The 59,833-nt window shown below is 40.9% G+C and overlaps 2 protein-coding genes across 2 annotated transcripts; one reads left to right on the top strand and one right to left on the bottom strand.

Moving 5' to 3' along the window:
• Positions 1-35,470: 35,470 nt before the first annotated feature.
• On the bottom strand, positions 35,471-42,684 carry phospho2 (phosphatase, orphan 2). The gene is made up of 4 exons (XM_083918708.1): positions 42,647-42,684; positions 41,111-41,187; positions 40,791-40,885; positions 35,471-39,937 (listed from the first exon to the last, which is right to left on the bottom strand). The coding sequence occupies exons 2-4, from the start codon at positions 41,179-41,181 to the stop codon at positions 39,378-39,380; spliced, it is 726 nt and encodes a 241-aa protein (XP_083774834.1). The 5' UTR covers positions 41,182-41,187; positions 42,647-42,684; the 3' UTR covers positions 35,471-39,377.
• A 355-nt stretch (positions 42,685-43,039) lies between these two features.
• Positions 43,040-50,525, top strand: LOC310950678 (synapse-associated protein 1-like). The gene is made up of 9 exons (XM_083918615.1): positions 43,040-43,325; positions 43,660-43,778; positions 44,778-44,844; positions 47,511-47,584; positions 47,711-47,850; positions 47,932-48,083; positions 49,433-49,482; positions 49,599-49,755; positions 49,913-50,525. The coding sequence occupies exons 1-9, from the start codon at positions 43,124-43,126 to the stop codon at positions 50,041-50,043; spliced, it is 1,092 nt and encodes a 363-aa protein (XP_083774741.1). The 5' UTR covers positions 43,040-43,123; the 3' UTR covers positions 50,044-50,525.
• Positions 50,526-59,833: the final 9,308 nt, after the last annotated feature.

Below are 59,833 nucleotides of genomic sequence, written 5' to 3'. Positions count from 1 at the left end.
CACAACTCTGTTCTTTTTGATCATCATCATCATCATCATCATCATCAGGTTGACTGTTAATCCATTGTCTAAAGCTGCTATTATCTCCATCAGACCAATTCCAGACATTGGGATTATTGTCGTCTCTTTGGAGTCCAATCCAACAGGGTCCAAAGACATTACATGGAAACATAAGTGCCTGAAATTCCTTTTCATTTCTAAAAGTGGCCAGGTCAGTATGGTGCTCCCTGCAGTACTTCTGGGCCAAAGACCAGGTCGTTTGGAGTGACACGTGGACATACCTTCTGTCTTGGTGAGAGAGAGGGAGGTGTAAGATGAAGTTGAGGATGATAATGAAGAGACGAGTGGAGCTATCCTTTGAAAACATGATTCCCCAGAGGTGACTTGACTGCTGTGTGGCAGCTTTGAGTTTCAGAATTAAGATCTCTACACTGTATTCTCTATGTAATGTCCTTTGTTAAATACCTAAAAAATGTGGGTTGTGCCAGACACATTAATTAAATCCCAAGTTTACCAATGACAGGGACCTGGAATTCTCTAGGGCAGTCCTACTATCACTCCACCTACGGCCCCTTCTTCAAACTCACCAATTACAGTATGTCACCCACATGAATATGGGATGGCATCAGGAGACACAACACATAGGCTCAGCCAGTGCCTCTAAAATGTAGAAGTATAAATGACAGAAAAATCTACTGTGTGTACTAAAAGGGGAGCTACACCTGTTTTCAAAATCCATACATGCTATTCCTATGGTAGTACACATATACAGCTCTCTCCATGATAAAAAAAAAAAAAGCTAGAGTGCTAAAATTCAAATGTGTGGAGCTGCTCCATAGACAATGGGAAATGTGTTAGAGATGACACTGAGAGCACCCATGGGAATGTTCTGAGTTTATGGGAACATTTTCTGTTTCACAACTGACAACAATACAAAAGACTAAAGCTTTGGGTATAAAAAAGGAAACAAGTCTGAGACTTTCTTCGATGGTTTCTGTCTTTGAGAGAGAGTAATGAGTATTTGTTATTATGAGTTAAACTTCCCTCGTCAATGGAAATATATTGATATTATGTACTGTAATGTACTGACTTTGCCCCATAATGCTCACACCTTCCATTAGTACTATTTGTTTAGGTAAACCAGAGAATCAAGCAAAGCATCTCTTCCTAATAGTCAAATACTGTTTTTCTTATATGTAAACTGCAAGTCTACAAGGTTAAACAGGAGAGTTAAATGAGCTTGCTTACTTTTGCTTGGATAATGGTGTAGGGTGTTTTCAGCTATAGTCCTAAACAGTGCCAGTTGTAGTCATTTTTTTAATGAAGCAGACTGTTCCTTTACGTGCACAGTGAAATTAATAATAATAAAAAAGAATCCCATTTGATTAATCGAGCAGTGGGGAGGTTCAGTGATACTGTAATTAGTTAGCGTTAAGATGTAGATGTAAAGTCACACTTTAGTGTTCGTATGAGAAACAGGCATTAAAAGCTCAACGGAGATACAGTGAGATGACATAGTATACTTATGTTCATGCACGCAGATGGCACGGGGGGGGGGGGGGGGGGGCATGATCCCCTCAACATCGCTGGTAAAACGGAGGATTTATGTTCCGTTACATAGACTAACTTAAATTGCAGCACGCATTGAAAGCCCGGCGTTTGTGTGCTACGACTCAAGTTCAAGTTGTGCATGAATGTTGAAATTTTCAAGCTCAAAGTCTGAATTTGAATCAGAACCCCCATGCTCGTGCAGTCGGATCTCCTATGTGAGAAGCCGATAGCATTAATTCAATGTCTGGCTGCTGAGATAAATCCGACTTTACAGTAGTTACATCTTTTCTTGTACGTTTGTGAGGCCGGGAAGCTCTGAGAGCACTCAAATTTGGCGTTATTTTGTTCCGAGCTCCAAGCTCCAACTTTCAGTGTAAATTGAACACACCATAAGGCACGTCTCTCACTCCTCAGAGTCCTAAAGGGCGTACTCACACTGTCCTTCCGTACCGCGACCCGGGCTTTAGGGTACTTGTCCCCCCTCCCTCTCCCCCCGCGCCCCAGCCCCGTTTGTACTCACACTGCCAGGGCCGGCCAATGCTTCTTGCTGTCCATACGCCATCACGCCGTAACACGTCACACGCATTGATCGCGTGTGTGTGGCTTTGTTTACAAATCTTTCCACAGACCTCGGAGTTTTTGTGCGTCTTGTCGACTGTTTTTGAATATTGTCATCCAACCTAATCTGCAGTAAACACTCCACCTCCGCATCACACCAACGTGAACCTTTCGCCGCCATTGTTGTTGTTGTTAAATGTCCGCGCATGGTCCGTCCTTCTATTTGAATGTCCGAACAGGCGGACATAACGCTACTGCCGTAGGGCTCGTGCTCGTGCTCGTACATGTGCAAACGGCTCCGCTAAAGCCCACCTCTTTCAAGCGGGCCGTGGACAGCCCGCTGGCCGCAGTTATGCGCGGATCGGGTGCACTCACACTGCTTAAAGGTACTAGGCTTTAGCTGAAAAAACGGTTTTGGCCGCCGGCCAAAAGGACAGTGTGAGTACGCCCTTAGAGGAACTGGTAGCTACTGGTAGCTGGGTCTGTGCCTGTTGTTGCGGTCGTCAGACCCATGTCTGTTATGGAAGGGAATTCAATTCAATGAAGAAACAAAAGGAAGAAACAAAAAACTAAAGCAAACAATGTAAGTAGGCTCTCCTATGCCTGTTGACTTTCCCAGATGTGGCAGCTAATCGTTTTGTAATGTTGAGTAGCTAGTCTGACATTAATAAATGGCATTTGCTCTTACCTGAAGTAGGATAAATGTAAAATGAAAATCTTTTTAGGCTGTAAATTGATAGCTTTAATGTTTTTTTTGTATATTGTATGTATAATGTTATTTTAATAAGCAACTGTTAACATTAACATTATCCTCCTGGCCTGCAGGCAATTCCTGATGACAGTAAATTTGTTTGGATGCTCTATAGGGAATTCCTAATAGAACTACTTCTGTCATTTAATTTACAGTATACATACTTATTTTTATTTATGTACATATGCTGTTGTTTACACTTCTGAGTTTATACACAAGGTATTAAATAAAACATATTTTGCATAGGGCATGAAGTTTTTGTGGGTGACTGGCATTCCAGACAAATAACAGTTTCATCATCCGTGGCTAGTGTTGATCAGATCGGTTCTTTGTTGAGCAATGTTCATTGTTGCCATTGTTACCCATGATTTCAAATAAGAATTCTCCAATGGCTTTTTTGGTGCAAACCATTAGCCCATAGACTATTACCAAAGTAACTACTTGAGCGCTAGTTAAAGCCCAAATTACACAAAAATAACTCATTGAGTTGAAATCATTTGCTGACAGCTTGGTCCCCCCCCAGTTCAAAAATCTCATCTGTGCCCCTGCTAAAGATACTTACATTATGTACGGTAGGTACCACGCGGAATTAACGAGTCGTACATAAGGTAAGAAACGTTGATCTTTTCCTAAACCTAACCAAGTAGTTTTGTTGCCTAAACCTATCCGTACCCTTTATGTTTAAAAATAATGCCAAAGGGGTACCCAGAGCATTAAAACCTGACGCCAAGGGGCCCTGACCAAGCAGCTGCAGTGAGACTATGTCGCTTTTTTGTGTATTGTTTCAGCACACAACAACATACAGCACTACGAATCATACTCTGACACAGGCAAAGAGCACTATTGCAGACTGAAAGCATTCACAGATCAACAAGCTTATGTGCACATCAAAATGTATCAAAGATACAGATTATTCACAGCCTACAAGGTATGCGGTATTCTTGTTACTTTAAGCCCATTACTCGTGCAGCACAGCTTGAAAACAAAAACACAAATGAAGACATTTTTCTCCAGAAACTAGGAGACCTTCTGCACAGGCTCATTCACACATCACACAGTCAACAGGTGATTGAACAAGCAATAACTGTAACACTGGAGAAATTCCAAATGCCGCACAGCTCTGCAGGCTCTGTCCCTGTTACTTTGTCCGTGTAGACAGTACGCTCTAACAGCTTCTGTGTCCAGGCAAACAACCTGCAGTACATAATGTGACTTGCTTGCTGGGTTTTTGTTAAACACAAACGCACACACGCAAGAAAGCACGCACGCAAACACACACACACACAGCAACAGAGACACATTTAACCATTGGGAGAGAAAGCAGGGAGCAAAGAGTCTGACAGACAGATGGCACAGGGAGAGAGAGGGTGTATCGAACTCACTTTATTTCAGGTCGAAAGTCCATTTCCTTTTCTTCTATGTGGATGTAGTGTCCATATGAGGCCCCCCTGCATTTGTCAATGTGATCATGAATGGATTATGACACAATGGGTCCCTGGACACAGACATGTAAGAGGCCCCCCATCATCTGGAACAAGACATTTAAAAGAGTCTCAAATAGTCTACTAAGTCATTTTGCGTCCCTTTGTAGTGTTTTTGCAATTTTTTGTGGTGATTGTGTATCTATTATTAGTCATCTTGTATCTCTTTGTAATCATTTTGTGTTTTTTTCAGCGACATTCTCTAAATAAGGGTCCCTGACCCTATGAGCCCATTTAGTATTCCATCCATGACTGTGATGATCTTTGTGTTTGTCTGCTGACAGAACTCCATCTCTGCCAGAAATGAGTTGATATCATTAGCAATATTGGAAAAAAAGCTGGTTGTATTTTTTAAAAGATGTTGTTACTTTCTGTTAATTAGGAGGCAAGAGTATGACAACTCACAACACAATTCTGCTTTCCCATCGACTTGTCCATTCAGAGTTTTGCAGTGACATGACAGTAACTGTATCTAATTTGATACTTGCTATTTTTTAGGATGCCAACTTTACCCATCCTCACCCTAGGAGTGTGATAAGGCTCCAGTATCATGTCTGAGCAGACGAGCTGGCTGCCATTTACCAGCTGTTACGTTTCAGAGAGGCACTGTTTTACTCATTTGACCAAACTATTAAATTACATATTAATTTTATTTTTTATTTTTAATTGAAATGACAATTATTACTTTTTTGTGTAGCAAGGTAGTCATGCCTTTCCTGAGAGAAAAACCCATTGCATTTTAGAGGGGTATGAAGGAAGTCCAGGCACTGACACCCCTGGCTCCTGCATAGAACCGCAAATATTTTCACAAATCCAAGACAAAATCTTACAATCTCCTGTGTCTAAGGTGAGAAAAGAAATCTGCAAAATCCAGCACTAAAAAATATCCTAAATAAATAGTTAGAGGGTTTTATCACCTACTTTAACATTGGGGTGGCAAATATTCAAATGAATCAAAGAGATCAAATAGTAAGAAGCTATAAAATAAAAAAAACACCTTGACTGGCCCTGTCAACTGTTTGTCTTACAGTTAGTGAAGATATGGATGCTAGCTTGTTTTAAAGGGGGCTCAGTAACGCTCCAAAGTTTGGCAAAAAATAAAATTACGGGGGTAAACTGTTATGGCCATTTTCAAAGTAGTCACTCAACCTGACCTCAAGGTACCTCCAGATATATATGGGTTCTATAGGTACCCAAGAGTCCCCTAAAGACATGCCTACTTTAAGATGATGATGCATTTCTGCATACTGGGATCCATAAAGCTGAGACTCTTGTTGATTCAATGAGCCTAACTGTTTTCATGTGTAATGATGTTAGTCCCCATAGTAACAATTTCATACTAAGATTATTTCATTGAAACATGATCTCACTGTATTAAATGAGCTGTTGTGACCTCCAGGATAATCACAGCCTCATGAAACTTTACAACCACAGACTAGAGACCCAGGGCATTTAAAGGGTAAACGCCTCTCTAAATGCCAAATGTTTTTGATCTAAGTTTTTTCTCTGGTGTTCCTCAAGGTCTGGGTGTTTAAATGTGGTATTTTTGACTGTTTGTATTAATTCTAAAGTGGTAAAAAAAGAAAAAAGATTATCTTGTGCACCAAATCTGTGTAACAAATCAGCTCAAATACTGCTGTAACATCTTACAAGACATTAGTTAGCATCATATATTTAAATTTTAAGGTACTAAGCCCTTACAATTAAATAACATTTTTTAATTTATTAAATAATTAAGTAATTATTTTTATTCCTGATTTATGGAAAACTAGAAAAACTTGACACAGTGCTGAGCTGAATCTCACATTAATCTTCAGGTTTCCAGCCTTTAGATGATGTATAACACTTCTAGGTGACATCTACTGTTGACCTGCTATCTCCCCTTATACACCCCCTGTCCCCCACTCTTTAAAAAAGGGTGGCCATGGTAGAGGTTGAGAGCAAAATAGTGACTCACAAAAGATAGTGTGCCCTGCAGAAGGGGGGATCTGTTTGGATTGAGAGGGGCAGATCAAAGTTAAGGCTCAGGAGCACAGATTCATTGCAGGGGGTCTCTTTGAGATCCATGAATGCCTCTCCTGCTCTTTACCCCAGGCCAGCTTTGTTTTATTGGTAGCGGTGAGACAAAATCACAGCATATTTTTTGAAAAAGAAAAAAAGCAATACCTCCCCATCAGGGCTAAAAACATCCGTCACTGTCAACTGGTTTTATGCGCCAGTCTCTGGTTGTCCCCATTTAGTCCTGTTGTCTGAAAACACTCCCTCCCATGATCCAACTGCAACTTTCAACTCCCAGAGAGAACTTTCCTGGATTTATGTTGAGACCTGACAGTTTGAGCTTTTGCAAGACTGCTCTCGCCATGAGTGTCTGAAGATGACAGCGTCGCCCTGCTGCTAAAATTGATTCTGTGCAAGCGAGAACTTTTCCTATCAAGAAGAAACCTGGTCCCTCTTGAGACAGGCGTGGTTGTATGAGGGCCTGTGACTGTGGATTGCCGTAGAAATTCTCTGTAGACATGTGGCTCCTGTGAAACCGGAATAAAACAAACGTCCGAAAATATAAAAATGTCTAACTGGAGAGACCATAAGATTCAGGACCTTCTGTTGGCTGATGTCATCAGACCATATCAAGGAACAGCAAGACTCTACTTGTTTATGACCAAATTACAGTTTTGTGACTGTGGTGTTATCCATGTCATGTCCTCCCCCTTACAGGTTCTAACCAGGCGCCAGCCCTCACCAAACCAAACGGATAATTTCCAGTAGGTGAGACCACATCGGAGTTTGAGAAGTGTTTTTCTCACCTACACACCGAACAAAACAGCTTGTTAATGACAAGGTTTCCTCTCTCAATTTTGTATGTGGTGGTACCCAGTTCTCAAGGGGAAATACATCAGCCCCATTTGTTTATCAGCAACTTACCATCAGCACAATATTTACTCTCCTTTAGCTGTATTTTTGGTCTCTTTATCGGCTGAATGCTCCATATACCTGTATGTTCACCAGCTACTCGATAATTATGTCTGTCCGCTGTCTGCAGCAGGTAGTGTATAGTGTTTTTAGAGTTTTTTAGCTGATAATAGCTGCCTGCTTTGGCAGAAAACAACACTATGAGAGCTGTGACAGTGAACTAGAATGGTAAACTTATGGGCTGGGCGGCTAAATAATGAGATGAAACTCAATATAAAGCATGTTAAAGCTGCAAGGTGCTGCAGAGTTGGGGGATATTCTGTATGTATAGGCATCACTAAGACAAAATGTTGTTATTATAAAAATATATATTATAGCTGCTTCAAGTTTTAAATGGTGCAACTATTCTGCAGGTCATGGCAGGTTGGTTTTCTGTGGTGTAATTTTTCTAAAAAAATGTTTTGCCTCATCTACTCATCTAGCAGCTCTGTCCATTTCATCTAATGTCTTCCATCACACAGTCCTCTCCTAAGCAGGGGTGTAGTCATGGACATAGAAAAAAGGAATGGACAGCGGACCTAAAAATACGGGCGGACTTACCGGATGTAGAAATATTCAGTCAATGAAATGTACACACAGCAGTACATATTTCACCACTTTTTTTTCTTTCTTTTGAGCTGAGCTTCCCTTTCAGTCCCTTGAGCAATTGCCACTGTTGTATTTAAATTAGCTGAAATAACAATGGTATATACTGTAATAACAGTTTGAATCAGGCAAAATAATGTTTGTTTATAATATGCTTTAGTGAGCTTTTTTAAATTACAAAAATCCCATCTTAAGAAAATAGAAATATTAGTTTGACTTCCTTGTCCTAAGCAATATCCTGAGTATAACTGTAATTATTATATTTATATACTTTATTCATATATTTATTAGAAATAGTAGTCTACCAAGTACTAACTAAATAAAATACAACATGTAGGCCTATTTAGTTATGATGAGGTTTTACTACCCATATTGTAATACACTTAAATTGTACACTGGCATAGGCTACATAGCTAAAAAAAAAAAAAAAAAGGTGTAGCATATGAAGTTCTCATAATGTTTATTTTAGACTAACAATGTTAGGAAATCATGTACCATCATCTCTTATACTCAATACGTCCGTGCCTAAAATGACATATATCAATTTCATGTAGGTCATGCTGCTAGAAAAACCTGTGTGCATGAGAAAATCAATAGAAAAAACATTGCACCCAATGTTTTAGAGTGTAAGCAGAAGAGTTGATTCCGCTTGTGTCTCTGTCGGAGTCTTGCGCTGGGCTTTAACGGAGACGGAACCTAAATGTGCTGCTGAATGTGTTTCAATACGGCTCTTTTTAGTCACGCACCCTTCTTCTCCTGCCCATAACTGCATTTTGGTAGGAATGGCCGAATGTGCCTCCGGGCCATCAAACACAACACAAACAGGTGAGTGCTGCAGTAGTGGTGGCATACGACAAAAGTGCCTGACCTGGGGACTTGGGCGAAGTGCTATATCTTTTTACTACCGCAGCTATGACGCATACGCAACGCACATTTTAAAAAAGTTCCACCTTTTCTAAGGTTGTGTAACCTACTGTGACAAGTCTACATAGACCTAATATGAGTTAACTTTATAAAGGCATCTTTTTCGTGCCAATAATTTGCACTTTAATATTTTTTTTTTCGAACTGGTGTTTTTCTCATGAATCCTTTCACACAGAACGTGAATATTACACGGTGAAAATGTGATGTTATTTTTTCGGATCAAGGTCGTTTTTGGGGGCTTTTGCACCGTGAATAAAGACATAAACCAATCAGGTGTTCTTTTTTCCTGATTAGGATTATAAAACAACACAGAGGATTGCTGCTATCTCATTCATCTATGGATCAGACAGAAAACTGTTTGACTTTCAACCTCGACAAAGGCAGCGTGAATAGCTTCACTTCTTCCGTGCTGACCTTTCACAACAAAAGCTCTAGACACACACTACGTTGTTGAGTTTTTACCGGAGGGAGCTTAAATTCATTCAGAGCATTTTACTAAAAGGAAACTAAATAAAATATCTTACAGTAGCTCAGTTTTGGCGTTTCCTGCTCCGGCTTTCTGACTGTGTTCAGAAATCACAGGAGTAGATGCTTTTATTCTGTCTCCGGTGTCTCCGGAGTTAATCTCCGTCACTTCATTCAGCAGCAAAAACAAGGCACAGGACTCCTCTTGAGGTGCTGTGAATATATTCACTTTGAATATCAAAATGATGGCAAACTATATGTTTTGCCTGAATGTCAACCAGATTATACTATTCTGTTTTTTTTCACTTGGAGCGCCGCTCCGATGCACTCCGGCAGGACTACAGCCCAACTCCTAACGGAAGACAAAGTATGCTGGACTGCTTCCAGTAGAACATGGGCAGTTCACTCCTGCTGAACATAGATTTCTACCTGATGTTAAAATTTGTCCCTTTTCTGAAGTGCCCTTCCCACTCCTGATACAGGGCCTGTTCCTGGGACCATGTGGGCACAATTACAGCCTACACAGGTCATCACACACTTGGATAACATCCCTCACTTGAAGTATTAAGATCTTGCAGGGATTCCTAAAGTGCACAGATGGGAAGCTTTTTGTGTGACCTTCCACATTCTGGCCTTCTGTGTCTTCCTGCCAACAGTGACAAAAATGGAAATAGAGGACTTTTGCTAAATTTCTACTTTGATACTAGCTCAACCGGGATCTGAAAAAGAATCCCACAGACATGTAACACTTTCCAGCTGGGTCTTAAAGAAGAAGCGCTTGATTTCTCATCCTGTGTCATGGTAGGTCTCCAACACTTTCCGCCATTTCCTCTCATGTTCCTTGACCCATACTTTGACCTCTGGTGACAGCAAGCAACAGAATTGTTCAGGAATGAGAATCTCACCAACCTGTTCTGTGGTTCTGCTTGGTCACTTCCACTTGTGGAAGAGTTCCCTTGGTGGCAGATCTCTCAAGGGACCTTGTCCTGCTTGATGTCAAGCTCTGCGGGCTTCAGTCTGAAGGCCTCTACAATGATTTCACGCTTGGTTAACAGGGCTGTGCAATATATAGAATAAATCATATTTTTCTCTTTTGGGAAAAAAAAACTGGCTGTGTTTGATGGTATTTGGCTTTGCACTCGAAACATCACACTTATGTGATGGCCTTTTATATATCAACCATGAAGTTCAAATATGAGCCCGCAGTGAACACCTAAACTAGATTGAGGTACATTTATATTTTGTGTCAGTAAAAATATTTTATATCGAGGCTTTTTGGACAACGGATTTATCTGTTATTTTACTGTAACATGTTGCACAATACCATCTACATTTAATGCAGCACTTCTGAACAACAGTTTTACAGATTTGATATTACCACACAGTCTTCTTGGATTTTTATTATACCCATATAAGACTATTAAAATCTGAGATATGTTGTAGTGCCCAGTCTTGTAGGGCTGAAGCTTTACAAGCCACTAGATGATTGCTGCGTTTGAAGCTTCAAATATTTTTCAGCACAAATAGAAAGAAACCCCCAAAACTTCAGAAGGCTTGAATTATTCCAAATTTCAGTGCTAATCCAGGAAATAGAGTGTCCTTTATGTAGACAGATGGAAAAGTGACAGTGTAGAGGTCAGGACGGTGGATGGGCTGTCTGACTTTGTTAAGGGAAATTAAAGTTTACATCTCTTTTCCTGCACTGTAACCACAATCTTTCCATAACCCCTGTCCTAACCATGTGTTGTAGTTGCCTAACTTTAACCATCAAATGAGTACATGTAATGAGGAGTGACTTAACACCTTCAAATCAAATCAAATCAAATCAAACTTTATTTATATGGCGCTTTTCATACAGGAAAGTATCGCACAGTGCCTCACAGGGATGTACAGAAAAAGAGAAACATCAAATAAAATCAGGAGAAGAAAGTTAAAAGAACCCAACCCTCCCACAGTCAAGCACAGAAACACACACAACTGTATATACGTTCATTCACACATTCACATAAACACACACAGCCATGCAGGCACACAGATACACAGACTCACACCTACACCAACGCTAGCTGTCACTACAGAGACATGGCCGGGCAGCGAGACCTGAGGTACAGAGGAGTCTAGAGGAAGCTACCTTTTGGGGGGCCAACCACACCGGGAGAGATCCCAGTCCAAGGTCACAGGGAGCACCGCCACAGAGACCACCCCAACCCGAGCAGACAGGAGCCCCCGCACCAAGGTGCAGAGCCCTCTAGCCGCCCGGGCCGGAACCGTCCACGGGACAGCACCCCCCGCGGCCAAGATCAGAGACAACTCCCAAACTGGCAGGCCCCCTGAGGAAACACTGGAGATTAAAAACTGTTGCCTAACAGTAAAGGGTTAAAATATGGAAGCTAAAAACGAGGGACTAAAACATAAAAGCATAGATGCTAAAACGTAAAATAGAAGATAAAACCATAAGAGCATAAGACATGTAAATAAAAGCATGAAGCCTAAAACACAGAGATTAAAACAGTAAAAAAGGATAAAACGTGCTCTGATTAGCACTGCCTAAAAGAAATCAATTAACTAAAATCCTGGTTAAAAAGATGGGTCTTAAGCCTCTTTTTAAAAACCTCAGCAGTCTCCGCGACCCTGAGGCTCTCCGGCAGGCTGTTCCACAGTCGGGGCCCATAATAACTGAAAGCCGCCTCCTCGTGCTTTTTTGAACTAACCTGTGGTATGGTTAAAAGGCCGGTGCCGGAGGACCTCAGGGTCCGCGTCGGCCGATAAGGTAAAAGCAAATCAGATAGGTAAGAGGGCCCAAGACCGTTAAGACACTTAAAAACTAGTAGAAGAACTTTAAAATCAATCCTGAAACGGACGGGGAGCCAATGCAGCAACTTTAAAACTGGTGTTATGTGCTTCCGCCCTCTGGTCCTTGTCAGCACTCGTGCAGCTGAGTTTTGTAATAATTGTAGATTCGAAATGCTCTTTTTGGGAAGGCCAGAGAGCAGGGCATTACAGTAGTCTAAACGACAAGAGATAAAAGCATGCATCAGCACCTCCGTGCTGGCCTGAGAGAGAAACGGGCGGACTCTGGCTATGTTCTTAAGGTGGTAAAAACCTATTTTTGTTATATTTTTAATGTGTGGAATAAAACTGAGCTCAGAGTCAAAAATCACACCCAGATTTTTTACAGATTGTGATAGTTTAAATTTCTGTAACTTTGGTAAAAGTTTCTCTTTCTGGCCTTCAGGACCAATGAGTAAAATCTCTGTTTTGTCCTGGTTGAGCTGTAGGAAATTTCCTGCCATCCATGTCTTGATATCTAAAATGCAGTTAAAAAGGACATCAATAGGTCCTGTGTCATCGGGAGACACAGCGATATACAGTTGCGTATCGTCAGCATAACTATGAAAGCTGATATCGTGCCTCCTGATGACGTCCCCAAGGGGAAGCATGTAAAGATTAAAAAGAGTTGGACCTAAAATTGACCCTTGGGGAACACCACCCTTTATTTTGTGGGTTTCTGAGGAACATGTATCCATACTTACAAAGAAGTGTCGATCTGTGAGGTAAGAAATTAACCAGTTAAGAACAGTACCAGAGAGGCCGACCAGGTTCTTCAGTCTATCTAATAAAATGTGATGGTCTACTGTATCGAAGGCAGCGGTTAGATCCAGTAGTACCAAGACTGTGAGTTCATTGTTATCCAAGTTGCACCTGATGTCGTTAAAAATCTTTAAAAGGGCTATCTCTGTACTGTGGTTCGCCCTGAATCCAGACTGACACTTCTCAAAAATGTTGTTTTCAATCAAAAAGTCATTTACTTGATTGAAAACAAGTTTTTCCAAAATTTTACTAAAGAACGGTAAGTTGGATACAGGCCGATAATTATTAAAGATGTTGGGATCTAAATTGCTCTTCTTTAGAAGGGGCCTCACCACCGCCATTTTAAAGGAGGCGGGGAAGACCCCCGTCTGAAGAGAGCAATTCACCATGTATAAAAGCTGATCCTCAAAGAATCCACAAAGTGTTTTGAAAAATGGTGTGGGAATCGGATCTAATAAGCAGGTTGTGGACTTTACTTGGGAGAGGACTCGACCAAGTGTCCCCACATCAACCAGGGCAAAACTCTCCAGTGTTTCCTTGGGTAAAATCAATGATCCAGGTGTGTCAACATTGGAAATCTGTTGGGGTAAAAGACTCGATCTGATGTCATTGATTTTATTTCTGAAGTGGTCTGCAAAGTCCTCACAAAGGGCGTCAGTTGGTGTTTTGGAGGATCTATTAAAATCTTTGTTTGTTAAAAGGTCAATTGTGGAGAAGAGGAATTTGTGGTTGTTTTTATGTTTGTTGATTAGTTTATGGAAATGGGAGATTCTTGACTGTTTGATTGCGTTATTGTATGTTTTGAGATGTTCACGTAAAATTTCATAGTGAACTGTCAGTTTTGTTTTTCTCCATCTCCTCTCAGCACTCCTGCATTTCTCCACGGGGGTGTCGGTCTTGTCATATTTATTTTTATTGAGAGTGGAGCCACCAAGTCCAGCGTTGATTTTATTTCATGGTTAAAATTGTCAACAATAAAATCACATGGTGCTGGTAAAATTTCTGCAGGAGTGCTCTGTAAAATCTGAATAGACCTTACTCCCCTTAGCTCTACAGAGTGTTTTAGCGTCTATCAGCCCCCAACGACAGCTGTCAGCTGTCTAACCCTTAACGATGCTATTGCTGTAGTCTTATTCACCAGATGTACAGCGCTGGGATAAAGCCTTATATCCTGATGTCAGACCCCTCCTGATATCTCTTTTAAAACATTGGCCTGTCACTTCCAGAGTCGTAAGAGCTTCTTCGACTTTGGTTCGTTCATGAGCTTTAAGGAAACAACATGGCTCCTATGAAGATGCGTCGTCTTTTATTTCTCAAAATGGTAAAACAACGCGTTGATAGTTAACAAAGAGCAAAGAAAATGGATCAGGTGAGCCATGAAATATGATAAGGAACTAATTTTTCCAATTATTTGGACACTAGATGAACAGAGCAGAAATGCCCTTTCTTGCAATGTTATCGAAAGGAAAATTAATTTGTGTATCCACCCTGTGATTCAGATCCACTCCAAAATATAATGAATTCTCCCTTGGCCTATGTCACACCCTTCCACCGAGTCTCATGGAAATCTGTCCAGCAATCTTTTCTGTAATTCTGCTGACAAACAAACAAATAGACAAACCGAGCCGAAAATATAACCTCCTTGGTGGAGGTAAATAAGTTGATCAAACAAGTCAGTCTAGGTTATTCACATTGAACTGGTACAAATGTATATATATATATATATACACTGAGTAGTTATTGGTGGGTTGAGTGATTTTCATGGCGTGTATATCACATTGTGTGCAATGCTGCTGAGAAGGGAGGTTGAGTTGACTCCAAGGAGTGTATTGTGATGTAAATGTGCTAAGGACATTACCAAGGTCTACACTGGTCATGATTACTTTATCTTTGCATTGCAAATACAAATGGCATGTGTTTGCAGGTGAGCAGAGAGTAAATGGCAGCCTGCGGAGAAGGAAATGAAGAGGAAAAATTACCTTCATTTATTTATCATAAAGGAGGCATGAGATGAACAATGCTTAATTCTAACCACATGACAACTTTGTCCCGTGATGTTTCCTTGCAGCATTGGGACCTGTTTCAGAAAGCAGTAATCAAACTCTCTGGGCCTAATCCTGAACCCTGAGTTGACTAAACCTGAGATGTTGTTCCAGAGCAGCTGATCATAGTTAGTTCAGTCAACTTTGAGTGGGTTGAACCTGACATACAAATCATCCTCATTGGAGCTCTAATACTAGGATTCACCAGGACAACCGTTAAATAAAAGGCTTCCATTTTAATCTAGTGGACATAGAGATATTAGGCCGAATGCATTTATGCAGATTTTTCACATTTATCTTTAAAGAAAAGGGCCTGAGTCAGAGCGAGGGAAAGTGTCAGTAAGTTAATGCTTTATGCAGTGTTGTCCAATAATAAAGGTTTTAAAAATATATAGCCTAGATCAAAGACATGCCGCCTTTGTCGGCGTTCCTTCATCGCGGCACTGTTACAGAATCTCTGTGTGAAAACACCTACAGAGATGATTGCAAGATCACAACCTGATCCAGTAATAATGTGTCAGGTGATTTGCAGGTTAAAATACCGCAGATTATTTGGATCTTTGCTCAAAAGCATTCAGTTGCTTTATTTGAGCTAGTCAATTTACACACAGTCACTGAAATGCTATGTTAAGCCTATTTTTTTAACTCACTTTCAAAGTACATTCTGCAGCTGCATCATGATCCTGCTCACTCATTACATTCACATATAGCCTAATCTCTAATATTAAAGGAATTAAGTTTCACTAGTGCGACCAATCACATCACGAGTAATAGAGACAATTATTCATTGATCCTACGTGATACCAATTTTTACTATTTAAACTGAGATTTCACATAATGTGATATAAACATTTTTAATTAACTGCTCAAACAAACTGACGGCTGTCTGCAGAGTCACAGTGTTATTAAAATATGACATGCAGAGGTTCTATTCTGAGTTGTTGAATATTTGAATGTGAGAAATGACACTGCATAAAAGCGATAACTTTAGACAGTCCTGAGTATGGAAGTAAATCTGTGCCAAAAGATTGAAAAGCCATTGAATTTCTAGCACTGAATATTCAGGCAATGAAATTATGTATCTGAATGTTTAGATTCTGAATTTTGGAATGTACTGTAACTCTTTCTTTTCAAATGTTCATGAATTCAATGTTAAAAAATGAACATTACAAAAATAGAATTTTAACGTTGAAATTTTAACATTGAATTGTAATCATTGTTTTTTGCATCTGAATTAAAATGCTTTTAACATTGAATTTTTTAACGTTGAATTTTTAAGCCTTGGATTTTTTCAAGTTTAATTTATGAACATTGAAAAATAATGAGTTAAATTCAGTCAATTCATTCTGATACATAATTACAACGCATAAATGTTCAGTGCTAGAAATTCAATACCTTTGTAATTTCAACATCCAATGACACAAACTTAATTCCATACCAGTAACAAGCTAAATTTTGTTTCTGAAATTCAGTAATCTCTGCTATTTAAGCACATTGAAATGCGCTTTGATACTGACTGAATGAATGAGGATATAAAAGGGTGTGTCTGGCTCTGTAAGAGGAAGGAGACTCTCAGGGTTTGTTGAAGAAAACCTGCCAGTGGGCAGGTTAGGTAATTAGAGCCAGTTACCACGGTTAGCTTTATTTCTGAACCCGAAAATCCAGAGTTTCCCCTCATTTCAGGGTTAACAAAGTCAGAGTTTTCACTAATCCTGCTCTCTGAAATAGGGCCCTGGTCCACATCTCTCCAATCACTGCTCAGCCAAGTAACAAATGATCATTACCTCATCTCATTTTGAGAAGCTCGTGGACAGGTGTTATATGAATAGTTGTGTCAGATACTTTAAAGCAATATCTTGCTCTAGCGAGACATTTTTACTTTTTTGCACAAATGCTGAAGCCACCAATATTGGCTGCCCCAGGTATCTATAATACCTCATTTGCTTTCAAGTAAAAAAATCAAATAGATATATTCTTCAACACAGCTTACAGCAATGTGAGGGATTTTTTCTCAGCACAGCATACCTTAGACAGATTAATTCTGCCTTGTGCAGACAGTAGGCAGAAAATGTGTTTGTGGAGCTACTGAAGCTCACACAGAAACACTACGAAACAACATTTGCAGGGAATTATTTATCAAATACTTACAAGTCAAGTGTACATCTGTGAGCATTGGACATCTGGGTAAGCAATACCCAATACATCCCTAACCAATACAGCCTTGAGTATATGCATCAGGCCCCATGCAAAGAATTAAATACTGGTTTAGAATAATTTGCATATCAACTAATCAGCTAAGCAATGGCATCAGCTCTTGGTTTGTAAAACCTGAATGTGGAGTATTAGTTGACTGAATGGTATCCACACTGAAAGCTGCAATTAGTCTTAATAAGGCATAAAGCAAGCACTGTTATGAGGAAATCTAGTCAAACAGTAACAGACTGCCTGTTTTAATGGTAAAGCCCTCAGGAAGATGACTCGTTGAAAACAAACACATTTAAGAAGAATTGATCCATAAATGATATGTAACATCTGATAAAGATTGCAGGAATAACAAGCAGAAAGGACAAAATATGTTTTATTTCTTTATGTTCTTATTGTTTTATCTGTTCTATTTGTTTATTTTTGGCTCACTTTATTTTGGGTATTTTATTTATTGTATCCCAATATTTTCTGACTGCTTCAAAAGCTGCTGTATGAATAAAGCCTATCACTATTATAAATATGCTAAATACCATTGTAATAAAATCATAGGAATATGTTTGAGCCATGGGCGGAAAATAGAAAGACACCACAAATGTGAGAAGTATAATATATAAATAATAATATAAAACTATTAAAGGAGGATGACTGTGATATTTCTCTAAGGATAAAACCACTATATTGTGGTATTAAATTGTCACCCCAGATTTATCAGGCCAGCAAACGTGACAACAGCCCACTAGCAGCCTTTTCGTTGGCCGAGATAAGACATGATCGCTTCTGAAGTGTGGGGACATTTCAGCACCGGCTAATTAATTGTAATAAGGCAGGCTGGCACATACGTTGGCAATGACAGCCATGGGGTGAGAGGCACGAGCTCGGCTTCCTTACCAGTGTGGAGTTTGAGCCGGCAGACCGCTGCGCTCCAGAGACTTGCTCTGGCACTCACCTAGATACACATCTGCTCTGATTAATCGCCTGCTTCGCCCAGTGCATACATTTCATTATCAGCTTTAAGTGGGCGAAAACAACAAGGATCAGGGCAAGGAGCAGAGCTGTGACGAGAGAGAAGATGAAAGGGGAGAAATATGAGTGGAATATATTGGGTGTGTAAAAAAGGTGCAGATTTCTAATGGCACACCCCATTTTCCTCTTGGTCACATTAAATAGTGTTTGACCTTTATCGACCTCTATTGATAACCAGTTACCACCAGTTTTATCTGCTCATACTAAAGTCTCCCATCCCTTTTATCATTACCATTAGCTTCACAATCATTAGATACAACACAAATATATAGTGAAAAAGGCAAGTTGATAGCTTCTGTGGGCTAAATATTTTAAGACACATGTTGCTCTCTTTTGGCAGTGTGCTGTAGTTGGTAAGGGTTATTTAACACATGGCTAAGTAATGGTAGAATCGCCATGGTTAAAACCCCTATAGAGCACACATAGATGTATTCAAAGAAGCTTCTCATAGTTAAGAGCCTTGCTAAAAGGGTCCCTTCACAACAGCATTTGAGAAGGGTAGAGAAACTGCATTCCGCAAGTAAAAGTAGTTTTGACGAGAGGGCTTTACACTCCAACACAAAACTGATGAAGGCTGAACACTCACTCAGGCTACATCCACAGGTAATTCACTAAGATTCTCTTGTCCATCCGCTCTTTTATTGATTTTATGATTGTTCGTGTCCTTGCTTGTCAAGAGTAAAGCTCCTCTGAGTTTGGTTTCAAGATGTGAGGAAAACTCAAAAGAGCATGGTACACACCATTCTAACACACACAGACTTTGTATTTCTTGCCAAGCTTGTTCTCAGTTTCAACATAGGGCAACACTGCCATCCCCTGGCATCTGTTCATTACTCTGACTTTTAGCCGTACAGACTTTGCTGCAAAGGCACCAAATGTGTATGAAAGAGTAGTTATATGCAGGTCTGGTATCCAGCCTTCAGAGCACAGCAGTGGAACTTAAAATGAAATAGGTCAAGGAGATTTAGATCTGGGCCATTATTGTCAAGGAGAACAATGAGCATAGACTTTGGAGTAATTGGTAGAAAAGGGTAAGCATTTGTCATGTAAGTTCAGACTGGGTTCTGTGCATAAACCTAATAGGGTTTCACACAATTTACAACCTATATTTCCTTTGTTGCAGCTAATGCTATATTACCTATTCCCAAGTATAATTAATATGTGTCAGCTTTCAGCGGCTCGATAGAGATACCCTCAGTCTTCAGTTTAGAACACCACGGACTGAAACAGTAAGGCTTTGAATTATACTGTATAATTACATTTTTACTTATGCAATAGGGGAGATTTCACGTAATAGTTCCAAGACTTCAAGTCAATCATTTAAAAAACTAGAGACCATCTGGGTGTGATGGGATCACACTGGCTGCGAGGCCAAATCGGGTCAGGAGCCTCATGTGGTGGGGCGATGGCTTCCAACCCCCCTACTTTTGCTGCCCTCGCTCGGTCCACACCCATCTTTGAACTTGATCTTTATTTTAACTCAACTACACACCTGCATAGTTTGGTGACTGCATTTTGCACAGAATTCGGGCCAGGGGTATGAAGTATGTGTGTGTGACTGCAATACTAACATTTTGATATTAGGCAGGTTGTTTGCCATTTTCGCCAATTCATTTTGCATGTTGCTTATGCTTGTTGACTAACACTAAACCAAGTAGGCCTATCTGCGGGTGAACAACACAACAGGACATGCCCTCAAAATGGTCAAAATTTGGTTAGGTTTGGATCATGGTTTCGGTAAAATTAAGAACTTAATCCAGGAAGTTATCTTTGGGGATGGGTAGTAGTAAGGCTGATGGGAGTATTATAGTTGCATAGTTCATGAACCGATGTATTGGATGACTTAAAATGTTGACCTGATGATGGTGCTTTATGGAAAGTTTAGGGATTATTTCAGAGGCTATTACAACATCCATTACAAAATCATGACATATTTTACCTAAAAACAAAATCCCAAACCTCACGGTCTGGATCAGAGTGGTGTAGCATCCCCAGAGCCATGCCAACAGGTCAAAATAATAAAAATGAAAACGACATTTTAAACTGTAGCCTTGTTGATTATTTTCTAAATACATTGTAGCAGTGATGGATAATCAAGTTCAAATGAGTTACAAAAATGAAAGTAGAAAACACATGAAATGCTGCTGCAGTAACAAAAGTTGGAGATGTAGGTTATTTACCCTCCTCTGAACGGTACCATTTGTCTGTGATGACCAGGTCTGTACACAGAGCAACTCCCTGTGTTTCAGGGGTACAGATAAGGGTGAGGTACAAAGACCGACCCTCTGTCCCTCTGTGTCTGTCTCTGTTTGCCTCACTATCTGCTGTACTGCCTGTCAATCTGTCTTCATCTATCTCTTTCCTTAACTTTGTTAACTCTCAAACAGCCACACACACACACACACACACACACACACACACAGACACACACACACACACACAAACACACACACACACACACACACACACACACACACACACACACACACACACACACACACACACACACACACACACACACACACCATGCCTCCTTTTCAGAATAGATAAAGCTCTAAATTGATTCAGAGATACTTGATGAACTTCTGAAGAGATGAAGAATACTCAGAAACCTTGGAAGCAGATCAACCTTATTGGAGAAGCTTTTCTGGAGGCAGAAACAATCTGAAGCTTGAATTTAACCTCGCCGAGCAAAGCCTCAAGTTCTGTATGTCTGTCTGTTTACATAACAACAGAGTAAAGCCCAGAGGGAAAGGTAAGACGAGGTAGCTAAAAAAGCCAAAAATGCCCTCTCACGAATGAATGAATGAATCAAAATAAAAAAGGTCTTTTGAATTCCTAAACCTACAACACTAAAATAACTATTGAGTTGTATGAATACTATGTACTATATACTGTAACACTTTTTTTTTCAGTATTCTAGTTCCCATTGAATTTTAATTTTACTATTCATAAATGATTTAGATTGACTTCATGAATTTTACTGTAACAAAAACATTTTTCAGTGTATTTCACATAGTCTACTCTCATCTGAATTTAGATTTAGATTTGTGGATTCTATATTGAGTTCAATGATTCATGTTTGACAGTTAATCTGCAAGCGTTATTTGGCTCCTGCAGGTAAAGTCAACATACTCAGGTATTTTGCAGCTACAACTTTACTTGGTCTGGTGCTAGCAGTAGCATATGGCGGCTAACATGGCGATCACGGCCATGCAGAGCCTATAGCACCAACTTCTGACCAAACTACGCTGTAGCCTAGTTTATTCTCCAAACTAGTTGATGGAAACGCACTTAATTTGCATTTCCATTTTTTAACGTTTAATTTGCTTGACAATTAAATGGAAACAGCTTTTTACTATTATCTGATAATTGACAGTGGCTGTGGTTCAGCAACAATCAGATAATCTGACTTTAAAGTTTACTGAACTCTAATAGGCCATTTTTCACAGAAGACCTTTTGAAATGTCACAGAAGGAAAACCACAGGTGTAAAGTAATAATAAAGTTAATGATGGCTGAACTCAGTGTCATGGCTCACTGGAACACTGCTGGAGCTGAGCCTTCATTAATGTTATGACTTACACTTGCACATTTCCTAAATGACCAGATAAAGCAGGGGTGTCAAACTGATGCAGTAAAGGGCCGCTGTGGCCGCAGGTTTTTATTCCACCCAAGCAAGAACACACCTGATTCAATAAATCAACCGTGTGAAGGCAATTCAGGTGTGTTTGATACCCCTAAGTTAAAGTGTTTGCTGTTAAAAAAATACATATTATTCTGTAGCAAGATTATTTCTGCCCCCAGGAAACATGAAAAACACTAGCCATAAGTTTATGTCAGAGTGTATCCAAATGTTGTGTTGGGAATTAGAGGTAAGAGTCCCTCTGATTTCTTCTTTCTTTACTTTGCATGCAAGATGATTGGGAGTGTGGTTATGCTGTGTGTGATAAAATATGTCAAAGTGCAGCATGTGTGGGGGAGCACTTAATGCATGCAACACGGAATATGCTAGCTTTTGAAGACACTACTCAGACCACACCACAGCTTCACACAGTTCCAGCTCATGAACACTTGCACTGTCATTTTTGAGGATTCATCCATCACCAACCAAAATTCAACTGCAAAAGCAAGCTCACAGGAGCCACAGCTAGTGGTACTGGAGCCTTGTCTGAGGAACATACATGGCTAAGCTTCTCTTTGCTGTTTGAAAGCGGACCTTATGTATGTATTTCCTCTTTCTCACCCCCTTCAGCTCACTCAGGATTACAACTAGTGATCAGATCCTTAACTTTGAAACCCTAGACAAACTAGTTTTTAACAGTTGCAAGACAGAACTAACAGTAATAATAAATTGAGTGAGTCACCGGACTCTTTTGACCTCACAGGGCCACAGATAGTACATCAAAAGTTGTAGTGTTTTATTAGCCTTTTAGTATATTAAATAAGGCTTCTGCCACCGAAGCAGCTTCTCAGGTAATGACAAGGGTGAGAGAGTCAGAGAGAGCGAGGGCAGATCCCCTACTCCTTTTAAGGCCCGCTGATTGGCTTGAAAAGATGTCAGGTGGGGAAAGGCGGGACCTACAGCCGGGGAGCACAAAGAAAAACAAGAACACAAACAAACAACCCTCATAGCCGTAACAGACACTTCCTAATTTTCTTGCCAAGAGTTTGATGAGAAGATCAAAACTACTATCCGCTGATTCCACTGTACCTGTAACATATCTAAAGCTCACTAATTAACACGTCATAACTCTTTTGTTTATTCTGCACAAAAAACTGAAGTGTCGTGGTTTAGAGAAGGTCATGTTCTGGACCTTTTCTTGGCGGCATTGCACTTCCTGTGTTAATTAGTGAGCTTTGGAGGTGCTGATTGGTACATTGTATATTTAGGGGGAAAAAAGTAAACTTTAAATGTAAACTTTCTCTTTATTTCTTTAACCCCAGAGGTAATTAAATGTGCATGAGCATCAAACATTCCCTTTCCAGTGCGTTTTCCAGTGCTCCCTGCTTGTTTGGTTGAGGCAGTTCAGCAGAAAGACCCTGGAAGAAACAAAATATATTACTAATTAAGCTCAAACAAGCTGGTACCTCGCTGCCTAACTGGGAGCTATTAAACTAGTTAATTCTACACACACTACAATCCAAGACAAGGTGTTGACGCAGTATCTTTGGCTTGCCACCGTCTCACTACACTACGTGCCATGATAAACACAGATACAGCCATGCAAACATACTACTTCTGTCGGATCTCCGATTGAGTCCCAGGTGTCTGAGTAAGGGTCATATTTCTTCACACTCTGCAGGCAGGTCCTTTTAGAGGAGGAATAGCCCCCAGTGAAGTACACACAGCCCAGCATGGACCCAGCCCCACACTCTATCCTCCCCTCCGTCATGCTGCCAAGCGGGATCCATTCTTTTGTGTCTGGGTCAAACATTCAGAAAGGGTGGTCTGGCCTCCTACCAGGTATGGGCTGCTGTTCAATGTCACCAGGCACATCCCCATACTCTGCAGGGAGCAATCACATGACAATGACTGGGTTTCAATCCAAGCATTTTTATGTAAATATGTATTTATTGAGTTATAGAGGCCATATTTTCTGCACATACAATGAGAGCAGTTGTGATTTGTATCCCTGAGAAGTTGTTTTTTTTATGACTACATTTGACATCAGAACTACCTGGATTGGGGAAACATGTGCTGCCCTTCAGTCCATTAGTGAGCATTGCTGATGTCAGGATCCCTGTTCTGCCAGCCTCTCCCTTTCCTTTTGTGCTTGTCTCTGTCTGCTGTTCCCTGCATGTGTCTCCACTCTTGGTGTGTGTCTGTCTGGAGCTGGTAGGCGTTGTTCCACCCAGCTGTATCCAGTTCCACTGATAACCTGCTCTGCTGCTTAAAAGGCCGGATGGGGGACACCTTCGGTGCCAGACCATTTTCCTAATTTACGTGGTAACTTCTCGTCCGTTGGCTCCCGTACTTTGTTGGTTTGATTCTTCGCGTATTTGTTTGTTAAAGATTGTTTCTTTGTTGCCTTTTGTTAAAGTTTCCCGTGATCCCGTTCCTGTCTACCCTTGACTGTCACGTTTTGTTTGGTCCCTTTTCCCCTGTGTTTGGATTCCCTTGTTTTCTGTATTATAAGATATTCGTTTAAACCGTTCTTTGTGTCCTTGTCTGCATTTGGGTCCGATTCAACGTGTTATTCCCCGCACCGATCATGACAGCTGCTGTATTCCCAGACTGAATCCAACACTTATGTGCTATTGGTTCTGTACCCCCCACTCACATAACTTGTAAGGTCAGTAAGGTCCGAGCGCTGAACTTCAGACAAAGGGCACCAATGGTAACCCCCCAAATATTATCATCTTGGAGCTTGATCTCGTCCTATTAAACCCCACGGACGACTGTTTGTTTAAGGGGAACATGGAAAGGTTTCTGTCACAGTCATTTAGCTTATTTTAACCACACATTTTCAGCAAGGCATTGCTGAGGTTTGTCGGAGCCAGGGAGGAGAGATGTTTTGGTCCGATGTTATGGTCATGACCCAGCCACCTGACCACTGCCTCCATCACCACTTCCTGGTTTTCCTCTGCTAGCACAGTCCTCAGGCTTCTGGGATCCAGTCCAAGAATTCCCTCTTCTTTTATTACCTCGTGAAACTTACAGCAGTGTTCAGACTTCATTCGTTAGGAATCTTCATTAGATCAGTAAAATGTTTTGTACCCTAGAAGGGAGCACTTACTGTATAATAGAACTAAGCTGTTAGTCTGAACTCGTTGTTCAAGTGTAAAATTTCCTTTTTTATTAAATCACTTCACCTTGGAAAATCATTCCGTGACATGATTTTGTTCTGCTTTCACCTTTCTCTTCAATTTTTGACACTGCGAAAAAAAATTATGAAATAGAAAGAACTGATCTCTGACCTGCCTTCTAGCAGCCTGCAGGCTTCTTTCTCCGCACCAGGAAGGCCTCACAGGCCCTCTTCACAGCTCCGAACTGCAGCAGGTCAGGGGCCTTCAGCAAGCTCTCCACGTAGAAGCCTGGTATGTTGCAGAGTCAAAGTCATTTCTGCTCCGTTGATAGGAAACCTGGAAAATGTTGGCACTGACATGACACTTACAGACGCACTGCTTGCATTCTGTAAATGGGAGATACAACATGCATCAAAGCTTCTGTTGAATAATCATATTATTTTGGGTAGTGATAGTGTCCTGCATTATTTTAATATCTGTAAATGTTTGTTTGATAAGTTCATTTTCAGTAAATTTAGAAAAACTATAAGGATACAGGTGTATGTTGTTGTGAGGCACCCTCTTCTGCTACTGCACATAATATCTACCTACAGGTAATAATAAAGTAAACTGAACTGAACTGACCAAAAGCAAAAGTGCTAAAAACGCAAAAAAAAAGTGCTAAAAACTGCAGTTCATCGCATTGCCATTTGCGGTTGGCTCCAAAAGGGAGTCAATCCCCACAGACCGCTTGTTAACCCCCAGGTTTTGGTCCCTATAGCTTATTTACCTATTGTGTGAATTTCTACTAAGGCTTAAGGGGTCCTATTATGCTTTTCCTTAGTTTCTGTCATATATATCTTGTAAAGTATACTCCCGCAGAGTCAGTGTCAGTTACAGTCAGTGTCAGTTACAGTCGTGGAAGTATTAAAAAAAGGTGATGGTACAGCCCTCGACATTGGCTGGCCTAGCTTTTTAACACTGTCAATTTAGGGGGAATGTGAGTGGCCGAACGGCCCCTCCCGACTTGGACTGCTCTGCTTTTTGTTAAATCTGATTGGCTCAGCCTGGCCCACACATTTTTGCATTACAGTGCTGATCAAAAACCTGCTTTATGACGTAACGAGGCCTTGCTTGTAGTGGTCACGTGATTGCTCATCACTCCCTAATTTGAGAGAACACGCCTGCTACATGTTTGGTTGTGTAGTGTTTGGTTTAAAAAGCATTTTTTCTGACATTGGAAATCAGTGCAATATTTTCTCTGCCTATTGCTAACAACTTTTAACATGCTAGCACCAGAGAAAGTTCTAATATTTGATGCTTGCATTCAGGGCTTGACATTAACACCAGCCGAATGCGGGTGAATTTCAGCTGTCTTGGGTAACACAGTCACTTTGGTTGATTTTAATTCAATTGTAGTCTTCTCAAAGGTCATCTGAATTAATAAACTGTTGACAAAGTGATACAATGACACTGCAACTCCCATGAGCAATCATGACGGACGACAAAAATAATCAGTTAAGTTGAGAAACACAGCTACAACTAAAGAAGTAGATCCAGACGTGATTATCAACTATCGATACGTGGTGAAAAAAGAAAAGAGTCTTCAACGACAAGTGGAAGGCAGGTAGAGAGGGGCTAACGTATGATGGTGTGAAAACAAAGTACTGTGAAGATTGTATTTTCTTATGGCAGGGAAAAACTAAAAGGGGTTTTGTTTGTCATTTGTTTAAAAAAAAAAAAACTTCAAATTTGAAACTGTAAAAGAACACAAATTATTAACTCATCTAATATACGGGGGAAAATTTCATGATCGTCTAACGTTTTGAGATGCACCTGTACGTGATTTTTGCTTAAATATCCTGTATATAGAGTAATAACTAAGGCTTTCAATTAAACTTATTTAAATGTTCTATGTTTTATGAATTGTTTGTATTTGAATTGCAATAGATTTCAGTGTCTATTGTTGTTGTATAAATTATGTTGCTAACAGTATTCATCTTGCCAGGTTATCTCTCTAATTAATCTTCTACATCCCTGCACCATTTTTTTCAACATGGATTTGGAGAGACTAAATGATAGTGAGCTTTTAAAAATCGCCATAATGGAGATGGCATTATGAACGTGGTAGAGTTGGTCAGGGATGCCATCACATCACTGATGAATAAAAGCCACCCAAGATCCCCGGAGGTTAAAGATGTTACAACGCTACACTATTTGGCCACGGGAAAAGCAGCGGTGAAACACAGATGATCTTGGCGTCTCTCAGCTGTTGGTCAGTAGGATTTTTCACCACAGGCCCTATCAAGACCCCACATAGTGAGGTAGCCAATCACTGTGAACAAAGAGGGTATGAACATGATGTCCCGCCCGACTTAGCTTAGGAGTACTCTTAGCTTAGGAGTACCCCCCCCCCCCCCCCCCCCCACACTCATTAGTAAAAGTTGGTCTCAGAGGCTTTGGGAAGAGATTTTAAGAAATTACTCTTAACTAAGAACTTTTAGTGCTCCCCTGAGCTCTGGAATAAAAGGATCTTTTTTGGTCTTTGTGAGGACTCGAGCAGCAGCAAGCTGAATTAACTGCAGCCGTCTGATCGACTTTTCAGGGAGACCTGTAAAGTAGTGATAGTCAAATTAAGCTTTATGAACCATTTTTGCTTTATTTATTATTATTTTCTTTTTCTTTTATGCCTTTTAATTTTATCCTGTATCTAGTACTCTTGTAAAATACATCGACTGATGCAACCTGGACACATCATCAGTGATGTTACCTGGGGTCACAAGTGTTTCGGGTCTTTCAAGCGTCATACACTCTCACCCAGGCGACCCAGCTGGGGTTGATCAGGCCCTAGCTTGTGTCCAGGTAGCGCTACCGCACCCATGGTTCTCCTCTCCTTAACCACAGCCACCTTGAGGCAACCTCTGCTGCCTCCGTGACCTCCTTAATGGCCCTTCGCTTACTGGCCCCTGTGATGCCCAAGATGTTGTAGGCTGCTGATGGGGGAGCTTCAGCTTGTTGTTCTTGCCATACAGGGCGATGCTGCTCAGGCTTCGAGGTAGGCCCAGCCATTTCCGTAGAAACCTGCTGACTCTCCTCTCAAAGCCCTCGATGGTGGAGATTGGAACCTCATAGATCAGAAGGGGCCAGAGGATTCACGGGAGGATGCCGTGTTGATAAATCCAGGCCTTGAACTTGCCAGGTAGGCCTGACTTATCCACTGTGGCTAGCCAGGCTTCTAGTTCAAGGTTGGTAGCATGGATGGCTGCCGTGTCTTTTAGGCTACAGTCAAACACCTTTCCCAGGCTCTTCACTGATTTCTCAGTGATTGATGGTATCTGGGTAGTGCCAAGTGTGAAGTGGAACTTGTTGGTGACCTTTCCTTTCTTCAACACCAGGAATCTGGATTTTGCTGGCTTGAAGCACATGCGTGCCCAGGTGGTCATCTCTTCCAGGCCCTTCAGGATCCACCTGCTTCCTGGGACGTGTGATGTTGTCACCGTCAGATCATCCATGAAAGCCCTAATGGGCGGCTGGCGGACACCAGACTTGGTGAGGGGACCTCTGCACTGGGCCTCTGCAGATTTCACCAGCATGTTCATGGCAAGTGCGAATAATATTACTGAAAATGTGCACCCAGTGATAATACCCTTCTCAAGCCTGTGCCAGTCTGATGTCGTAGACTCTTACTTATGTTACGTCATTATGATTTAAAATAGTGTTGTATATTGAAAGGAGAATTGACTGCCTTTATATACTGTACATTCTTCTCTTTGTAAAGGACGATGTCAATTGTTCTAGTGTCGTATATTTGTGATAATATGCAAATAAAGTTTTAAAAATAACACCTAAGTTTCTTGCTTAGTTTATGGTTTTTAGCATCACTGTTGCTAACTTTTCTTAACTGGTGCGATGAGAACTTCCTTGACCTCAATGTGTCAAAAGAAGGAGCTCATTATTGATTTTAGGAAAAACAATAACAAACATAAAGCGATCATCATTCAGGAGAGGAGGTCCAGATTGTAAACATCTACAAATATTTGGGAACTGTGTTAGACTTGCATCTAAAGTTTTATACAAACACTGATTCTTCCGTTAAACGCTGTCAACAGAGAGTCCATTTACTGAGGAATTCAATTCAATGAATTCCTTCAATGTTTGTAACAAAATTGTAACCATGTTTTATGAGTCTTTTATTGAGAGCCTTTTAACCTTCTAAGTTATTTGTTAGTTTGATGGCCTCACGTGAAGGACAGGAATAGTCTGAACAAAATTGTGAAGGTGTGCTCCAAAATAATCAGAGTTCGGCAGAAGGACTTGTTTTCCCTTTGGGAAAAGCGCGTGGTCCAAAAAGCTAAAAAAATAGTTGACCAAAAGGACCACGTCCTCTCCTCAGAATTCAGATGAATGCCTTCAGGCCGACGCTTTGTAGCACCATGCAGCAAAACTAACCGCTACTCAAAGTCCTTTATTCCGTCTGCTGTCAGGCTTTTAAACCTCGACAGTAGTCTTTGGAAATGAACACTTGATACGAGTTCATTATATATGACTTGTATTGCTTATGTATCATTGCATCATCCTCACTTATTTATTTAGACTTTTTTTTCTTTCTTTGGTTTATTTTTATTCGATTTACTGCTACTTTTCAAATTTTTTAACTGTACACTCGATACCCAATCTATTGTTTTTCTCTCTGACATACTCCTGCGTCCAGTCTGTAGTCTATATGTACGCTTTGGCTAAGCTGTGGACTGCTGAACTGGATTGGATTGGGATCAGTAAAGTTGTTTGAACTTGAACTTTGAACTTTTAATTGTTCTTCCTTGGCTCCTCAAACAACTTTAACATTTAATTCTTTAATTGGAGAAAACTCTGGTACATCCAATTGTAGCAGCACGTTCTACCTTTAAGTTGTGACATCACAACTGTACTGATGTCCTGACAGCTCGTTAAAGACACAGTTTCTGAATACAGCCTGTGTGCATTTCTCTGTGGATCACGCTGTTAATACTTCACAGTGTTTACATAGCACCTCAACCTGCCTTATAATCAAAGAAGATATGGAAATATCACTTTTTACAATATGGGACCTTTAACTATTACCATCTGGTCACACAGAACACAAGACAAGGACCACCAACATTTCAAAGGATTTTGTGATAATTTATTGATCTCCTGAAGAATCTTTTCTCTCTTTTATTCTCCCACCACTCTTACAGGAAGGCCAGCGGTCGGGAGGCTGCTAGGGCTTTGTTATCTATTGAAAGTTTGTGCAAATATGAGCAACATGGAACATGAGCCAAGGTTGTTCACTTGAATGACTGCATTTTCATCACCAAATCATTATATTTTCACTATGTTCCAACTCAATGCCATCAAGCAAGCTGTTTCCAATAGTAGAACTTTTGTCTATGTCGTTGTATTATTCATACATTCAACATTGCCCCAAGTGTGTTTTTGTCAGTCATCTGTTCACATTTGCATACAAGAGTGTTCAATATTTAGTATTGCTTACACAGTGAGACAAGGCCGACATGACTGGTGCACAAGGTGGGTCACTGCTGCTTGTTTCTGATGGCAGCGGGCATCCAGTGAGTGCTTCATTGTCTTTAATTGGCATAACCCATCCATGATGACCTCTCCCGTTCCCTCACATACTTACACATACCTGACGAGTCTGTCGGACATCTGCCTCATGTCAGAAGTGAACATGACCCTGAAGTATGAGCTGCATGAACAGAGTGCCATCTGGTCAGACGAGCACTGCAGGGTGATGTCTGTGAAGAGGCCTCCAGAGCAGAAGCCTCTCAGGGCATTCAGCACGTCCTCAGGGTGGCTCTCATCTCATCTCATCTTCAACCGCTTATCAGGGATCGGGTCGTGGGTGCAGCAGCTCTAGCAGGGGACCCCAAACTTCCCTTTCCCGGACAACATTAACCAGCTCTAACTGGGGGATCCCGAGGCGTTCCCAGGCCAGTGTGGAGTTATAATCTCTCCACCTGGTCCTGGGTCTTCCCCGAGGACTCCTCCCAGCTGGACCTGCCTGGAACACCTCCCTGGGGAGGCGCCCAGGGGGCATCCTTACTAGACGCCCGAACCACCTCCACTGGCTCCTTTCAATGCAAAGGAGCAGCAGCTCTACTCCGAGTTCCTCACGGATGACTGAACTTATCACCCTCACTCTAAGGTAGACTTCAGCCACCCTCCTGAGGAAAACCATTTTGGTCGCTTGTTCCCGCAACCTCGTTCTGGTGGCTCATATCATGGAAATCATAGATGTGGAAATCCCGGCGTCTGTGCATTTCAAAAGGTCCATGTCACCACATAGTCATAGTAGGTTTGGATTCTTGTCAGTTTGGTTATGACAAATACAATTTAAAGTTTGTTCTGCATGTGAATTGTAAAGACGGCATAAAGGCTTAAAAAATGGGTGAAAATAGCATTGTTGGCTATCGACACCTGGGTACAAAGAGCATACATTGACATTTGTACCATTGCCAATATTAAAGGTAAACCCAGTGACAAAAAAATCAGTACTTCCTCTCTTGAAACTCATTGGCTTTGGATATTTGTGTGGTAAAATAGTTTCTGGAGGAAAGTGAGAGAAAGTTGGATCTTCAAAAACGAATAAAACATGTTGAACATGTTGAACATAGATAAATGTGAATGGACAATGGCTACAACATACCTGATCAACATAGTCCACAGGAGTTGTTGTCGGTTCCAATGAATTTCAAAAAGAATTAGCAAAGATACCATTTAATTGCTCTTTTGTGGGGATAGGTGCAGACAGATGTCCGTCCTCCACAGAGCTGGGTCTGTCCGACGTTCCTGCCTGTTATAGTGAAGGTTTTCGTTGCCACTGTACTCTACGGGGGAATTGTTGGGTCTATGTAAATAATAAATATGTCATAGAGTGTGGTCTATACCTACTCTGTAAAGTGTCCTGAGATAACTTTTGTTATGATTTGGCACTATAAATAAAATAAAATTGAATTGAATTCTAAGGGTTAATCCTAGATGCTTAACACTGTACAGATGACCAGCAACGAGGCCACTGTTCAGCAATTTAGAGCAACAATTGCTTACTTACTGAGTTTACACTTGATCCTCCTGAAGCATGAACCTCCTCCTTAATTCACCTCCTCCTGATGATAGATAGTAGGTGATAACCAGCATGACAATTGGATCTATCTATCTCCAGTGGTGATAAGTAACTTTATTCAAAGTGCATGCATTTGTTAGTAGAGGGCTTAGTTCGTTTTTTTGCATATTTGTATGCTTACTACCCTACTACATTTCAGAGGGAAACACTGTACTGTTTGCTAAACTACATTTATTTAACCGTGGTTAAATTTCAAAACATTAGATCCAGTGCAATTCATGTTATTGGATCTCACATAGTATAAAAAAGAGGGATACAAGGATTAAAGAAATGTTTTTTTTCTATAATAAGAATTTTTTTTAAATTTTTGACACTTCTTAATAGCAGATTCATTTGAGTAAAAGGCTGTTTGGCTACATTTGTATTGCTATTTTGATGATAAGAATAAATATCAGGTCAATGTTTGTTGAATTATGTGTACAATTGAAAGGATAATCTAAAAAAATATGAAAATCAAATCCTAATATTATTGCAGATTTTAGAGAAAATAAGGACATAAGTTCTCATGACCTACTTAGGTAGTCATATATTGAGTACATTAAAATACAAATTCTACTTCTGGTATGTGATTGTAAACAAGGGTCATCTCATTAATAAGGTTCTACAAGTATTTGCTTCAAGATCGTTTAAAGATCAAATTTACATTGGGACCAACTTGTCCGTGACAGGGTTGGATTCAAAATGACATTTAATAAGAAAGTAATGCCTAATAATAATTGAGATTCCGCGCCTGAGGTTTAATGTGTCTACTATCAGACTATGCAGTCAAGTGTACAAGCATAATAATATCAACTACTTAGCTTACTGTATTTAAATAAAAAATGGACACCTATTAGTGAGTTGTGAAGGCAAGTTTGAAGGACAACACAAGAATTAGAGATATCTGCAGTGGACCCACAAAAGGCCTACAGCCAGGAGGGTCGAAAGTATATTCTGCATTTGAAAGCCTGACTGTTAAACACTCAGCTTTTTTCTCTCTTTTCACAAAAAATGCCCAGGGCTCCTTAATAAACACTTAACACGTATTTTGGCTGCATTGCATGCTGGTCTATTGAGGCAACTTCAGACAGACATACTGATACTGACTCCATTTTTGATACTTTAGATTTCACTTTACATGGCCTTATTAATGTGTTGTAGACACAAACAGCAGGTTTGTCCAAGGTCAATACTAATTGTGACTCCCCATAATTAGATAGTTACACCATCCTGACGTAGCCTAAATGTGACATTTTGTGTTATGCAGAGGTGATTCTAGTGTTTATTGGGTCCCTGTGCAAGAAATTTTGAGATAACAAAACTTCAAATAAACAAACCTTTAAAAAAACTATGCTTTACTTTAGAAACACCCATTGTTGACAGTTCAATGTAATAAGTTGGCATAGTATAAAAATATAAGGCAATGAAAATTAAAAAATAACCTAAAAGATATATAGGCAACATGTGTTTTTTGCTTTTGTTGTCATTGTCATTAGGTTTGTTTAAACTGAATAATGCGCGATGGGAGTAAAAAAACAAAAACAAACTTGCAACGAGAGTGGGGGGAGTCAGGTGTAGCCCCCTTAGGGAGGTCAGGTTTTCAACTGTCATTGCAAAGTTTGCTTATTGTCACTGCTGTTTGATGTTTGTCAGCACTTGAGCCCCCTATTGGCCTCTGATCATATGACGGCATCAAGCCCCAAACAGCGACTTCCTGGTTGATCCAATACAGAAGTGCCCAAAACTGCAGTTCACTGAGTGTCCACTAGGGGATTTTTTTTGTACCAGGCTAGTTTTTATTTTACTGGAGGTTAAAGTTTATGATAATTAGAGCGATGCCTTTTGAGTGACATTTAGCCTCTGGCCCTCACTTCTCCTCTGAGGTATACGTCAGCCAGATGGACATATGTTCCTCCCCCCAACGTCACATACATGCCCTTTTTTGGTAAGAGGAAATTAATGTCTATGGATGGCAAAGAATCTCTGGTCATTCATAGACACCAGCAGCAATCCGAGCCCTCTCTTTGGCCTGAACACCAAACTTTTTGAGTAAACTAGTCTGAACTTCCAAGACTTGTATCCCAGTTTGATCGCCTCACTGTTGAGCCTGGGTTGGACTTCCTGTAATACAGCAAGCCTCATCTAAAGCTTCTTCCTACTGAAGAGTGAATTCTAAAGGTAAACAATGCCTGCTGAGTCTTGGATCATAATACCAGGTTAGATCTTAGGCGAGAGCTGTCTGGCCTGCATCCATCTCCAAATCCATCTTCAAATCCTTCACCATTTGTGCCATCCAGTAATGCTTTTTTTCTGTCAGTCTTCAGAAGGAATATATTTGCTTTGTCACAGAAAAACACCTACAGCTGGCAGTAATAATAATGGAAATTTGTTATGTTTATTTATGAGAATGATCTGCTGATGATCGTTCCGACGCTGGTTTGTGGCCTGTCATACACAGCAATTTTTTATGTATTTATGTTTTTCATCAAAATCAGGGGCATTTAGAGCATTTTTTAATACTTGGGGGGATGTTTCCTTCCCCAGTGTACGTCATGACTACTGCAACAGAACCACATTGTCCACAAAGAGCAGAGACACAATTGTGAGGTCCCCAAACTAGACGCACTCCTCCCCCTAGTTGCACCTTGAGATCCTGTCCATGAAAATCACAAACACAATTGGTAACAGGGGACAGCCGTGGCGGACACCAACAGCCACTGGGAGCATTCTTGAATTTGTGCCTAGTATAGGAACAAAGCTTACTTTGGTTATACAACCACAGGATGGCTCCTAGCAACAACCGTGGTACCAAATATCCCTGCAGTTCCCCCACAGGACTCCCCAAAGGGACACAGTCTGAAATCTTATCCAAGTTCCTTCTCCAAGCTCCCATATGTTCCTCTCTGTGGACGTCCGATATAAAGGATGTAGAGTCTATGGCTATAACTTATGTATGACATCATCGCAGGCTTAGAAATTGTAACACATTTGACTTTATTCATTAAACCGAGTTAAAATGAATAACTGAATAAAACCTGGAGCCTTCTCAAATGTGTCGAACATGGATAACACTTTTTTTTTCATTTGTTACAACTTTATTAATGAACATGGCAACATTTCCAAAGTCAGAACCGTTTATTCCAAACAAACCAATATACTTGATAATATACACAACACAAGATAACTTTTTTTTGCTTTACCTCTAATGTATGCTCCTTTTGTCTTCTACACCCCCAGGTGTAGAAACATTGAGGTGTAGAAACATTGAGCATCTCACAGCCTCAAACAAACATAAGTGACCCTTTAAACCACAGAGTAAGTGATTTTAAACTGATAACCCCCAAATTTGCTGCCAATAAAACAGTTCACGTCATAAAGTACATCACTTCCTGTCCTCGTCCAACTTTCTAAAGCACATTCATATTGACTAAAGGTTATTGATGAAGGCCTTCAAGCAATTAAAGAAACCAGACAACTCTAAATACTGTGGCATTAGGATAAAAAAACAAAAAAAACAGCCTCAATTCAGAGCAGAAAAACATGTATCTGCCTAACAATTTACAATTACAGAATTTAAATTCGCTTTTTTACCTTATCTGGAGCTCTTGAAAGGTCTTTTTGTTCATTTAGTGTAAACAATTAGTTGAGACAACTCAAAATTAACATCATCAGGTTAATCCAAACCTGGTTTAAACAATCAAGATAGCTTCATGTAGGACTACAAAGTGATGTTATGCTTTCAGTTGTAAGATTAAGTGACATTAGACAACTCTGACATATGAACAACTTATTTGGCCAAATACATTTATGTAATCTTGATAGCACATAGGGCAACTGAGGTAAATTAATGTAGAGGTTACATAAAAAATTGTGGCTACTGGCTCTGATCTAAAATTATATTTATTAGCTATATGACTGTATAATGTGCCTTTTTCACTAAACACATTTTGACATTCCTCATTTAAAAAAAGCAAAATGTCAATAATACTATTGACCATCCCATTTAGTTGCTTCGGTTTCAGAGTGCTGGTGTTGTTCATTCTGGCTCACTGTCACATCTGTATGACTTGACAATCACATAGAACAGAGTCATGTTTTTAGTTACCCCTATGCTTTTCCTACAAGCAGCAACCTGGGGCTGAAAAAGCCAGCCCAACCGTGCCAAAAACTGCAGTTCCTCAAGTGGCCTATAGATCCCCATGTTAAAAAGCCCAACTTTACAGCAGAAATAATCATGTTTACAGCCTGGTACAAGATATAGCTAATTTCCCCTGTTCATGACAACTGTACGGGGGATGATTTTTTCATAATTCACCTATTTAAATTATGTCAAGGCTTAAAGTTCTGCTTCTTTTGAATAATTAGACTTCTCTGGGCTGACAGAACATTATTTTATACAAATACTTAACTAAATTCATTAAGAAGGCATGGCTGCTTTGGGTGACAGGTGAGTGCCATCACAAGTGGCTAGTATAATCTACAGTCTTCATTTGGCCTGCCTTAGCTCCATCTACGCTCCACCGCTTTGCCTATTTTTGGATTAGCCGGGAGTAAGGTGGAGTCGCCAACAGTGAGCTTCACATCGGCTCTTTTTAAAACCTACGGGTGAAGACACGGAGACTACGTCCATATTTTATACAGTCTATGGTTTCCCACTATGACAATTCAAAATGACTGCTGAAACAAAAGGCCGATTGCAATTCAATATGTACCAGTGACACAGCGGTGAAGTCCTAAAGTGTATTTGTATGTTATATAGTATTTTTAAAAGCATTAAAGTTAGCCGAAGTGCTCCACAAAGGCTTCGTACATAACACATACAAACATATTATGATGATACTAAGTACTTGTGGATTGGGTTAAACATTGTGGAACATTGTGGCAGGAAGATGGAACGTGGTGGGTAATATAAATACACTTATTCCCTTTCTTGAGTTAAATCAAAAGATCGGTATACCTAACATGTCTGTCATCCAAATATGGAGATAGAGACAGGAGCTTATCTAGGTTTGTTTAGTAAGACTGAAAGAAGCTAGCCTGGCTCTGTCCAAATGTGACATAATGGACCGACCAACACCAGCAAAACTACTAGTCTTCTTTCTCTTGTTTGTTTAAATATGACTAATTGGCACAACTTTATGTCATTGGTTTGGAGTAAAGAAAGCAGATAAACATATTGATTTTCCATGTGCTAAAAGAAGCCTTCTGTATAGCAGGTTACTTTTAGAGCACCGGTTGCCATTAAGGGCGCACTCACACTGTCCATCCGCACCGTGTCCAAGCAAGGCTAAAGTCTAGTTCGTTTGACCAGTGTGAGTGCAAGCGTACCAGGCGCGGTACGGTACGGTTGCACTCCGTTGTGCCACTGAAGGATTGGGAGAGGTGGGCTTTTGTGAAGCACTTTTGCACATGTACAAGCCTGAGCGTGCGCACGTGTACAAGCACGTGTACAAGCACGAGGCCTGCGGCGGTTCTGACATCATTTTATGTGCGCCTGTTCAGACATAGAAAAAAGAAGGACGGACCATGCGCGGACATTTAAAACAATGGCGGTGAAAGGTCCACGTTGGTGTGATGCAGAGGTGGAGTGTTTACTGCAGATTTGGTCGATGAAAATATTCAAAAACAGTCGACAAGACGCACAAAAACTCTGAGGTCTATGGAAAGATTTGTAAACAAAGCGACGCATCGCGATGACGTCAATCAATGCGTGTGACGTGTTAACGGCGTGATGACGTATAAGCAGCAAGAAGCATTCCGTCGAGGCCCAAGCAGTGTGATTACAAACGGGTCTTGGGCGCGGGGGGAGAGGGAGGGGGGGACAAGTACCCTAAAGCACGCGGCACGGTACGGACAGACGGTGTGAGTGCGCCCTAAAATAGATACCACCATGCCAGTGAACCTGTTGTTTTAAACAGGGGCTTTTCTGTAAACCTTGATCCCTGAATATCAATTTAATGTAAACATTGTTTCTGTAATGTAATCGGGCACCGATGCCTCAGTTCCCCACCTTCACCTCTGATTAAGGACACACTCACACTTTCCATTCGTACCGTGCCCAAGCACGAAAGACGGCTAAAGTTTAGTTTGTTTGACCAGTGTTTGTTTGACCAGTGTGAGTACAACTGTTCTGTGCCCTGGCCTGCTGGCCAGCTGTTGCCCGTTTGAGAGAGGAGGGATTTAGTAAAGCATGGATGCATATGTACGAGCACGGGCATGCGCATGTGTACGAGCGCAAGCAGGAGCACTGACGGCGTTCCTGAGAATGTTTATATAAGACTGTTTCCCGCAAGGGACATTTAAAAAGATGCCAAAGTCTAACCTTGCTTGTGTGAGGGGGTTGTTACTGTTTTGAAAGGAAACGATCAACTTTGGAAGGATTTGTACTAGGGATAGGCGTGAGTGATCGATTCCTCCAGTCGTCCCCGTTTCAAATTAACTTGATTGGTAAACAATTGCAGTCAAGTTTTTTGTGCTTGCACACGCACAGCACCTCCTGCTCCTGCGCTTGACCCAAGACACAAAAGGTCTCTATTTTTGAACCGGCTCTTCGCCTCACCATCTGAGAGAAGTTGTGTGACCTACATGATGGGGTAACTGTGCAAGGCCCAGACGATGTGCAGGGGGGAAGCAGTGACGCTCAGGGCCACAACGTCGAGGCACTGGACCCCCTGAGTCTACAGGGAGGATTAGTTCGAAAATGTGGATGTCAACGAGCTCAAAGCTTGTTTCAGTGGGCCATGCATTCATCTTTAGAAAAAAACCCCTAGAGAGGTGGAAGTCCAACAGGCACCAGGACAAAAACTGAGCATTGGGTCAAAGCAGCACCTGCTGATACCTGCCACCTTTGAGCCAGCAGAGCGCCTGGTCTCCAAAGCAGGACTGATCATTAACAGAATGTGATCGTGAATTTAATTACGTTTTTGCAGGGAAACAATGTTTTGAAGCTGTGGTTGTGAAAAAATAAATCCTTAAAAAGGTAACTGTGACTGTTTTGACTGAGAATAAGCATTAGGTGTTGGGTAGTATTCCTGCAGGAAGATGCATTGCTTTCAAAAAATAGATTTGGAAAAACTAGCGCTCGATTGGCCCTCGAGGAATTGATGCGATCCCTCAATCTTGGAATTAACCACTCCTGCACATTCTAATTTGTACCTAAATTAAAATATTTGTTACTGACAAATTGTACTTTAAAACGTATAAATACTGTCTTGATAATGTGATTTGTTAAAATAAAAACATTTACAGGGAGCCGCGTGTGCCCTCTACAGTACACACACACAAAATATTTTTCATTAGTGCAATATTTCAGTTAAAACTGAGAAGTTGATCAAGTATTGTACTCCATGGCCCAGGCTACAATTACATAGTTGCTTTCAGCTCCTCGAGGATGTCAGTGCCACTACCCCAGGAAATGACTTTAGCTCTGAGAGATACGTTATCTTCCTGATCTTCCCGTTTTGACAGTAGTTTCTCCAGGGTGTACCCCTTTCTGGGCATCACGACATCATGGCCTCTCAGACAAGAAGAAGGACAGAGATCATTCCCACCATCCCCCACGTAAAATACCTGCTCGTACTCCACACCTCCATCAGACTGCTCGGACAGATACAGCTCCAAGACCTTTTTCTTACAGAGGTTGACGGGGCATCGATCGCAGTCGTGAGAGTGGTAGCACTGCACCTCCATGTACCCGAGCTCATTGAACTTAGCCGGGTTGGTGAAAACCTTATCGACAGCAGCCTGGAATCCAGACGCACGCAGGATCCAGTCTATGAACATGGTGTTGGAGTCGGAGATGACTATGCAGTCAATGGTGCTTTTATGCTCAGATATAAACGTCAGCAAGTCTGACATTCCTGCTGTGAGAGGGATGGTCTCCATCACACTGCGGACTCTGTCAGGGCTGACCTCCTGGTCTCCTTGATGGAGAGACGGAAAAAAGAGGAGCAGACTAAGCAGGCTGGTGGTAATAAAAGCAGCTTGTAAGAAGCCGAGAACAGATCCTTACAACCACAAAAGAAATGTATACCATTATTTCGAGATCACAGGTCAATTATTTCATTGTATCTCATAAAAACAAGCTTTGTTAAGTCAATTTAACAACCCAAGTCAGTCTATGCACAGTTTTACAGACATTTGTAGTTAACAAAAAAAATAAGATCTTTTGTTTATGCTGCATTTGGCTGAACTTTCAATTCCCTTTGTAACATGCCCAAGGTACTTCATCCAAGCACCGGCTTTCTCACCCTCAAAGCAGCCTAAATAAGCCTTAAAGTTTATATAGTTAATATCTCCTAAGCAGGGGATAAACTTATGTTTCGGAAAAAACGTTTTGTTTTTCTTCACCTTTCCTTTCAGGGTTTCCGTAAGTATCCCAAAGAATTAAGACATTTCCTTCGTAATACAGTGGCATTTTCTTTTTACTTTATAAGGTTAAAAGCAAACATGTTTTATAGGCTACTTCTTGTAAATATTATCAAATTGATCTTATTTTCTAACACCTTATTTTGTAAACCGGACATAGTCAAATGTATATCTTCACCATGTTCGTCACGGTCAGCTCATCTGAGCCCTTAAAATATTGTTTTCTCTTATTACTTATATTGTTTATCAGAGATAAGAAGTTTAGTTTTTTTTAGTGGAAACAAGTTAACTATCTCATTTTCTTAAGATATCAGAATTTAATAATAATAACAACAACAATTGCAAAAAGGGCTGTTCTCTTCCATACGAATGAATTATTGGTCTACAAACAGGATAATGAATCCGTACCTATGTAGTTCATCACTCTGCCCATGAACTCAGTCCAGTAGCCTTTTCTGTAGGAATTCTTCACAGAGTCAGGAAGAGTCTGATGGGGAAGGCATCTGGGGAGAGATAACAGAAAAGATCCACCGTGGATTAAGTGATGTTGCTTGTTATCATCTGTGATTCTTTACGTTCAGTGTAGCATTTTGATCTACTCGTATCCAACAGTCTCACAATAGTCCTCCTATAGATTAGTATACAATTTGCAGCAGTAAAAATATATACAACTTATGTTTTCTAAATGTATTTTATAGTAGAATTGATGTAATCAATATATGATTTACCTAATTACCCAGGTGTCACTGTTGTCATCGACCACAGTGTGGTCAAAATCAAACACCATCAGAGTCTTCATTTTCACCTGGAAAAAGACATCTCTGTTTCAATTCCAACACGAATGTACAGCAACACAATATTCATTTTAGACCTTAAATAAATTAAAGGTTGAATCTGGAGAATGAGCAGAACACCTCCATCTAGTGTCTCAAGATCGTAGTCGCAACAACAAAAATAATTCAAGCAGTCGAGTTGCCAGGTTCGTTGCTGAGTTTGTCAACCTCATACAGGGTAACGACTAATTTGGACTAATCAGTTAATTTTACAACAGTATTTAACGTTAGCCAGTCTTGAGCTGTTAGTCTCTCTTTGAGTGGTGTGTAGTCACATAGCTAGCCAGCTCTCAACTCTAAATGATTCCTGTTTCTGAAGCCTAATGGTGCATTCCAGTTGTACTCAGAAGTCGGGATTTCTGAGCTCAGAAAGTCCATTTAAAGATGGCTGCCCCGGTTGTAAACAGTAAGTAGAAGCTCCCGTAATACGGCTAACCATCGCTTGGTAGTTTCAGTAGGTGTTTTTTTAATTTATGTTTTTTTCGGTGACCTTCTCTGCAGAAAAGGGTTCTAAATAGTAGCCTGCGATGTAGTGAATGACCTTTCGTAGATGTAGCCATCTCGTTTCCTTTTTTGTTTTTTTGGCGTTTGCTACTTTTTTCCGACTACGTAACTAAAACGCTGACTGGGGTGTGGCGTCATTCCCAGCTGCGACTTCAGAATTCCAAGGTACATGGAAACGCACCATAACAACAGACAACCCTGGCAACCCGCAATGCCAGCCTCTATTGGCTGGTACAATGTCAACAGAACGTGATAGAAAGTCATTGTCAAATCCATCAAACCATTTTTAAAATATTAATTTAGATTAACATATTGTTTTATGGAAAAGTAATACTTTCATTCTGTACCCCTCAAAACGCCCCACGGGTGTTTTATTTTTTAAAAAACATAGATAGATCTTTATTAAAAATCTAGCTTTTAATAAAGATTCTACATATTCAACCTTTAACACATACTGGATCTTACTATCTAATATTCCCATTAGATAGATAGAAGTAGTGTCTAGTCATGACCTTAGGGTTTGGTTAGTATTTGAAACTACCTACTACAGCTGTATGCTTTATTAACAGTAAACTGTACATACCAACTGCTGTACATCAATCACATTGCTCTCCTCTGTATGCCGATTGTAACACAACACCTCAGTCAGTCCTGATATTTGTAAAGTTAGTTTCTAATGAATATCAAAATAATGTTTAAATGTGCTATGTTTTAAATGACAGAGTATTGATAAGAAGTCTGGTGTAACTTCGTCTCATTACAAGTCTAGCAGGCCTAGCATCCCGGCTAATCCCTCCATTCAAATTCTGCACCATCAACTCAGACCAGGTTCCGCTGGAATAACAATGATTACAGTGATTTGTGTCCAACAGCCCGGTCCCATGTTCAGAAATATCAAATGTAGGATATGATAAACGGCACACTGACCTCAGTCTGGCTGACATTAGTCCTCGCTTCTGTCTCCTGCTCGTCTTGTTGTGTTACAAGATGTGAACTTACTCTGGGCTCATTACCGCCACCTGCTGGTGAAGTGCCGGTATTCTTATCTTTGAGAGAGTGTGTGCGGTTTGCTATAATGGCGAATGTTGTAATAATATTACCACAATTAATACTGTTGCAATATATCTGTTAATATTTTCGACCGAAACGCCGAGTGGCCCACACAGCAAGTCACATGACAAAATCTTCAACCAGAGTTCCCACTGAGCCAGAGAACATTGAAGGCATCATTTCACTACATTGACCACTGAGTGGCGGTAACGGGCGTATTTAATCACACCGGAGCAAACAGAGAAGAAGAAAAACAGTCGGTTTAGTTCCTGGTTGCATAGTCAACAGTCATCCTCTTTTTCAGCTTGTTGTTTTTCTCAACATTAAGTTCACGGTGATTTTATTTCGACCAATATGTTCAGGGGTTTCGGGACGTGGTTGGGTTTGGAGGAGCAGACGCACGCGAAGACGTCCGACGACACAGAGAAGCGGAGTGTGGAGCAGGAAGAAAGGGTGGTGGAAGCCCAAAACGAGGTAAACAAACAGCAACCAGCTGACCAGGATGGAGACCCGGAGGCGAACCAGGAACACCCCGAGCACGGCAGAGGACTTGGTGGTGAGAAAGAACTGCGTTTCCTTCCGGCTGCTTTTGAGAAAACACTAACTTTAGGCTACGTAACGTCAAGCTAGGACATTAACCAAACTGCTTCTCGGTGGCTCTTAGACGTGGCTGACTGACTCATCCTGCTATTAGGCTGTCTGTTTGTTTTCACTCACTGTACACATTACAGCTGTAACTGATGTTTCACCTGCAGCTTTGTTTTAAGGATGACTGCCTGCAGGAGGAGCTGGCGTCTGATATTGTGTCGTGTAGTTGTAGGAATGTTTTCAATAACAGTCCCACAATATGCTGATGGTGCTGTCTCTTCATCTTCCTCCTCCGTGTGAAGAATACATCTTCAGTTTTGCCTCCAATGCCACCAAGAAGATCTCTGAATCGGTGGTGGAGACAGCTCAGACCATCAAGAAGACTGTGGAAGAAGGGAAAATCGACGGCATCATAGACAAGGCATGTTGGCATTCTTGCTTGTTGGACAAGTTTGGCAGCATGTGCACGAAAAATGTCCTCCATAAAAAGACTGGGGCTGTGGTATTTGGAGGGTGGGGTTTAAAGGACCCATATTGTAAATGGGGAGATACCGTGTCTTCTCACCATACCTTCTTAACCATTCTTAATACTTTGAAAGTATCAAAATGCTCAATCCACAGAAAAACGCAGACTGTATTGAGAAACTGGGGCTTTAAACGAGCCGTCAGGACTTCTGTACATTTGTGATGTCACAACTACACTATATATAGGTAGAAAGTGCGGATATAGTGTCGTTACAGTCATCTCTCACAGACCTGGACACAAATCTTCTTTTTTTATGTAATAATTTTATCCACTACTTAAGTGCTTACTGTTCATTTCCTTCATATACAGTCACACATATTTTGTCTCATATATTTCCTCTACATTTAACTTGAATTTTATTTAATATAATAATTATTTAATTATAATACATTTTTTTATATATTTAACCAAGAGTTTATTGTTTTCAGTTTTTTTTATACATACTTTCTGTATTTATTTAGCTAAGAGTTTATTGGTTAACTTATACTGTTGTGTTTTTTTTTTTTAACCTCCCTCGTGTTTTTCTAAGCTGCTGGAATTAACTTTCCTTGCGGGAGTCATCCCAAAGGATCAATAAAGAGAAGTCTAAATCTTAGTCTTCCCCGGCTGCAGTGATGGTGTGGAGACACATAGAGCACAGACGCAGGACTGGAAAACAAAGACCAGTCAGAGCAGACTGGTCTTTGTTTTTCATCTTAAAGAGACAGGAGTTATAATGGAGCGTTTTAGACAGAGGGTGAATACACATATATTTAGACCGACAGTATGAGAAAATAATGACATTAAAGCATGTAAACATGTTCTAGTAGAAACCAAAAATACAAAGATGAACCTGAAAATGAGCATATGTCGTTTCCTCCATGTAATCTGTGCCTTACATTTCTCTATCTGCAGACTTTCCTCGGAGACTTCCAAAAGGAGCAGGAGAAGTTTGTCCAAGAGAAGAAGGCAAAAAAATCAGGTAAAACCAGAATCAAGAGAAAAGAATCTTATAAATAATGAATTACTTCCCAATTCATCTCTCAAATTCTTTTGTATTCTGGGAAGGACCCCTTGCTTTAAACTAGCTTCCAGATAAGTCATCATGGTCGGTTGTGGAAAACCCGTCTAAGGATTTTTCCTGTGTGAAGGAAACTTGTGAAGTCACCTTTTCACGATAGGAAGAAGCCCTATTGGCCTGATGTAGTTTGTAGTTTTCGTAACTACTGAAAATTCTCTCAAAATATGTCCGTATTAGAATCCATTGTGTATAGTGTGAATCCAAGTTGACCTTAGCCTCTTCCTCCTGCGTGCCTCTCAAGTTAAGCACTGTTTCTGAAGGGACAGAAAGCAGACGGCAGAGACGATCCTTGAAAACGCAGCAGCAAGTGACGTCTGTCAGCTCCCAACGTCCGCCGCCACACAGAGCCTTCTTACTGATGTTCTGGTGACCGAGGGGAGAGAACAGGTCAAAGAACTCATCAGAAATCCACAGTGACTGGAGCATGGTGGACAAGGGCTAGGTGCTAGCTGTTACTTATTTATTTAACCATATTTACTTTTATTAATGAGAGCTCTCACAATAACCACTTAAAATCAGCAAGGTGAGCCACATAGAAAAAGCTGTGCTGCTCTCTGTCTCTCTCTGTCTCTGTCTCTGTCTCTCTCTCTCTCTTTCTCTCTCTGTCTCTCTCCCTCTCTGTCCCTCTCTTTTTCTCTCTCTCTGTCGCTCCCTCTGTCTCTCTCTCTCTCTCTCTCATTGGCTGTCCCTTTGTTTCCGTGTCACTTCCCTTCTGTCTCTGGATGAAGTGGTGTTAAAGCCGAAAGATCCATTTACAACCACAAAAATCCATCAGGCAAAGAGGCTGTGATGTCTTCTGTGTATCTGTCGCCCCATGTCAGTTCAATGGACAGCATCACTCCTACACACAAACACACACACACACACACACACACACACACACACACACACACACACACACACACACACACACACACACACACACACACACACAAACACTCATTTTAGCCACGCTTATTTCACCAATTCACATCACAAATGCCCACTAGCTTTGCTGTGGGACTTGTGCCAAAATACACAGACACCAAAAAGCATTAGAACCACTTGCCAGCATGCACGCCATCTACCACTATATGTTGGGTTGTAACGTTAGAGTTAATTAAATGTGGTACTGCCAGTTCTTCTGACTCACATCCACTGTTTGTTTTTGGTTTTTTTCTGGCTACACTACTGCATACGTCACCTGCAGCCACGCCAAAGATGAGCTGTACACTTGGGTGTGCATAAAATTCTAAAAAAATGAACAGAACACATACTAAACCTGTTTGCCCAAGTATAATGTTCACAACTCTGTCATTCAAGTCATCAGTGAGGAAATGGCCAGGGTATTTTATTTCCTTGCATGGCATGAAAGGAATATTGCACGAGTGAAAGACGGGAAAAACACATTTCCTGTCCTCTGTATTTCTGACTGGTGACAATATTCTTTTTTGACACTATATTTTCATGGCTCCGCGACAGCCGTGGCCACGTTTTTAGGGCTGCCCGTCTGTCCATTCCATTCTTGTGAACGCAATATATGATATCACACATTTGGCACAGTTGTCCACATGGACCCAAAGATGAACTGATCAAAGATTTTGGAGGCCAAATGTCACTGTGACTTCACAAAACCCATTGTTATTACGCGGCGTTAATTATGACATCATTTCACACAAATGTCTGATAGGATCAAATGAAGTGATGGTATTTTATACCCAAATGGTCAAAGGTCACTGTGACATCATAATGTTTCTGTACTTTATTCAATGCTGTAACTGAGGAACAGAAGAGGAGACATTTGGTGGGACACTTTAAAATGTAGATTTTACCTTATTTAAGTGTAATTCTGGCGCAAAATCGTCCCATGGTCTTTTTCGGCTTTCAGATAAGCTACCGAGACAGTTTTTTCCTGTGTATGAACTATTAAGGGAGAAATACGGTAGAGACGGAAACAAAGCACCAACAATGTAGTTTATTGTTGAAGTATGTATTGTTGAGTGTTTTGAAAGACTTACCAACTGGTCCCAGTACCAGCTCCTCTGGTAGCTGATTTACGTAGCTGGATTTCCAAATGCAATCCAAAAAGGAGGAGCCCATTTATGCTTCAGTTAATGTGTAGGGACTCTTCTCATGCTCCTGCAGAGGTTCCGCGTTATTTTGAGCAGTATTAGCGGTTAAAAAAAGCTGTTTGAATGCGATCACCTTAATGCCCCGAGCTAATCAGTGTTAGCCATGTCGCTGTTGGCGACTCTACCGGATTTCTCCATTAATAGTTGTTACACAAAAAAAACTGTCTCGATGCCTTATTTGATTTCTTTAAGTGTCGAAAAAGACCATGGGATGATTTTGCTCCGGAAGTCTTCACTACGTGTATTTATTCACTAGTATTGTTGTCACAACATTGTAAATGATCACATTGAAGTGTGAATTGCAGTTGCACTGTATATATAACTTCCCAAACAGCTTCTGTTACCACAGATCCAGGTGTGTGCACGTCTGAGAGATTAGACTAGTGAAGCCTAGTTATGCCTGATTGTCTCATGTACTTACTGTTACCGCACAACTAAAGGTGTGTTTGTGTTTAGATGCAGCTGTTCCTCCCTGGGTTGGGTACAATGAGGAGGAGACAATCCAGCAACAGATCCTTGCTCTGTCAGCTGTAAGCAAAGATCATCATACACCATATGAACGAACGCGTCAACTCATCTACGACATGATTGTTCTTTATCTCTGGAATGATTATCCCCTTTTTGTACAAACTGAGCTCTCTGAATGCTGATTCCAGGACAAGAGAAATTTCTTGCGAGACCCTCCCGCTGGTGTTCAGTTCCACTTCGACATGGAGCAGATGTACCCTCTGGCTGCAGTGATGCTGGAGGAAGATCAGCTCCTCAACCGCATGCGCTTTGACCTGGTTCCTAAACAGTCAGTAGACTTTCAACATAGTGTGCGGTTGCACGTGTGTGTACACAGTCAGTCAAACAGTGATGTGTTTGTGTTTGACAGTGTGAAGGAGGAGGTCTTCTGGAGGAACTATTTCTACCGGGTGTCTCTGATCAAGCAGTCGGCTCAGCTTACAGCGCTGGCAGCCCAGCAGCAGCAGAAGGACGGTGAGGACAGAGGGGCCAGTGTTTCCCCTGAGGACGTCGTCTTAACAGGTCCGACTTTCATCCTCGGGGTCATTTTGTTCATATCAACAAGGGCCACTGCAAGAGCTGCAGCTGCTCCTTTTCAAACTGCACACACCTCCCCAACTCACTGCTTGGAATGGCTGGTATTCCCACTATGAATTAACAGCTAGATGCATCAGAGTCTGTGTACATTCAAACTCCAGAATGCTCTGTTAGCGACTGTCCCGGATATCTCCGTTAATAGTTTATTCACGACAAAAACTGTCTCGATGGCTCATTTGGTGTATGTCGGTGCCGAAAAAGACCATGGTATGATTTTACGCAGGAATTACACTTAAAGCCATGTGTCCGTATGGTTTGTTTTAAAGATCTCAGTCATTATTGAACTGCATGCATGAGCCAGCACTCGTGAAAGCTTTCTCACCTTATTTGCTCTAGACGTACCAGTTCTATTTCCACTCCTTAGTTAGGTAAAATAGACGCGCGTTTGTAAAGACTGATGTGTTACAAAAACTATATGTGGTTAGAGAATTGTATATCTTTGTCACCTTATGTGTCTGCGATCTTTGAACAACTTAACCTGACATTGCCAAACCAAATCGCATGTGCTAGTTAGTATAGAACCTAGTGATGGGCGAATGAAGCACGATGGTACTCTCTGTTCAGCAAAGGTTTGAAAGCACGCTGAATTACCATTCACTGGGCCCTTTTCTTTAAACCAAGAGTGCCATCTAATGGGCTCAGAAAATGCTTCATGAAGCCTCATTTATCCATCATTACTAGAAGCTCACGGTTCATATTTGATTTCTAACAGGTGCTATCAACGACTGGAGGCCAAAATTCCTCTCAACACAATTAGATAGACCTACAACCAATCAGAGCAGAGAAACCCGCCCCATATGATATATATATATTTATGATGATATGGCTGGAAATCTGTCAGAAAGGGAAATCTGCCAGAGTAAATAAAACGTAAGCTTGCAGGTTTGTCTGGTTAATCATCAGGAACAGCTCATGGATTTCTGCTTTGTTCTCTGACTGCGGAGGGTTTTTTCCCTCTTGGGAAAACAGTGAGAGATCTGATTGGAGGCCTTGAAGCAAATTCCTTGCGGTGTGACTGAGCTCTGTAGGTAGAGCTCCTTGGGTAGGATCAGAGGCTATCCAAGGTTTCTTTCTGTTGTAATGAGAAGCAAGCCCCTTCCACCCACCTCATTATTATTACTCAGCTTGTCATTGCTGTTAATGACACTCCTTTCTACCATGCATAACCTCAGACAGTGTTGGGATTTTAGAGGAAATCTACTGATCGTTGCATTGGCCAAACACCACATTTTGATTTGCATGTGGAAAACTAATACTGCATTATGTTTTTGTAGACAATGTCAGGCCAAAAACTCCACCAGTTTCCATCAGCGACATACAGGAGGTAAGAGTGCTAAAAGAAAGACGTGTGTGGGCGTGCATGCACATCTAAATATTTTCCAACACTTATCCTGAAACTTAAAGCAGCACAGTCAGTTGCCCTTTTCTCTCTGCCCTAAGCCACCTCATGAAGAAGAAGAGGAGATGTCCACGAGTCCCGGAGTGTCCGAGTTTGTGAGCGATGCTTTTGACTCGACAGGTATTAACCAGGAGGACCTGAGGAAAGAGATGGAGCAGCTGGTTCTGGATAAGAAGGACAGCAGCCCCTCTCCTGATGGTTAGTTTCTATTGATTCTTAAGCTAAATTTGTCTCCAAGGAACTAGTATTTACTATAATTATTCAGCCAATCTGGATGTCGGAGGACAACGCTCTGTTATTGCATTGAGTGTTAATTAAATTGCGGGGTAAATGATCGTCTTGCTTTTCCATTCAGACGAGTCAGCAGACTGGGAGAAGGAGCTGCAGCAGGAGCTTCAGGAGTACGAGGTGGTGAGTGAGTCAGACAACAGGGACGACCAGTGGGACCAAGAGATCGAGAAGATGCTCCAGGCCGATGACAGCTAGACGACCACTGTGTGTCTGTGTCTCCTGTTCAGTGATCGGACCCAGAAAGAAGGGATAGTGACCGGTGATGCACAGGGGGATGAACTTCCAAATTCTCTGCCCCCACCCAACTGTGATTATTATCTCATTCTCACATCCTCCTGTACCTAATGAAGGCGTAGATCCAATGCTAGTAAGAGTGTATCACCTCTGCCAGAAGCATTGGGTATGTTCAGGCGTATTAGTAAAGCGCTACTTCCTTGCTCCTTCCTTGCTTTTATAAACTTGCTTTCCCGCACGCTCTCTCTGTTTGATGGGAGGAAAGTCGCTAGAGGGCGCTCTGCTACAAGTACAGTGGATTTTATGATGAAGGGGAGTCTTGAAATGACATCACATTTTATCTCTGTTGCTTTCTGGTGGGTTGTACAGTAAAGTCTTGGTATAGTTCTAGTACAGTAAAGTCAAATGTAAAGCTACATTTATGTAAATAAAGAGGATTCTAACACTTCAAGTTGCATTCCCCTTTCATTACATCTACTTTTCATTTTCCTTTTTTTTTTCACAAAAAACAAACGTCTGCCTTAATTTGTTTCCCCGCAACTGAAATACTGTACATTTTCTGTTTACCCAGTCATCATTTAATAAATATTTATCTTGTGATTATGAACAATACATTGTGTTTAAGGTGGACACCTAGGAAACCCTAGGGAAAATCAGGTGCAAAATCCTTCCAAGCCTTTTAAGGAAGCTAAAACATGACATACAGAGTTTATGTATATATGTATAAGTTATAAGTGTACAGACTTCACATCTTCATGTATTTATACAGAATTGCAAGCATTGTAGTAAGATTTCGGTGTATAAGATTTGAAGAGATCATTTCTGTGGGGGCTGCTTTTTATTGTTACATAATATGTGTTTTCACTGGTGTATTTATTTTGCTTATATGTATTGTAACCCATGGACATTAGACAGGACACGTTTGGCAAGTGAAACCTTGTAAGATTCATGTAAGACTGATGTTAATTTACCCTGTAAAAACAACAAGTTGTGGTTTTGCAGGGGTTAAATGGCAACAGAGAGACCGACCTACTAAAGTGCTCAGTCTCTACATCTAACTCTTGGTTAATACTTTACATGTCCCAAAATGTTAGTTGTCAGGTTCATATAGTATGTATTTTGGGTTTCTACTAGAACATGTTTACATGGTTTAATGTAAAAAAGAAAACACTTTCATTTTCAGAATACACCTGTATTCACCCTCTGTTTGAAACACTCTGTTTTAGAGCCTGTCTCTTTAAGACCCCCTCCTGAAAAAGCCAGGTCTGCTCTGATTGGTTAGTGTTTCTGTGTTTGCGCTCTCTGCATCTCTGCACCATTGTTGCAGCAGGGGAATGACTCTAACAATGGTGTGGCAGCACTTTCTATCTATGTACTGTATAGAATAGTCGTGACATCACAACCCTACAGAAGTCCTGGCGGCCTGTTTAAAGACACAGTTTCTGAATCCAGGCTGTGTGCATTTCTCTGTGGATTGAGTGTTTTGATACTTTCATCTTATTTATATAGCACCTCAACCTGCTTTATAATAAAAACAAAAAAATAGACATAGTAATCTCTTTTTACAATAAGAGGCCCTTAAGTTTGCACTTTCACATCTGTTGAGTTAAATTATGGGACATCCTGATGGCCTATAGGTAAAATAATAATAATTTTTGCATGTTACCACCAACCAAATCTATATCCCTACTCATTTCCCCTCAGCTCTTTGCTACTGTCTCAAAAAGACTGAAAAAAATGATGTTGATTTTAAAGTACACTTTCTTGTTCAACCTCTTGTTTTCATCTCCACTGGTGGTCCCCATCAGAATCAGAGCGGCTGCTATGTACATAGTAATGTTTCAGTATGCTGCTCATGGAAATTTTAGTAACGCTCGTCCCTTCAGGTCATGGCAGTCTCTTTAGCTCCCGTACTGCTGTGTTAACCTTAGACTGGAGAGTAGCAACGATCAACGATCAACGACAAATTCTCATTCTGTACCAACTGAAAACCGAGTTGATGTAGAGTTTGGTATTTAATATATGGTTTCCACGGACAAATAATACTATTGTAACTGAAAATGAGGTGGAGCTGAGGGGGAGTGCAGTCGAGAGAGTGAGTAAGTGAGTGTGGAATGGTGGAAAGGGGGCCTGTCTGGATGTTTTGATAGTAGAAAGTCTGTAATCATGTCAAATGAGACAAACACATAGCTATGCTTGTGCCAACCAGACAGCCAGACGTGTCTCTACACGCTCCATACGTTTTGGTGGAAGAGCGGTGGAAACAGATGGTGCTCTGTCTCGAGTGTCAACAGTACTCCACAATTAGATACCAAAATGAAGTAGAGAATAAATACTCATTTGCACCTGGCAATCAATACAAGGATCAATATGTTAATGTCCCTTTGTCTTGGGTTTCAGGTGTGTGTCCAAGCATATAATGTGAAAAACAGACTGGCAGCTTAATGAATGATTTTCCATTTGGCACTGTGTGTTCTCTCTTTGTTGTGTCCCTCTCTGTCATGCACACGTCACTCCCATCACAACATCACAGCTAGGGTCCACCAGCTGGTATCTAGCAGGACACACACTGGTCACCATGGCGACAAAGCCCTGCAGATGAGGACCCATGTGTGTGGTTTATTGCTTGTGTGTGATGCTGCTTTAACAATCTTTTAATAATGCATAAAGGCGGGCCTGGGTGTGTGTGTGTGTGTGTTTGTGTGTGTGTGTCCAACCTTCAGATTTCTTGTCTGTATTCCAGACAAAGAGACCAAATAAACAAAGATGAGATATAAATGTGCTGAAAAAAACCCATCACTGAGTGTATGTTTTATTGTCCCGGGTTGTGATAAAAACAAATCCTCCTTACCTACCAAACCAATTGTTTTCATTTTCTTTTAGTATTTAACAGCAGCAGCCTATACAGCACTCTCCAAAGCCTGCCAGGATACAAAGGGGAAGGAATGTTTCTAAAATGGGGGAGTTTTAAAGAAAAGGATGAAGAGGGAAAGGATAAAGGGTGATGATCTGAGAGGAATGAGGGTGGAGACAGAGGAAAAGGGAGGAGTTACAGAGGCAGAAAAAGAGCTGTATGGTTTCTCAGGCCACCTGCCACTCATACCACAACCTCATTCAAAACATTTTGTTACCACTATCCCAGAAAACTGTGCAGAGAGGAATTTCACCCCCTTTTGGTTTATTTTTTTCCTCACTTTTTTTGGTGGAAAACTGTAGTGTTAAAACAGAAAAACTTTCAATTCTATCTATGAATATTAAAAATGTAAGGAAGTTCTATACTTCCCAGGTGGAACTGCTGTAAACGATGAGGCTAATGTTCACTGTAATGTTTGATTTTTCTGCTAGAGCGCGAAAAGAAAGTCACCAAACCTCGGGCAACCATAATGACTATGGAAGCCAAAAAGGCCGTAATAATTAGAATTTGACACGCATACTTAGTGTGCACTGGGATGTATAGCATTGCAATATTTTAGTTTGGAATTATAAACTCAATTAATTATCTGAATTTACAAGGTTGGAATTCCACTGTTTGATATAGATTCACAAGGTTTTGAAAAAACAAACAAACAACAACAAAAAAAACAACAACTCCAAAATTCAGACCAAAAATGAAAGTGTCCAGCATTTCCTGTCACTCATCTGAACTTATCTTTCTTGACAGTCAGAGTTCTGATTGATTCAGGCGTGATTGATTATTCTTGGTGGCCTGGATGTTCAAATATGATTTTTCATATGCAATTTTGATGTCTGATTTTTACCAGTCCTGTTATCTCGATACTTATAAGGTGTAAATAAATAGAATTTGACACAATGCACACAAAATAGTTTCTGAAAAGGTTTTTATTCTATTTGATTCTTTTCAAACAACTAGATTTGTCTGCCTTTTAAAACTCTTAGATCCCTAAATAAATGTAATAAACCTAAAGTGTAATTCCAACGCAAATTCATCCCATAAAACGAAGGCCACACAACATAGTTAGTGAGCCCGGAGTTTATTAAAAGAGTGTTTTAAAGACTTACCTACTGGCCCCGGTACCAGCTCCTCTCATAGTAAAGTCCATTCAAGTCGATTACCAAAGTCAATCCCAAAGGAAGGAGCCCATTGGTGCTTTGTTTTCCGTGTAAGGACTCTTAGCATGATACTGCAGAGGTTTGCTGTTATTTTCAGCAGTATTAGGGGTTAAAAAAAACGTTTGAATGCCTTCACAGCAATGTCACGAGCTAATCAGTGTTAGCCACGTCCGGCTGTTAGCGACTCTACCGGATTTCTCCATTAATAGTTTATACACAAAAAAACAGTCCCGAGGCCTTATATGATGTATGAGAGTGCCGAAAAAGACAATGGGAAATTACACTTTAAACCTGTAATAACTCCAGTGATATTAAAATTCCAACTCTAAGTATTAAGTTGCAGATCTGTACAGCCTTTCACTGCTTGCAAGATATTTTGACGTCCTCATCCTGAGCCCCTCTGCAAAACTTGTTAAACAGCGCTTTAACAGAAGTTTGCTCCATCTAAAAAGAGCTTTTCTGGGACTCAGAGACACCCGAGGGGCCTCAGGGAACTACAACTCTATTAAACATTTTATTTAGATTTTAGGGGTTCTCTTTATTCATCAGCCCTTCGGCGCGTTACTTGCACCCTTCAGAACATTATATCTTAATTAATACATCATCCATGAAGCTTAAAGGGTTTTATGTAAGAATACACTGTTTTAGGTGATTACTTTGTCTGAATATGCTTAGTCCATCCTTTTTGCTCTCAGATGTATGCGCCCTAATTTACTTTCTGTATGCAACTAGGTCAGTATGCACATGCTACAGTGTCCTTTACACCGGAACGCAAAGAAAGTGATCATAGATTTATGGTAGAAACCCTAAATGCATTAGCTTTCAACTTATGTGAATGGTTGCTACTGTGTGAAATGTGAAACTTGCCATGGACTTGCCTGAACTTGTGACAGGTGCAAAACTGATTTAAACCGCTGTAAAGCTGTTGTTTTCGTAGGGAAAGCTGGCCTTTAACCTTTATGACTGTGCTGTAAAGTCATTTAAACTATAGAGGGTGGAGCCTGGAGACCCCAAAAGGCTATTGCTGGTGAATTTAAACAGGGCTTCTGTTAACGTCCTTCTGTGTGTTTTAAAATGTCCTCCGTAAAAAAGATTGATTTGGGCTTTGGGTTTAAAGGTCCCATATTCTAAAAAGGGAGATTCTATGTCTTTTTTTATTACAAAGCCAGTCAATGTGTGCAAATACGGTGAAAGTATTAAAAGGCTCGATCCACAGAGAAATGCACACAGCCTGTATTCAGAAACTGTGCCTTTAAATGAGCCGTCAGGACTTCTGTGCCTTTGTAATGTCAAATCTAAATTATATACAGGTAGAAAGTTCTGCTGCAGTGTCGATACAGTCATTCCCCAACTGCAATGATGGTGCAGAGACACAGATGCAGAAGACCTGTAAACACTGACCAATCATAGCAGAGCATTTTCAGGCGGGGGTCTTAAAGCGATAGGAGCTAAAACGGAGCGTTTCAGACAGAGGGTGAACACAGTGTGAGAATAATAATGTTTTTTGAACATTAAATCATGTAAATGTGTCCTAGTAGAAACCCAAAATACAAGTATGAACCTGAAAATGAACATAATATGGGTTTGGGAACAAATTACGTGCATGTTTATGAGACAGGTTCAAGTTCATCTTCAGATCTTCAACCGCTTGTCCCTGTCGGGGTCGCGGGGGGCTGGAGCCGATCCCAGCGGACATCTGGCGTGAGGCGGGGTACACCCTGGACAGGACGCCAGTTTATCGCAGGGCACATAGAGACAAACAGAGACAGACAACCATTCACACCTAAGGGCAATTTTAGAGTCATCAATTTACCTCACATGTGCATGTTTTTGGATGGTGGGAGGAAACCGGAGTACCCAGGGAAAACCCACCAAGACACAGGGAGAACATGCAAACTCCACACAGAAAGGCCCCCAGTCGGGATGCAAACCTGGAACCTTATAGCTGTGAGGCGACAGTGCTAACCACTACACCACTGTGTAGCCAGGTTCAAGTTCAGATTTGTAAAAATAGTCATTACTTAAGACCTTTCATGTAGCAGTGTCACTATTTAAAAGTTTGAGAACCAGTGTTGTAGATGCCAGTGTTGAGCCTTATGAGTGCACATATTATAGTTAATAACTGGGCAGTGTCTCACTGTAAGAAGGTGTGAGCTTCCCTTCACAATGTGGCATATTTGCACTGTAACACAGAAAACACACATTCGCAGACAGAACCCTGCTTTCACAGCATGTGATATTTGTCCCAAAATAACAAACGTAAGCATGGTGGATTTAAGAACATTTGCTTTTGGGATATTATTCTTTAGTGGTTGCTGGTGGGAAACGATAATTGCAGGGTGTTAGATCAACTACTAAAAAGTGCTGTTTTATTTCCTGTAACGCACACACATGTGTCACATGATAGGCCACACAAGCATTTGTCTTCAGAGTATTTCTTTGACCATATTTGGAGCTTTTGACAGGAGATGACATGACACAGTCAGGGGCCAATATACAAGTACAGGATATTGTTCACTGCTGACAAGCACGGACAGACATTTTCTGCTCTGTTGCACCATACCCTGTTATTGGTAAGCCTAATAGTTCATCTATTAAGAAAGGACCTCAGTCACCAGCAGTCTGCCATGGTTTTTACATGGAGATGGATGATAAGATAACTAACTTGTGCAGGCTTGAGATTGTCGGATGAGTCTCCAGGTCTCATGCTGCTGCTTTTTTATCTGTCTCTTCTTTCTATTGGTTGATTGTTGTCCTCAAAGCAAATATTCTGGGTAACTAATGTCGATGAAATGTTACAAAAAACAGTGTGTGTCCAGCACAGACAAACATATCAACTCTCTCACACACTCACACACGCACTCCCTGAAGAGGAATGAGGATAAAAGGAGTCTGGAGACCCTGGCTTGCTGTATTGTTTGTAAAAGTTGAACTTACTTGCACAAGGATTGTCACTTTCGTTTCTGACCGTAACAACTGTGTGTGTGTGTGTGTGGGTGTGTATGTGTGTGTGTGTGTGTGTGTGTGTGTGTGTGTGTGCGTGTGTGTGTGTGTGTGTGTGTGTGTGTGTGTGCGTGTGTGTGTGTGTGTGCGCGTGTTATTCCAAGCGCACCTGTCAACACCGAGACAGTGAGGCCTTTATTACCCAAACCCACACAATTCAACTGACAAATCCTGCTCCAGACAAACACACATACATACACACACACACACACACACACACACACACACACACACACACACACACACACACAATGGGTGTGCACACTCGACCACTTACGTAGACAGTTGAACAGAAGAGAGGAGCCAGGTGCTATTTCCTCCCGATCTCCCTCTCTCTACCTCCTCTCTGTTCCTCTTTTTCTCTCATTAATAGAGAAGAAGATATGAGCCTAAGTCTAAGCTTGAATATTTGGTGGTAAAAAAATGTGCTTTTAATTGTCAGGTTAGCCCAGACAATGACATCAGATAAAGCTGTTGGTTTAAACATTAACACGCTGCAGGTGCGTCGCAGACATTTCTGTGCAAAGCAGAAACAAATGCAAGACGATTCAAATTTGACTTCTGAGGGAATTGGATATGCTTTACATAAAAGTGGCACAAAACAGAAAGACCAACACAATACAGCGGACACAAAGGGCTTCAACACATGGTTCTTGCCTTTGTGTGCAGTGTTTGTCACTTTAAGAGGCCAGTACCAGAAGACCTGAGAGACCTTGTTGGCTCATATCATTCAACAAAGCCAGACATTTATTGTGGTGCCGTGCGGGGATTTCTAGGCAAGCAGCAGGGCCATAAAGTCAACTGTAATGTTTACTGGAAAAGACTGTGTAGCCAGAAAAGGGTCAGTTTGTTGAGACTTATTCATTAAAATGGTTTTGCAGTCATTTAAAGAACATCACAAGCTCTCATTCCATAGTAATAAAAGATGTAATGCACACAATGCAGTGTTTTCTTGATAATCATGTATCTAATATAATAATAATACTAATATTAATAATAATAATAGCAATGATCTTATATAAAGCTGATGGCATGTTTCAGCTCCCTGTAGTAGCTGTTCAGTCTAAATACGCTCAGCTTTACAGCGACTTACTTTGAACCGTTTTAGGGGTTTCATACTGCGCCCCTGGGACTTTATGTTTGACAGACAGACGATGCTTGTTTTTCGGAAGCAGCGATCAATATCGTTTTTTCCTCCTTCAAAGTTCAAAGCTTCCTTGAGATGAAGCTGCGGTTTGTGGTAACATTTGAAACCTGTTAGAGTGCCAGCTGCCCGTGGCACTGAAGGAGCACAGTGCACAGTCTATATCAGTGTATCTGATACCGATGTCACAGGAAAAATAAACTACATAAGGCACAGGGGTCACCCTTAAGGCTTTCGGACATGATCAAGTTAACAAGTTCCTCAGCGGATACACCCAGACACAGGTCGACAGGGCTCCTGAAGCGTCCCTAAAACAGGTCTTTTTTGAGAATGTGTGCAATATCCTGACTTGAGCTCTAACATGATTCAACAGAGCAACCCTTACCACAGTGAACATGAATGTAAATATGAATTTTAGAACTGTGAATGTTCTCATTTGTCCAGGTCATCGTTATACCCAAAGCAATTTCACTCAAAAGCAACTGGACTTGGTTTTTTGTCTAGGAAGACGTTTCACCTCTCATCCAAGAGGCTTCATCAGTTCATGTACACATCTGACCAGGCTGGGACTGGTCCAACTATCTGGTGTGGAGATCCAGGTATTTAACCTTTCACAAGGCCGATGATGTCACTGGAACCCATTGTGCTCCAAGTGCCAACGACCGTCGTTAGAGTGACAGTCGTTGGTGGGAAGTTGGTTTCGACTTTGTTAGTGCTCTATTGAGTTGGGTCCAGAATTTTAGGGCCCAGAATTTTAGGGGGATTATCTGATGTAATAGCAAAACTTGATATAATGAAGAGCCATAGGTCAATCAAAAGGACATTTTCTCATTAAACAAACACTAAAGTTATGTTATGCTGAAGTCTGTCCTCTTGGAGTGAGAGTGACTTTGGAAAGTGAACTGACTCATTGTTGGTTACTCTCACTGTGCAGCCCCTCCTCTGAGCTCCCACATCCAGACCCAGGCACCCTGTCTGGCTTCCCGTCGAACACATTGCTGCTCAACACCAGTTAAGCGAGACACAGATAACAGGCCGAAATCGGGAACTTACTTTGCCTTCAAAATAAAAGCGCCTTTTAAGTCACTGAAGTGGCCGTAGACTGAAAATGCAACTTTTCAAATTGATTCTTCCAGTCATGTGTTAAAGGCCCGTTCCTTATTTGACCTTGGCTTAATACGGAACTAATATAAGGAGTGGGCCTATGAATCCAGGAGCAATGAAAACAAGCAAAAAAAAAATGGTGCACATATACAAAACCAGAAACAGATGTTTTGTTTTTTATTAATATCCACGCATGCTTTGTGGGTACCAAGGTGTTTAATCGTGTTTTTATTCAAAAGGCCTTTAAATGTGTGTTAACTAGACTAACAATTTTGCTACTATGACCAAATGACTAAAATTTGCCAATCAAACTGCAGTGGGGCAATAGGCAACCAGGCCAATGTGGCATCAAAACTGGGCCATCCACCTCCACTGCAAAAGGCATGTAGCATGCACATAAAGGCCTCCCGAGCCAGGCGTGTTGAAAGC

The sequence above is a fragment of the Echiichthys vipera genome (assembly GCF_963691815.1).
Source record: "Echiichthys vipera genome assembly, chromosome: 1".
Lineage (NCBI taxonomy): Eukaryota > Metazoa > Chordata > Actinopteri > Perciformes > Trachinidae > Echiichthys > Echiichthys vipera.
The sequence above is the reverse complement of the archived record's forward strand: the minus strand, read 5'-3'. Positions and strand labels throughout refer to the sequence as shown.

What these genes read in the sequence shown, in the direction of transcription:
- LOC310950678 (XM_083918615.1), top strand. Translation starts at nt 43,124, where the DNA reads ATGTTCAGGGGTTTCGGGACGTGGTTGGGTTTGGAGGAGCAGACGCAC. An exon ending in TTTGACCTGGTTCCTAAACA is followed by an intron (nt 47,851 to 47,931) that starts GTCAGTAGACTT and finishes TGTGTTTGACAG; the next exon opens with TGTGAAGGAGGAGGTCTTCT. An exon ending in CAGCAGCCCCTCTCCTGATG is followed by an intron (nt 49,756 to 49,912) that starts GTTAGTTTCTAT and finishes TTTTCCATTCAG; the next exon opens with ACGAGTCAGCAGACTGGGAG.
- phospho2 (XM_083918708.1), bottom strand. Translation starts at nt 41,181, where the DNA reads ATGAAGACTCTGATGGTGTTTGATTTTGACCACACTGTGGTCGATGAC. An exon ending in AGTGACACCTGGGTAATTAG is followed by an intron (nt 40,886 to 41,110) that starts GTAAATCATATA and finishes ATCTCTCCCCAG; the next exon opens with ATGCCTTCCCCATCAGACTC. An exon ending in CAGAGTGATGAACTACATAG is followed by an intron (nt 39,938 to 40,790) that starts GTACGGATTCAT and finishes CTCTCCATCAAG; the next exon opens with GAGACCAGGAGGTCAGCCCT.